This window comes from Ahaetulla prasina, chromosome 4, assembly GCF_028640845.1.
Source record: "Ahaetulla prasina isolate Xishuangbanna chromosome 4, ASM2864084v1, whole genome shotgun sequence".
Lineage (NCBI taxonomy): Eukaryota > Metazoa > Chordata > Lepidosauria > Squamata > Colubridae > Ahaetulla > Ahaetulla prasina.
Genome location: NC_080542.1, coordinates 75,482,773 through 75,554,861, shown reverse-complemented (window position 1 = coordinate 75,554,861; position 72,089 = coordinate 75,482,773).

Sequence of the window (72,089 nt, the reverse complement as noted above, 5' to 3'; positions counted from 1 at the left end):
TCAATTTAGTCTCAATTACTGTACAATCCGTAATAATTCCCAACAAGAAAAATTGCGGCAGGAACTTTATCTTCTTTTCAGAACATTTTGTAAAATCCACCAAATTTTTATCCAAAAGGCCTTTATGTCCTTACAAGTCCACCAAATGTGAAAATATGTAGCGTCATCACAATTACATCTCAACATTTTGCTTGCATTTCTGGATACATACACGATAATTTTTAGGATCTAGATGCCATCTATAAAACATTTTATAAAAATTTTCCTCAGATTCTGTGCTCATGAATTTAACATTTCTAACCCAAATTTTTCCCACGTTTCCAATAATATTGGCTCCTGAAAATTTTGTGCCCACTTTATCATACAGTCCTTTACCAAGTCCCTTTCAGAATCTATTTCAAGTAACACATTATACAATCTCTTTATATGCTCCTGAGACTGATTTCTAATTTGCTTTACCAAATTTCCCTCGTTCTGCTCTATACCAATTTTCTGATCTCCCTTCCATCTAGCACGTAGTTGCTCATATTGAAACCAAGTATAATTTTTCCCTTCCTCTCTTAATACTTGCAGAGATTTTAACTGCAAATTACCTCTTTCAGTATACAAAAGATCTTTATATGTAATCATTTCCTGATTCTGTTCTATGTTTATATTTTCTACTGTATGTCTAGGACTTGCCCATATAGGAACCTTATAATTTAATTTATAAGAGTATTTTTTCCAAACACGCAGAAGGGCATTTCTTAGCACATGATTTTTAAAGGCCTTATCCACTTTTTTGTCATAAATTAAATATGCATGCCATCCATATAGCAAATCATAACCTTCTATATTCAAAATTCTGTCCTCTGTTAAATTAAACCAATCACTTATTGCAGAGAGAGCAGCTGCTTCATAATATAATTTAAAATTAGGCATAACCCTTTCTCGAGAATCTTGAATTATTTTCATTTTAACCCTAGCTTTTTTACCTTCCCATATAAATTTGTTAATTCCCTTCTGCCATTCCTCAAGATTCTTATCTTTCTTAATTATTGGTATCATCTGAAAGAGGAATAAAATCTAGGTAAAACATTCATTTTAATAGCAGCAATTCTCCCAACAAAGATAATTGCAATTTTTCCAAACAATCAACTCCTTCTGAACTTCTGCCATAAAACCTCATAGTTATTCTTATACAATTTCACATTTGACGACGTAATATAAACCCCTAAGTACTTAACCTTCTTTACAATTTCAAATCCTGTTACTTCCTCTAGTTTTTCTTTCTGTTGTCTGGCCATATTTTTTATTATCACTTTTGTCTTTTTCTGATTTACCTTAAACCCTGAGACATTCCCATATTGATCAATTATTTCCAACAAAGATTTACTAGAATTTATAGGGTTTGTTAAAGTAATCACCAAATCATCTGCAAAAGCTCTTAACTTATATTCATACTGTCTAACTCTAATTCCCTCTATCTCCTTTACTTCTCGTATTTTATCCAATAATGGTTCTAGAGTTAAAATAAACAATAATGGTGATAAAGGACATCCCTGTCTTGTTCCTTTCGCAATCTTAAAAGGTTCTGTTAAGCTACCATTGATTATTTGGAGGCAAATTAAATAGAGGCTTCGCTGTAGATTGAGTTGTTGATAGAACCTCTTTTAGATCATCCAATCTTTGAATAATATTAACTTGCTCAGGTTTCAGCAGTGCATTGAATAGGTCAATCAGCATTTCTTCTGGCACATCCTTAGTAGTTTCTGCAGCTGTGGGTAACACAGTTTGTATATCACTCCTTTGCCTTCTCAGGATCATTCAGCTGCAGCAGCCTCAGGCTTAGCAGCAGGAAGGCTGTTGTAGCCTGGATTTAAAGCAACAATTCCCTCTTGGTGATGGTGTTTCAGGAGTGGGCACACTTTGTCTGAGCTAAATACCTGTATTGGAAATATGGAAATATTGCTCAGAAAAGACTTGATTCTAAAGAGCATAGCGGGAATTGTGGCCTGCTTGAATGATAGGAGAATTGTCACACATTGTCTTCTCACTGGCAGCCACTTTGTGTATAATAGATCAGGGGTCTCCAACCTTGGTTCCTTTAAGACTTGTGGACTTCAACTCCCAGAGTCCCTCAGCTGGCTGAGGAACTCTGGGAGTTGAAGTCCACAAATCTTAAAGGGATCAAGGTTGGAGACTCCTGTAATAGAGCTATCAGAATGAATTCACAGCAGAGCAACTGGCTCAGCGACAGCCTAACAACTTCTCTATCATTGCAATGCCGTCTATTCACTCTGTTGTTATAAATTTGCAAGGTAACCTGGTTAGTCTGCAGACTGTGGTTATATTGGTCATCTCTTAGGCCTTTACCTGATTGTTTTCTTTATGAGTGTTCACATTTTTGGAAGGAAGACAAGGGCCTTCTCTAGTTTCATTTTCTGAATTAGTGATCCCATATCTATCCATGGTTGCCCTCCCAAGTTCTTCTACAATATTTGGGTGGCTCCTAACAAGCTTTGCAAAAGATTTTTTCAGGCAGTCAACGTTATTTATGGCAGTTGATAAAAGTTCATAGATTGAATTTACAATCTGAGCTGTAAGCAAACATTGTCTAGAGAGGAAATCTGTCACATTTTTCCCCTTTAAATTTATTACATCTCCCTCCTGTGCAAGGAAGGCTGCTGCTGAGTTGCAAGGAAAGGAACCATTCTCTGAGAGAGAAGAGGAAAGTTCTACATGCTGAGTTGCAAGGAGGGGAACCATTCTCTGAGAGAGAAGTGGAAAGTTCTACCTGCTGTTTTCTTTCAAGTTTGGTTTGTAAGTCCCATTCCAATGAGTCACATAAATTAAATTTATCTGATACGGTGAGTGTAGATAGAATAGAATAGAATAGAATAGAATAGAATAGAATAGAATAGAATAGAATTTTTATTGGCCAAGTGTGATTGGACACACAAGGAATTTGTCTTGGTGCATATGCTCTCAGTGTACATAAAAGAAAAGATACATTCATCAAGGTACAACATTTACAACACAATTGATGGTCAATATATCAATATAAATCATAAGGATTGCCAGCAACAAAGTTATAGTCATACAGTCATAAGTGGAAAGAGATTGGTGATGGGAACTATGAGAAGATGAATAGTAGTGCAGATTTAGTAAATAGTTTGACAGTGTTGAGGGAATTATTTGTTTAGCAGAGTGATGGCCTTCGGGGAAAAACTGTTCTTGTGTCTAGTTGTTCTGTTGTGCAGTGCTCTATAGCGTCGTTTTGAGGGTAGGAGTTGAAACAGTTTATGTCCTGGATGTGAGGGATCTGTAAATATTTTCACGGCCTTCTTCTTGATTCGTGCAGTATACAGGTCCTCAATGGAAGGCAGGTTGGTAGCAATTATTTTTTCTGCAGTTCTAATTAGCCTCTGAAGTCTGTGTCTTTCTTGTTGGGTTGCAGAACCAAACCAGACAGTTATAGAGGCGCAAATGACAGACTCAATAATTCCTCTGTAGAACTGAATCAGCAGCTCCTTGGGCAGTTTGAGCTTACTGAGTTGGCGCAGAAAGAACATTCTTTGTTGTCCTTTTTTGATGATGTTTTTGATGTTAGCTGTCCATTTTAGATCTTGTGATATGATAGAACCTAGAAATTTAAAGGTTTCTACTATTGATACTGTGTTGTCTAGTATTGTAAGAGGTGGAAGTATGGAAGGGTTTCTCCTAAAGTCTACCATCATTTCTACGGTTTTGAGCGTGTTCAGTTCCAGATTGGTTTGATTGCACCACAAGGCTAGTCGTTCGACCTCTTGTCTATATGCAGATTCATCATTGTGTCGAATGAGACCGATCACTGTTGTGTCATCTGCGAACTTCAGTAGCTTAACAGATGGATTATTGGAGATGCAGTCATTGGTATACAGAGAGAAGAGAAGTGGGGAGAGCACACAGCTTGGGGGGCCCCTGTGCTAATTGTACAGGTATTTGATGTGATCTTGCTTAGCTTCACTTGCTGCTTCCTGTTTGTTAGGAAGCTTGTGATCCACTTACAAGACTGCTCCGGTACCTGTAGCTGGTTTAGCTTAGTTAGAAGAGTGTCTGGAATGATGGTATTGAATGCTGAACTAAAGTCTACAAAAAGGACCCTTGCATAGGTCTTTGGAGACTCAAGATGTTGTAGGATGTAGTACAGAGCCATATTAGCATCATCATCTTTTGATCTATTTGCTCGGTATGCAAATTGCAAGGGGTCTAACAGCGGATCTGTGATGGTTTTCAAGTAGGAAAGCACTAGCCTTTCAAAGGTTTTCATGACTATAGATGTTAAAGCAACTGGTCTGTAGTCATTCAGTTCCTTGATGGTGGGCTTCTTTGGCACTGGGATGATGGTAGAGCGTTTGAAGCAAGAAGGAACATAGCACATCTCTAGTGATTTATTGAAAATATGGGTGAAGATGGGGGCCAATTGGTCAGCACAGAGTTTTAAGCAAGAGGGCATTATCTTGTCTGGGCCTGGAGCTTTTCTTGGCTTTTGTCTGTGAAATAGGTCCTGCACTTCTTTTTCTGTGATCACTAGGGGTTGTGAACCCAATGGGATGGGGTCAGTTGTAGGAGGCTTGGCTGTTGTTGGTGTGTCTGAGATGGGTGTTGTGGAGATAGGTGGCTGTAGTTTCCTTTCAAACCTGCAGTAAAACTCATTCAGGTCATCTGCCAGTTGTTGATTACCTTCAGCCTGGGAAGGAGGTTTGCCATAGCCGGTGATATTTTTAAGAGTTTTCCACATGTTTGCTGGTTCATTTGCTGAAAACTGCTTCTTTAGCTTTTCAGAGTAGCTTCTTTTTGCTGCTCTGATCTCCCTTGTTAGTGCATTTCTGTCCTGATTGTACAGCATTTTGTCACCTTTTCTGTAGGCTTCCTCTTTGGAATGTCGTAGCTGCTTAAGTTTAGGTGTGAACCAAGGTTTATTGTTACTGTGTATTCGCAAGTTCCTTGTAGGTACACATAGGTCTTCACAGAAGCTGACATATGATGTTACAGTATCTGTGAGTTCATCCAGGTCTGCAGAGGTATCTTCAAAGATATTCCAATCAGTGCAGTCAAAGCATGTCTGCAGCTTTAATTTTGCCTCCTCCGTCCAGGTCTTCACTGATTTAATTGTTGATTTTGTGGTTTTAAGTCTTTGCCTGTAAGCCAGTACAAGGTGAATCATGCAATGATCAGAGTGTCCTACAGCTGCACGTGGTAAAGACCGATAAGCATCTTTTAGTATTGTGTAGCAATGGTCTAGAGTATTCTTGCCTCTGGTGGGACAATAGACATGCTGAAAGTATTTTGGTAGCTCTTGCCTTAAGTTTGCCTTGTTTAGATGTCCCAAAACAATGGCCAGTGAATTAGGGTGTTTGGCTTCAGCCTCCATGATTTGGTCAGCTAGAGTTCATAATGCCTTGTTTACACAGGCTTGTGGTGGGACATAAACAGCAATTAGAAGAAATGAGGAAAATTCACGAGGTGAATAGTATGGTTTGCAGTTGATAATTATCGTCTCTAAATTGTTGTCACAGAATTTGTAAATTATTTTAAAATCTTGACATCAGTTGCTGTTAATATATAGGCATAAGCTTCCTCCTTTCTTTTTACCAGATGTTTCTGGAACCCTGTCTGATCATTCAATCTGAAACCCTGGAATATTCAGGCTGATATCTTCAATTGATTCATTTAACCAGGTTTCAGAGAAGCATAGGACTGCTGAATTGCGAAAATCAGAATAATATTTGTTTAAGAGGAGTATTTCACCATCTTATTTGCAAGTGAGCATATATTTGTTAGGAAAATTGAAGGCAGAGGGGTTTTAATGTGATTTCTTAGCCTGTTTAAGATCCCAGATCGTTTACCTCTCTTCCTTCATTTCCATCGTTTGTTTTTTGTTTTTTTAGTAATCCATGCTCCGTGGGAATTGCCTCCTCCTGTGTTAGAATCTCCTCCATGTTTGTAAAGACAGGCGGGGGTGAGATCAAAGAAAGCTGCTCCTTAAAGAAATATTGCTTAATTTTTAGCAGATGGTCTCGTGAGTAGGAAATCCGTAATGAATCACAGAGAACAATTAAAAATAAAGAAACCATTAGAGAGCATTTCACCGAGGTAGCCTTCATCGGCGCCATCTTGGAATGATCTTCGATGAGTTACTTACTGGAACAGACCATCTGTTTGTGGTATAATCTTCCATTTTGGAGTTTTTTTCCAAGAGTTCTGCTTTCTTGAGAAGACTGGCAAGACAGGATCTTACATTAGGCAGGAAGTGCAAATTGATCAACCTGGAAAGGCAACAGCCCTACCAAGGGGACTGTGCATATGATGTCTACCCAGGGCAGTGATCAAGGAGTTGCTGAATGCTGGGGAGAAACCTCCACAAAAATCCAGCAGGAAGAGACCCTCAGTGCCTGGGCTGAAGAGAACATTGCCTCTAGTAACTCTACAAAACTGTGGTGGTCCATTGGTGTCAGGAAGAAGGGAGGCTGGGAAAGCAGAACCAAGGGAGTCACCTTCACCTGTGAGAGCCACCAGCAAGGCTGGAAGTGCTAGCTGGAGAACCTCTATGATGATGACAAACCAGAGGAAGCACCAGGCTGATCCAACCAATTCCTGACAGAAGCCATGAACTTCATGAGAGAAGCCATCCATGGCATGCAGATCCAAAGTGCCCCAGCTTGTGCTGCAGTTGAGGATGAAATGCGAGACAAAACTACCAGCAAACGGGGGGAAGTCCCCAACCTCGGGAATGTCTGCTGATGGTATAGAAGCCACTGGCAAGTCCACTATCACCCTGGAAATCTTCTCCGGAGGGACCATAGTACAGCTTGGTGGGAGGAGGCTTCCCCCATTAGAGCAAAATGCACCCCCAGGTGTCATTCAATGGGGACCCCCAACAACTGGGATTTTTCCTTGTGCACATGCTAACCTACATGTAGGAATATGTGTGGGACCTCCCTATAGAAGAAGCCAAAATCAGGTGGATGACAGCAGAATGAAAAGCCAATATACAAAACTTAAGTATAGAAATGAGTAATTAGGCGGACCATAATCTAATAAAAGCTGTATGGAAGGGACAAAAAAGAAAAACAAGATGGACGATGAACCAAGAAATATTAAAAGAAAAGGAATTTATTCAATTTATGGAAAGAGTACTAGATTTTTTCTTTAAAGAAAACAGAAAAGAAGAAACATCACTATAAAATATATGGGATACAGCTAAAGCTTATATTAGAGGATTAACTATAACATACAGAGGAAGATGGAACAAAAAAAAGAGACAAAACCAAAGGACATTAGAAGAAAACAAAAGGCTAGAAATTGAATTACAAATAGATCCACAAAAAAGAATATAAAGACCAAATGGATTTAATGAAGCATAAGTTGAATTTAATAGATAACGAAGAATTAGCATGGAAAATTAAAAGTGTAAAACAAAACTTCTTTGAGAATGCAAATAAACCAGGAAGATGGCTGGCACATAAATTGAAAAAAGAGAAAGGAAAGAAATTGATAGATAAACTAATGGATAATGAAGGAAATATTCACCACCAAAATGAGGATAAAAAGAAAGTGATTCAAAACTATTATAAGAATTTATATGATCAAGACATAATTGCAGAAGAAAAAAATAAAACAATATCTAGGAAAAGTGGAACTGCCTAAAATGCCCAAAAAAGTAAAAGCAATGTTAGATGAACTTATGTCTATGATGGAATTAACAGAAGCAATCAAGAGACAAAAGAATGGGAAGACGCCAGGTCCAGATCGATTACCAGTAGAACTATACAAAGACTTGCAAGATACTTTAAGTATCCCAATGTTGGAAGTATTTAACGAACTTCTGTTAGAGTCAAAAGTATCAAATTCATGGATGGACGCATATATTACTCTTTAACCGAAAGAAGATGCAGATCTACAGCAGATAAAAAACTATAGACCGATATCTTTGTTGAGTGTGGATTACAAAATATTTGTTTCAATAATTGCAGAAAGTCTAAAACTATTTTTAAATCAGTTTACACATTCAGACCAAAATGGTTTTTTACTTAAGAGACAAATTAAAGACAATATGAGAACAATCCTAAATACATAGGAGTATTATGAGGCACACCTGGAGAAACAAATGGTGGTGGTCTTCCTAGATGCACAGAAAACATTCGAAAACGTGAACTGGCAATTCTTGCTAGCACAGTTAAAAGAGATAGACTTTGGGGACAGATTTGTCAATATGATTAAAGAGATATATCATAAAGAAACTGCAAAAGTGATGGAAAATGGAGATATGATTGAGAAGGTTAGCATTAAGAAAGGTACATGACAAGAATGTCCCTTGTCACTGCTATTATTCATACTGACATTGGAAGTATTAAATAGAAATATTAGACAAGATATAGAGATAAAAGGCATGGAAATTAAAAGGGAACAGTATAAACTAATGGAGTTTGCAGTTGACTTAGATTTTATTTTGGAAGAAACAGGGCCTAAATTAATAGAAAAAATAGAAGAATACAGAGAAGTGTTAGAACTGAAAATAAACAAGGAGAAAGCTAAGATTCTAGTTAAAAATTTAACAGATAAGCAGAAAATAGTTAATGAAGAGAATAGATATTCAGATCGTAAAGTAAGTTAAATATCTAGGGGAGGGGGTCTGCAACTTTAAACACTCAAAGAGCCATTTGGACCCATTTTCCACAGAAAAGAAAACACCAGGAACCACAAAATCTGGATGGGCATGGCCAACTCATTCCTACCCAGTCACATGACCACCCCAGCCACGCCTACCCAGGTTTCATGGCTCTCAGTGTTTTCTGTGGGAAATGGATATCTGTCTCTCTCTCTCTCTCTCTATCCTCTCTCCACCCTCCCTCCCTCTCCCTCTACCTCTCCCTCCCTCCCTCCCTTCCTCTTTCTCTCTCTCCCTCCCTCTCATTTCTGTTTTTCTCTTTTTCTTCTCTCTCTCTCCTTTTTTCCTTTTTTCCTTCCTTCCATCCTTCCCACCCTATTGGTTGAGATCATGTATTTTAATTATAGGAACGGTACTAGACACTATTGATGTCAGTAATATTTTAATTTTAAGTTACATAACAGATAACTGGTTTTTATCATAGATTTTATTTGATATATATTATTTTATTCTTGAATTTTTAATTAAATTAAATTTAAAAAACTGAGTGTTATTTATTTGTTCTGGCCTATGGCTGTAATAAACTTACTTACTAAAAAAAATAATTTACCTTCCTTCCTTTTTCTCTTCCTTCCTTTCTCTTCCCCTTCTCTCCCACATTTGTTTCCGTCTCTTTCCCCCCCCTCTCATTCTCTCCCTCCAGCTCAATTTCATTTCTCTCTTCCTCTCTCTCTACCCTTCTCTCTATTTCAATTGTTTCTCTTTTTCCTCTCTCTCACCCTCTCCTGCCATCATTTTCTCATTTCTCTTTTTCTCCCATTTACTCTCTCTCTCTCATCTCTTTCTTGCACACACACACACGGACACACACAAGCGAAATACCCTCCTGGGCTGGGATCATGGTGGCGAGGATGGGGACAGTGACTCCTCCTCCCACTGCCACCATGGCACAATGAGGTGAGTAGCCAGCTGCACAGCACAGGAGACCCATACTGCACAGGAGAGTCCTGCACAGGAAACTCTTCCTCCACAGAGGCTACTGTGCTGCTCCTTCCCATTTCTCTCCTTCCTGACCCAACACAAAGGGGACTACAGCTGGCAATTAGCTGCCTGTGAAGCAGTGGTGGGTTGCTACCGGTTTGCCCCGAATTGGATAAACTGGTAATGGCGGTGGTGGGAGGCTCTGCCCACCCGCCTGAACACTTCTGCACATACCCACGAGCAAACCAGTAGTGATGGGTTTTGAAACTTGCTCCTGCTTCGAAGAAGAATTGTAAAAAGCAGCTGGGCACAGGCAGTGCAGAGAAAATGCTAGGGGCGCTTCAGCTGTGTGGCTCTGTGGAGGAGGCTTGCACCTTCTCAGGGCAGAGAGCAGATCGCGGGACTAGGTTGGCAAAGAGCCGCAGGAGAGGGGTCAAAGAGTCACATGTGGCTCTTGAGCCGTGGGTTGCTGACATCTGATCTAGGGATTCAGTTGACAGCAAGATGTATAACGATTAAGGAAGATAAATATCATAAACTGCTGAAACAAATCCAAATGGATCTGGAAAAATGGAAAAACCTGCGATTATCATTGGCAGGAATAATAGCTACAATTAAAATGAATATATTGCCAAGGTTACTGTACTTATTTCAAACAATCCCGATAAAATTGGAAAAAAATATTTTGAGGAGCTGAATAAAATAATATATAAATATATTTGGCAAGGGAAAAAATACAAGAATTAATTAAAAATGTTGCAACACATAAGAAGCAGAGGAAGTTTTGAGTTACCAAATTGGGAATTGTATTACCAGGCAGCTGTGTTAACATGGATGAAAGAATGGGTTGTATTGAGAAATACAAGATTATTGTCATTGGAAGGGCATGATTTACAATTGGGCTGGCATGCTTTCTTATGGTATGGAAAAAATAAGATACATGGATATTTTCAAAGACATTACATAAGGAATGCATTGATATTAGTATGGGAGAAAATTAAAGAGCAACATTATTTGAGGATATCAGTTTGGTTTTCAGTGATAGAAGCATTGATTTACCCAAATGTTATTAATATGGGAAATATTGTTAGATATAAAGATATTCTGAATGAAAAGGGGAACTCAAAACTAAACAAGAAATGTGTGAGCAAGAGATCGTTATATCAAGGTATTCACAAATGCAGATACATTCTAGATATGAGAAAGATGCTAAATTACATGGTTTTTATAAAGAATTAACAGAATTAGATAAAATATTAACAGGAACAGAAGAAAGACTGATAAAAAAATTGTATAGCTATACCCAGTTAATTGTATAACTGTGTATAAAGTTGGAAGAGGAACAAGTAAAGGAGACAATGACAGCATAGGTGAAAAATTTTGGTTACACAATAGAATTAGATAAGTGGCAGAAACTGTGGGATAGGAATTACAAATTAATGATATTGACTGCATATAAAGAGAACTTGTGTGAGATTTTCTATTGATGGCACCTTGCACCAGAGAGGTTGGCAAAGATGTTTAAAGATAAATCAGCGAAATGTTGAAAGTGCCGCAAGATACCTGGATCTTACTATCATATGTGGTGGACATGTGCAGAAACACAAAAATATTGGACAAAAATAAGGACATGGTTGGAAAAGATGACAAAACAGCATACTGAGTTAAAACCAGAAATATTTTTCTTGGGGATTTTACCTAAAAGTTATAATAAAGAGAATACTTATTTAATTATTCATGTCCTAACTACAGCTAGAATTGTATTTGCACAACATTGGAAAAGTGATTCCTAATGAGGAAAAGGTGATTAGGAAAATATTAGAATGTGCAGAAATGAACAGATTAATATTAGCAATCAACGAGAAAGAACAAACTGAATATTATATGATATAGGAAGTATTTTATCAATGGTTAGAGAGTAAAAAGGGAAACTGGAAATAAAAGAAGAAAATTAAAGAAGAAAAAATATGTTAAGATAGAGTATAAATAAGATGATAATTGTTAGTATTAGGATGAGAAGGATAATTATGTGTAATTTCACTAGAAGACACGTTAAGAGGAAAAATGAATAAGCTTACAATGTTTAACTGTTTAACATATAATTTTAAGATTAGAGAATTATAGAAAGTGAATGGTGTTGTAAATGTTGATGGTTGGCACACAGAGATATTTGAATCAGATGACACACTGCTAAAGGAAAGATGGAATGTTTGTATTTAAAAAAATAAAAAAAATATTTTTAAAAAAGAAAGCAGAACTCTTGAAATGAAATCCATTTCAAAAGGAAACTTTTATTGGAAAATTGCGACAGCAAGAGATATAGTCAGGAAGTGACTTTTTCTGCCTGAGATGTTAGTTTAAACCATTGCAGACAGAACCCCTCCCAAAGACCAATAGTCATCGAGCCAACCCCGATGTGTTAAGATGTTATAAGAAACTCTGGCAGAGAAGGTGATCTGGTCTCCAACACTGCTGCAGATGAGATGAGATAAAGCAGCTGCTCAAGGCATCTTCCATTCCCCCTCCCAAGGCCCTGAAAGTTACAGCAGAGCAAAGCAAGAAATAGAAACAGAAACCCCATACAGAGATCCCTCTAAGCCTCCCCCCTCCCACCAAAATGACAGCATCCCTATAGGAATCTATGGGATCTGACATAACTAATGCTCTCACTAGACCAGGGGTCACCAACCTTTTGGACCTCGGGGACCACTAAATTCATAATTTTAAATCCCATGGACTACTAATATGATCTGCCTAATGACTGGGTGGGCGTGGCTAGGTGGTCATGCGACTGGCTGGGCGTGGCCAACTCAATGTCACTCACATTGAGGGGCACCTTGCTAGCCTCTATTGCCACCCACTCCTTGCCTCCCCTCCCAGGCCCCTTAAGGCCCCAACAGTTGTTGGAGCTAAGCAACCACCACCAGAAAGAGTTGGCAAAACAGCTGGTTCAGTTCAAATTGGATCTGACCGAGACGGAGGCTCAGCAGAAGCACCTCGCTGAGGACTATGAGCATAGGCTTTCCAGGAAGAGGGAAGACCTGTGGGTCAGCCAGATGGTCAGCCAGTTCCAGGCCATGATGCAGTCCCACTGGAACAAGGCCCTCTGGCTCTTCGCCACCAGGGCACTTCCCTCTAGCCTTCGCCCAAAGCTCCATACTAGGAGGCTGAAGCAGACCCCAAGTCAGAATTTCTCCCCCCCCCGACCTGCACAAAAGGACCCCGAAGGGGGAGACTCTCTGCAGCAATACAAACGTTCACTGCACGTATCCAGCCCAAGGACTGTAGTTTGAGGACCCCTGATTTAGTACAACATAAAAAATGCAAATAATTTTTCTGCAGACCACCAAAATTTTCTCACGGACCACCAGTGGTCCATGGACCACCAGTTGGTGACTGCTGCACTAGACCCTATGTTCTATGTCACTTTTAACCAAATTATTCTAAGTTTGGTACTGACGAGTCAGTACGAAATGCTTGCATCTACTGCATTGTTTAAATTATTAAAGGAGACTAACTGTTTTAAATAAAATTTGGCTTCTTTATCTATTCATGCTGGGAGGTGGGATGAGTCAAAAATCCCCTCCATGAATTCATGGGCTATTCCTTCAGGTACAAAGCATTTATTGACTTAAGATGTATTGGCATAAGATATCAAAATTATTCAAAGTTATAAGTTCCTAGTCACAATATCATATGGCAAATAAGAATAATCTTCTCCAAAAGTACTTTCTTCCATTGGAAGATTTCTAAAAAATACCCAGAGAGCTAACATGTAATTTACTTGTTTCTGAATTGAGCAGGAAAGTTTATATCACAAAATGTGCATAAAAAAATGGGAGAAACAAATGCTAATAGCTCTCCCTAATGTGGAGAGGAGATTGAGGAGAAAATGAGTTTTCACGGATGGATGAATCATTAGGATTAATTTGGTACAGCCAAATCCATGGGCTGGGTAGATGTCCAGCACCCCAACCAGCTAATCTTGGAGACAATGGAGGTTGCTTAGCAAAAGCTCTGCTGTTCTGTTGAGTTGTTCAATTACAGATGGAAGACCTTACAAGTAGCTGTGTCCAGATTCTCCTTTTATATTCATTTTATGATGCCTTGGTAAGACCACACTTGGAATACTGAATTCAGTTTTGGTCGCCATGATGTAAAAAAGATGTAGAAAGAGTGCAGAGGAGAGCAACAAAGATGATTAGGGGACTGGAGGCTAAAACATATAACAAACGGTTGCAGGAACTGGATATGTCTAGTTTAATGAAAAGAAGGTCTAGGGGAGACATGATAGCAGCGTTCCAATATCTCAGGGGCTGCCGCAAAGAAGAGGGAGTTAAGCTATTCTCCAAAGCACCTGAGGGTAGGACAAGAAGCAATGGGTGGAAACTAATCAAGGACAGAAGCAACTTAGAACTAAGGAGAAACTTCCTGACAGAACAATTAATCAGTGGAACAACTTGCCTCCAGAAGTTGTGAATGCTCCAACACTGGAAGTTTTTAAGAGGTTGTTAGATAACCATTTGTCTGAAGTGGTGTAGGGTTTCCTGCCTAAGCAGGGGGTTGGATTAGAAGACCTCCAAGGTGCCTTCCAACTCTGTTATTCTATTCTATTCTATTCTATTCTATTCTATTCTATTCTATTCTATTCTATTCTATTCTATTCTATTCTATTCTATTCTATTCTATTCTATTCTATTCTATTCTATTCCTGCCCACTTTTTCCTAGCCTAGACTGCCAGGATGTAGAATGACAAGACAACTGGAGAGTTAATCTACCAGTGCCTTTTATGTAGTCTGAAAAACGGGGAAAGCTGCTAATTTGGTCAAAAATATACCCCTTTAGTACATGGCCCACACCACCTGCCATTGAGTTTGTTGCTCCTTTTCTTTACACTTAAGGGCTCCCCTCGTCACTCTTTGTTCTTGTGGTTGTTCTTTAGATGGTAACACCACTGGGGTCACCTCAGCTTCCACACCTATTTGGGTCTCTTGAATTCTTTGTTCTATTACTTCTATTTCAACTTTCAGCACAGTAGAAAGAACATCTTTGGCCTTAAGCACAGTATCAATACGATATCTTCTTCCTTGATAATTCACTGTCAAACCAACTGGAACTTCCCATCTGAATTGAATCTGGTACTTTTTAAATTCTTGTGTAAAAAATATAAAGTCCTTCCTATCCCTTAACATCTTGGGAGGAATCTCTTTCAAAACCTTCAGCTCCTGGTCTGCTATTCTCAACTTTTTCTGATATTCAACTTGCAAAATCTGATTTCTCACTGTCCTTTTCAAAAAGTAAACTACAATGTCTCTAGGAAGTTTCTTCTGCCTAGCAATCCAGGAATTAACTCTGTAAATTTTGTCAATTTGATAGGCAACTTCTTGTGGATCAAGTTCAATAAATTCAGCCAAGCCTTCTGATAATTTTTTTTTTAAAACTTCACCTTTTTCTTCCTGCAATCCCCTAATTCTCAGAGCTCTATCCATCATTCTATACTGCATCACCACCACTTGCTCTTCATTTTTGTCCAATTTTATTTGCATCCCTTCCATCTTGTTTTCTAACTGCTGGTTTGACTGGACTATTTTTTGCACCTTCTCCTCCAACCTCTCCAGTCTATTTGCCAAACCTTGAAAAGCCATCAAAATATCTTCTCTTATCTTTTTATTATTTTCTTTTATTTGTTCTCTTATTTTTTCATTATTATCCATTATTTTTTCCATCATCTCCTTAAATTTTTCTTCAGACACTTTTCCTTGCTCTTTAATCAAATCTTCCAAAGCTACTTCAGATCCCCTTCCGCCAGCAGTCTTAGGTGGTTTAGTAGTCATTTCAATTTTTAAAGTCACAAAATTTAAGTTTAAAAACTTCTCTTTTCCCCTTTAAATATAGGAGAGCTCAGTTAGTTACAATCCACAAGTAGCATTTCTTAGCTTCTTAGTTACACAACCTGTTTCCACTTTCGATTCAATTCACTTTCACTTCCTCTCAGATGCCATTTTAAGCAATCAGTTAAAGCGAAAAGGAAAATTTATCTTCTTAAAAGGTAGAAGTCAGGAAATCAAAAATACTTGCAATCCAGTAGTTGTTCACTCGCGCTTGTTCTGTCTGCAGAACAAAGAAATCCACAAGGAAAAAATCAATTAAGCAGAGATTGACAGTTTCTTCTTTTCCTGCCTTTGCAGGAGCATGCTGAAGATCGTTGCTTGGCAGGATTACAGTGGGACTCAGCCCTCCGGGGCTCTGCATAACAAAACAAAGCCCCTGGGGAGATTTTCCACTCTCCCGCTGCTCTATCCTCTCCCTTTCTCCCAGGGAGAGAAATTGAAGCCGGCGAACAGCTGTTCTTCGCTGTTTTCACCGGCTTTTACGAAATTCAGTGCGGAGTGCCTTAATTAGGCACTCAGCAAAGAAGGTGGCGCCACCTGAAGTCACATATTTCAGATATTTTGATAGCCATTAGATGGAACTTCAAAATCCTATAGAAAATCTTTTGCTGCCCTCTAGAAGTCAACTGAAATACAATACAATAATTCAGCTTGCCTAATTCTTCTTTAAGATCTATTTCACACTGCCATTATGTTTACTTCCCATATCTTCAGAATGTTTTAGATTAATACATGATCGTTTTCCCTACCAACTTCCAAACAAGAATATAGAATGTCAAACAATAAATTGCCTTTGTTTCTGAAGTTCAAAATAAAAAAAAAGTGGGGGGACATTTTGCTCCCACTATACAAAAGAGAAGAATAAAATAAATTGTTTGAACACTAATTCCACACCCATGCCTATCATGCTATTTTGCCAGCATACTAGTCTTAAAAAATGTGAAGCCAGCATGCCAACCTTGCCCATACAAGCCCTACTAATTAACTGAAATGAAATCTAGGAGATGGAAGATGAGGTAAGGCAGACATTCTAATTCACGTTTGATGGAGTCATAGCTTTTTCATGTGTTTTAAGAGCAAAAATAGTTTCTCAGTAGTTTTAGGTACACTGAAGCTGAACCATAAATAAGCTGAGTTATATAATGAGTTCATAAACTCTTGATTATGTTTTGAAACTGGCACAGGATACTTATATAATATTTTTATATTATTTTAATTTTTGATCGGGAATTACCCAGATTTTATTATATGAGCAACTATATAAATGTTTTAAATAAATAAATGTGATGTAGATTAATATTTGTTTATTAGAACTATAATCAGAAAATACGATCAAACTCTTGCTGGCTTTCCTCACAGAACAAACTTATCTACAGTTGACTTAACCACACTTTCTTCAATTAGTCCAGTTTGCTGAGCTCGCACAACACCAAATCATCAAGTCCTACCACTCATGGTGAAAGTTGCACATCTGCTGCTAGAAATAGAGGGCAGCAGCTGCAAAGCAATATATACATACTGCACATTGGTGAAATCAGTCTCACAAAGAATCATTTTTGTTGTTGTTTCTTCTTCTGAATAGGAAGTTGAGCTGCTTTGCTTTTCCAGAGGCATTTTGCATCTGGAAGTGCCAGGGATATTTAGAAGTGATGGTATGAATTAGCCCATTGTCTGGGTTATGCAATCTGTTAGATTAACATTAAAATGCATACAGCTAATTTCTAGTTCAGTTTGTTATACAAATCCAGTTGTATGGTTGTGTAATCTTTCCTGTGGGGCCACTAGCCAAGCTGTTGCAGGAAATGACAGGACACAGACCACAACTCAGAATCAAAATAAATTGTATTATTTGCGCAAAGAATAGGTCCAGACTAATATAGCCAAAAAGCAAAATCTGGACCGTTTTTTGTGACTAAACACACATTTTTATACTTGGTAAAACACGGAAACATACATCATAACAGCAGTATTCTCTTATTGGCTTACATGTTTTTTAAAAAGCAGTTTAACATCTTGCTCCCCCTCCCTCTCTGAGAGGAAGGGGCTGGAGCAGGCCCCTTGCAAACATTCTCACCTCTAACATAGCTTGTGTGGTTACTGACATAATGTGTGAAATTGTGGTTTGCCATTTTAACATTGTTTTTCACCTCTTTCTATTATCTTAAGGAACAATCTGTTTTTTACCTATTTTTTATGTCCTGTCTCATTCCCTTCTCTGAGACTATTTCTGTTTTTAATCAGGAAATTCAGTCTCACTATATATCTTGCTTGCGGTTAGCTAAGAAGCATAGCATTTTGCATGAATAATACTTTTAAGCTGGCCCCCATCTTTTTTACTTTCTGAGAACAGTTTAAAACAGCGATAGAGAAGAAAAGCAAAATGGTTTTTAAGCTTATTTCCAAATTTCATCTTCTTCAGGCACCTCTTCCAATTCCCAGGGTCCAATCCGTACATACTCTCCACCATCAGGACTTTTATTTTCCAACTGGGGATCTGGGGCAAACTTATTTCTTATCAGCCCTTCCATCACTATCAATTCCTTCTCAATTGTCACTTCTTTTATGGATCTGATGACTATTTGTCTTAATAAAGGAATGATGCAAGGCACAAAAGCTAGCCCTGCTATTCCACATAACAACAAAAATAATATTTGCTTGATTGATCCAGTTCCTGGGAGTCATGAAAACCAGGAATCAGTACTTTGAATTCTCTGCCCAATCCTAGATGCCTTATCTTGCAAATCTTTAACCACTTCTTGGACCACCCCTGATTTGTTCATGTAAAAACAACATTCTTCTCCCAAGAATAGACATAAACCACCTTTCTCGGTGGTCAAAAGGTCAAGGGCCTTTCTAATCCCCCCCAATATGGGGGTCCATCCATCTCCTGATTCGGACCATAGCTGCCTCGAAGGGGCAGTGAAGAATGGGGGAGCCACCGGAGCAAACGGGGAGATTGCAAACTCCCTGCAGCTCCGGATTCCCTTCCCCTGACCCAACGGGGAGGAATGCAGCCACCATCAGCTGCAACAAAGCCATGGCAGCCACAAGATTGGGCAGGAGGATGAAGCACAAAAGAAACAGATTATTGAAGTCAGGTGAGTTATCTCCAATTCACGAAGAAGCCTTATTTTAAAAGTGGCACAAGCTTTGGGAAAAAAAAACCCTTTAAACTAGCAGCTAAATGTACTGGAAAGTGAACGTGGAAGGAATCAATTTAAACAATACACAAATTCTGGAAAGTGAGGGCTTGGAATTAAGAGCCCTAATTAAATAAGAAAAGAAAGTAAACATTTTTTAATTAAGCAATTGTTTTGAGAACCCTGGAAGTTTCGATGGATTATTTTGGATATAAAAGAAACAAGAAAAAAGAATTAAAGGGAATACTGTACTGACTTTAATGGAATATCTCAAATCCCTCTATCCTCTAATTTGGGACTAGAAGAAATTTAAAGAAATTATTTAAAGGGGATAAGATTTTGAATAAAGACAAACAAGCTGAGACAAAGGGAAGGCGTTACAACTATAGAAATAAAATGGACACTGTGTCAACTGAGATTATAATTTAAAAGAAGATACTTAAAGACAGAGGAAAAATGAAAGAAAGAAATTGTTTCTCTGCGTTCAAGATACGTATTATTATTATTATTATTATTATTATTATTATTATTATTATTATTATTATTATTATTATTATTAATTATATTTGTATACCGCCCATCTCCCGAAGGACTCAGGGCGGTTCACAGACAAAAAACAACAGAAAACATATAATAGATAAAAAACAGCTAAAGAATAGATAGTTAAATTCAATTGATGCTCTAACTTTTAAATACAGATTTAAAACCTCATTTAAACCCCTTTTTTAAAAATCCCAATTTAAAACTACATTCAGGCTAGTCCTGCTCTTCGAAACAGCAGCGTCTTCAGCTTGCGGCGGAAGGACTTGAGATCGGGGAGTTGACGAAGCCCTAGAGGGAGCTCGTTCCAGAGGGTAGGGGCCCCCACAGAGAAGGCCCTCCCCCTAGAGGTCGCCAGCCAACATTGTTTAGCTGACGGTATCCGGAGGAGGCCCCCTCTGCGAGAGCGCACTGGTCGGTGAGAGGCTAATGGTGGCAGTAGGCGGTCCCATAAATATCCCGGCCCTAGGCCATGGAGCGTTTTAAAGGTGATGACAAGTACCTTAAAGTGAACCCGGAAGACCACTGGGAGCCAGTGCAGATTACGCAGGAGGGGTGTTACATGGGAGCCAAAAGGTGCTCCCTCTATCACCCGCGCAGCCGCATCTGGACCAGTTGGAGTCTCCGGGCACACTTCAAGGGGAGCCCCATGTAGAGAGCATTACAGTAGTCCAGGCGGGATGTAACAAGGGCATGAGCGACCGTGCATAAGGAAGCCCGATCCAGAAAGGGGCGTAACTGGCGTATCAGGCGAACCTGATGAAAGGCTCCCCCGGTGACGGCTATCATATGATCTTCTAAAGACAGCCGTGCATCCAGGAGGACGCCCAGATTACGAGCCCTTTCCGTGGGGGCCAATAGTTCGCCCCCAATGGTCAGTGATGGAATTAGCTGACTGTACCGGGCCGCCGGCATCCACAGCCACTCGGTCTTGGTGGGATTGAGTCTGAGTCTGTTCCTCCCCATCCAGACCCGTACGGCCTCCAGGCACTGGGACATCACTTCAACAGCCTCGTTGGGGTGGTTAGGGGTGGAAATATAGAGCTGAGTATCATCAGCGTATAGATGACAACTCACCCCAAGACCACGGATGATCTCACCCAGCGGCTTCATATAGATGTTGAACAGAAGAGGCGAGAGAACCGACCCTTGTGGCACCCCACATAAGAGGCGCCTTGGGGTCGATCTCTGTCCCCCCGTCAACACCGTCTGTGACCGGTCGGAGAGGTAGGAGGAGAACCACCGATGAACAGTGCCCCTCACTCCAAGTCCCTCGAGTCGGCGCAGCAGGATACCATGATCGATGGTATCAAAAGATGGTATCACGTATAATGTGATTTTATAATGCAGTCAAGAAAAGATGTTGGAAAATTGACCTTCATGATCGAAAACATCTAAGAACAACAAGAAATCCAATTGTCACCTAAAATGGCTATATTGTTACTTGTGTTTTACAATTGTATCAAAGAGTGACATCTGGAGGCAGAGGAAGAATGTAAGAGTCGAATAGCTTTCGTTCTATGACTATTCCCATGAAGATGGGGGTCGGTGTGATTACACAACAGCTCTAAAAAAGGATCCTGGATGGCTGCCTTTGAATTATAGAATTAAGAGAAAATTTTGTTATCTAAGCAAGAATACAAGTGACTAATATGGAACAAAAGAAAATATTTAAAATAAGAAGAAACTTAATTGTAACCTAAAATGTCTAACTTGTTATTCGTGATTTGTAATTGTATTAAAGAATGATTTCTAGAGGCAGAGGAAGAATGTAAGAATGGAATAGTGGACTATTCCCACAAAGATAGTTATGTTGGTGTGATTGCATGACATTTTTTAGAAAGGATCTTAAATGGCTGTTCTCAGATTTATATTAAGGAATTAAGTAGAGAATTTTAACATTTATGTAAGAATACAAGTGACAATTATAGAATAATTATTAATGATGTTTTGGGGAATGGAGGGAAAGATTGCAGAACAAATTGGGGTGAGAGGGAAATGAATGTTATTATGTAGAGGAAAAAGGCTATTTCTTTTGCTTTTAAGAATATGTAAGGTAACAAAAATGATTAGTGATAAAAACTTCCAAGGCAATAGTTGAATACAATGAAGGAATTATTGGGGGAAATTACTCTTTTTAATTTAATTTTATTTTTTTTATTTTTTTTATTGAGAATTGATTAGATGGAATTTTTTTTAAAATATATGTTATTTAGAGGCAGAGGAAGATGATAAGAGGGAATAGTCCTTGTGAGTTCAGGACTATTCCTAAGTAAGATGGAAATTGTCTATGTGATCACTGGGCAGTCTTGATACAGAAATATGTTTAGATTTGTAAAATTTAAGAAGTTAACAGAAGATTTATTAATGATGTTTTGGGGAATTAAATATGGGGACTAGACTTTATTTAAATATTTTTCAGAATGGGATGGAATAGATTTTTTTATTAGATATATGCAAATAATTAATTTTAAAAAGGAGAAGAAAATATATTGTATTAGACTACAATGGAGGGTGAAATCTGAAATACGTTTAAGGATGTACCTGACTGATAATTTGTTCACAATGATTTTTTTTTACTATTACGTTTATAAAAAATATATATATATATATTTATAAAGGTCAAGGGCCCTTCTGTTCTGTAACACAATAGCAGCTAAAGAGTCAATCTGATCCTGGACCTCAACCAGGGTTCCAGCAATCTGATTCAGACTTCGTTGCAACTCTTCTGAGAGTTGTCAAAATTGGATTGTAGAATGAGATAGAGCACCTACACCTGTTCCAACAGCAGTGCTTATCCCCAAGATTGCTAATAATGGAATTAGAAAGGGTACCCTCTTCTGAATGTGTCCTATGAGGGGTACAGGAAGAATTTGTTCCCCACTAACTAACCCCATCTTTGGGAAAAGGTAGACCAAGGTATATATTCCTGTCCAATTAGTGGATAAGCACACATACACATTTGTCCCACATAAGAAAAATACCCTATTTTCTTGTAGACACACCATCAAGTTCATAGAAAAGGCATAGACTCGATATTTCCCCTCATCACTCCAGACCCTCAAGGTCCCTGCTATAAACATATCAGTCAATGGTTGCAGTGGAAGCACTTGTCGGGGGTCTCTCTGTTTCTTTCTTAAGTATGGGCCTTCAAGAAGATAATGGGATCTTTCATTCCCAGAGGGGAATGGAAAACAAAATCCTTTCATGGGTTTACTGTAGAACCAGAGTGAAAAGGAGGTGGCTTAAGGATATTTGGGCATTTTATCACAGTTCCATTTCCTTCCCATTTGGTAAAATGCAATTGTGGGGGTGTGTGAAATGTTAACTTTCTTCTGGAAAAGGCAATGGGCAGTAGGGGCAATTTCACAAGTTACCTTCATATTCATGAGTGCCTTTCAATAACTAATGTGCAATTCTAATTGACATTGCTCCCATTGTCCCTCTGTCATTGATCCTACAGGAATGCCCTTCTGAAATTCCTGACTCCTTTTAACACACAAAGAGGGTGGTCCTAGGAGATCCACACTAACAGCCACAGGACCAACAATGGGAAGATGGCTCATTCCTAACTTTACTAAGGTATTATGAAAATCACCATGGATCTTTTCCTCTCTCGTATTACTTTTCCTCCCAGCATCCTTTTCAAAAGCCATAGTTGCTCTAGTTTCTGCCCATAGGTATTGGTATTGGGACTGCATTATAAGCGGATTGGGATGCAGATAAACACAACCAACATCTTTGGCCTAAAGCGGAGTCAGATTTGTTAATCAATGCCTGGCCCAATTCCAATGTTTTAAGTATATAATGTCCTTCTCTTAGTTGTTGCAAAGGTCCTCCCCCTTTCCTCTGATGCACCCCATCTTGTACCTTAAGAGTAGCAAGCATGATCTTAGGATTCGGGGGTGGCCCATGGTATTGTCCCCATCTGGAAATAAGGCGGTGATGGCGGGAGTGAGCTTGTTTCAGTTCCTCCTTGCCTATTATCTCCAAGGACCTCAACCCCTGGACCTTAATATTTTCCTGCTCTTTGCTACTTTCAACGTTCCCAGAACCTTTTTCAAGCATAAGAGAAGTTAACTGGTCATACTTACAACATTTGGAATTGTTGGGCACAGTTCTACCACTCAGCAGGCCACTGGCAAGCAATAACCCAAGCCATAGAAACCCCATGTCAAGTTTAAAATGAGCCTTTCCCAACTACAGGAATTACCACATCAGGAAGATGGATGGAAGTAAGTGTGATTTGGGGAGGATCAAGGTCAGTCTTGGGTTTGCCACAAAATCAAGTCTTATTTGCTAAATATAATACCCACAGTCCCAGGATTCCTAATGCACTGTAAAGGATTCACTCCCAAGGTTCTTCAAACATCAGTATCCCCAAAGGATTCCCTCTGTCCCTGGTTGCAGCCTATTCTGTTTCCCTCTCCCAATACTCCCAACAAAAAGCCAGTCAAAGGCCTTCTTTTCAAGTTTATTTACATTTGGCTGGATTCTTTCCGGCACAGAGATGTTCTGGCCACGTCTACCCACGCGCCTGCCAAGTCTCTGGAGATAACTAGGAAATTATAGATAAGGCAAGAGTCACTCATGAATATATTCTTCCCTCTATTGAAACAGTTTTCCTGTGCAAATTCACTGCTTTGTCCAAGACAAAAAGCCAGGAAGCTCTGCCTCCTGCTTTATAACCCCTGTGGGTGTCACTCTGTGACTCATCATTCTTTGACCTTGTCCCAACGCCTCCTCTGCTGCGCGTGCCGGTCACGTCTGCGCAGTCTCGCATCAAGCCAAGATTGTTCTTGGGGTGTTGCCAAATCAGAAGAAGGCCCGAGGGAATCAGGCCTTGCCAGCTCTTCCTCCTCCTCCTGGGTGGGTGCCAGGGAGGGAAAGGGCCCAGGGGAAGAAGGCCTTGCCAGCTCCTCCTCCTCACTCTCTTTATCCTCCTCCTCCAGGAGTCTGAGTCCAGGAACCTGGGTCACAACACAGCCTATGTTTTTAGGAATAGCACTTGTCTCTTTAAGCTGGGGGTGATTCCAAAAGAACAACTGTCCTACACAGCAAAGCACAATTAGTACAATCAAACTAACTATAGCCAAAACTATTGCTGCTATAGCTGCATATGTTCAGACTATCATTTCCTAAAATTTATTTAATCTTCCCACGCTGTTTTCCTCATCCAAATTTTTCAGCCGTACGTAGAGGGTCAGCTTCCAGAGTGACATCAGTAAGGCTTCTTCTGCCCCGTATGTTGCCTGCCTGTTCCAGTGGGGAGTTATAGGGGGCACTTCTTTAAGTGCACCACTAGAGGCCAGGCTTTGTCTTGTTTTGCTTCCCAGTAGTCATCAGCTGCAGGCTTAAACTGAGTCCAGTGAATCCAGGACTTGGATTCCAACACCTTTACTGCAAGTGGAGAACACATAACCACAGTATATGGACCTTTCCATCTAGGTTTCAAATTTTCCCCTTTCCAGTGTTTTACCCCTATTCTGTCTCCTACTTGAATATTATGACTGGGGTGGTCACAAAAGGCGGACTAAGGGACACACACAATATTGTTGGATTTTTTGTATTTGCTTATTCAATTCACCCACCATCTCACACAGCCACGTGGTCCCTATATGGCTTAAATCCCGTGGGCTGACGTCCTGGGGGAAGGGTAGGTCCTTGTCTTGGATTAACTTGAGTACAAATATTACATCTCTCTGTTGTGTGGGCACATAATGAATGAAGACCATTTATATAGACTATATGGTGGAGAGCTTCAGCTAGTGCACTTTTACCCATGTGAGTTGTTGAATGAGTGTCTTTTACTACTGGCCATGCTAAATTTTCAGGTACAAAAATCCTTCCATCGGGAAGCATAAACCACTCTTCCTGTTTATGTCCTTTCAAATCAACAGTTGCCTGTAGTTCTTCTGCTCCTCTATATTTAGGTCTCAGTCCTCTTGGCATTTCTATTGTTATATATGCTGACATGTCAGAATAGGGTTGTGCATCTCGGGTTGCCACTAACCCCGCATCTCTGTCCGCTGCCCTATTTCTCTTAGCTACGTCATCTTGACCCTTTTGATGCCCTTTACAATGCATGCCCGGTCCGTGGCTAATAAAGCTCCCCTGATTTGCGATCTTATTCAGGGGGAGTCCGCGGACCTGATGGGCATTACGGAGACCTGGATGGGTCCAGGGGGGGGGTTCCCCTTGTTGAGCTGTGCCCTCCAGGTTTCCGAGCATTTCATCAGCCGAGGGCCCAAGGTAGGGGTGGGGGGGTGGCGGTTGTTATTAAGGAAGATCTAGAGCCGAGGGAGGCCACTGTTCCTCAGATTGCCGGCTGTGAATCCCTCTATGTGAGGTGGGGCCATAGGAATCAGTTGGGCTTGTTGATCGCGTACCTGGCTCCTTGCTGCGTGACCACAGCCCTGCCTGAGCTGTTGGAGGTACTTGCCGCTGTGGCAGTTGAGACCCCCAGACTTATAGTCATGGGGGATTTCAACCTTCCATCAGCTGGCTTGTTATCGACGGCAGCTCGGGAGTTCCAGGCTTCCATGACGGCCTTGGACTTGATTCGAGTAAATGATGGCCCTACGCACATGGGGGGAGGCACGCTGGATCTGATTTATATCTCTGGACAGTGGTTAAATGATCTGGAATTAGATGACTTAGTAACAGAACCAATGTCATGGTCCGATCATTTTCTCCTTCGCCTAGACTTCCGAACCGCCACTCACCATTGCAGGGAGACGGAACCTATACGTTGGTTCCGTCCCAGGCGCCTGATGGACCCCGAGAGGTTCCTGATGGAGCTTGGGCCATTTCCTGAGGATCTGGCCCATGGCACGGCTGAGGAACTAGTCATGGCCTGGGAACAGGCCGCGGCTGGGACCTTGGACCGTGTCGTGCCTTTGTGGCCTCTGACCCGGCGCAGATCTCATCCGGCACCTTGGTTCTCTGAGGGGCTGAGGGAGATGAAACGCCGGAGAAGACGCCTAGAGAGCACCTGGAGGTCCAGTCGTTTTGAAGCTGATCGGACACTAGTTAGGTCCTATTCTAGGACCTACCTAGTGGCAATGAGGGAGGCGAGGCGTTCTTACGCCTTCACCCTCATTGCGTCAGCAGATAACCGCCCGGCCGCCCTGTTTTGGGTGACCCGCTCCCTCCTTCACCAGGAGGTGCGGGATGACCCTTTGCAGGGACGAGCCGAGGAGTTTAGTGGTTATCTATACGATAAAATCGCTCAGCTCCGGGACGGTCTGGACCGAAATTGGGATGATCCAAGCGAGGGAGAGGAGACACGTCTTGTTGAGCCGGTTTGGGATGAGTTTGACCCTGTGGCTCCCGAGGACGTGGACAGGTTGTTGGGGAGGCTTCACGCCACGACATGTTTACTGGACCCGTGTCCTTCCTGGCTGGTACTGGCCACTCAGGAGGTGACACGAGGCTGGCTCCAGAGGATTATCAACGCTTCTCTGTTGGAAGGGGTTTTCCCTGCCGCCTTGAAAGAGGCGGTGGTGAGACCCCTCCTCAAGAAGCCCTCCCTGGACCCAGCTATTTTGGGTAATTATCGTCCAGTCTCCAACCTTTGCTTCGTTGCGAAGGTTGTAGAGAGTGCTGTGGCGCGGCAGCTACCCCAATACCTGGATGAAGCCGTCTATCTAGACCCGTTCCAGTCCGGCTTTCGACCCGGATACAGCACGGAGACAGCTTTGGTTGCATTGGTGGATGATCTCTGGCGGGCCAGGGACAGGGTTTATTCCTCTGCCCTGGTCCTATTAGACCTCTCAGCGGCTTTTGATACCATCGACCATGGTATCTTGCTGCGCCGGTTGGGGGGATTGGGAGTGGGAGGCACCGTGTATCGGTGGTTCTCCTCCTATCTCTCTGTTGTGACCACTCTCCGACAGGTCGCAGACGGTGTTGACAGGGGGGCAGAGGTCGACCGCGAGGTGCCTCACTTGTGGGGTCCCGCAGGGGTCGATTCTCTCGCCCCTGCTGTTCAACATCTACATGAAGCCATTGGGTGAGATCATCAGTGGCTTCGGGGTGAGATACCAACAGTACGCTGATGATATCCAGCTGTACTTTTCCACCCCGGGCCACCCCAATATAGTTGTTGAAGTGCTGTCCCGGTGTCTGGAAGCCGTACGGGTCTGGATGGGGAGAAACAGGCTCAAGCTTAATCCCTCCAAGACGGAGTGGCTGTGGATGCCGGCATCCCGATTCAATCAGCTGCAGCCGCGGCTGGCTGTTGGAGGCGAGTTACTGGCCCCAAAGGACAGGGTGCGCAACTTAGGTGTCCTCCTGGATGATCGGCTGTCGTTTGAAGATAATTTGACGGCCGTCTCCAGGAGGGCCTTCCACCAGGTCCGCCTGGTTCAGCAGTTGCGCCCCTTCCTTGATCGGGATGCCTTGTGCACAGTCATTCATGCGCTCGTTACCTCTCGCTTGGATTATTGTAATGCTCTCTACATGGGGCTCCCCTTGAAGTGCACTCGGAGGCTTCAGTTAGTCCAGAATGCAGCTGCGCAGGTGATAGAGGGAGCTACGCGTAGCTCCCATGTAACACCGCTCCTGCGCAGACTGCACTGGCTACCTGTGGCCTTTCGAGTGCACTTTAAGGTGTTGGTTACGACCTTTAAAGCGCTCCATGGCTTAAGGCCTGGGTACCTACGGGACCACCTGCTGTTACCACATGCCTCCCACCGACCCGTACGCTCTCACAGAGAGGGATTTCTCAGGGTGCCGTCCGCCAAACAATGTCGGCTGCCGGCCCCCAGAGGAAGGGCCTTCTCTGTGGGGGCTCCCACACTCTGGAACGAGCTTCCCCCGGGTTTACGCCAAATACCTGACCTTCGGACTTTCCGCCGCGAACTGAAGACACACCTTTTCATCCGCGCGGGGCTGGCTTGAATTGAATTTTAATGTCAAATTTTTATCAATTTTAAATGGGGTTTTTAATGTATGGTAAATTTTAAATTTCCAGGCTAATTTAAATAAGTTTTTTAAATCGCATTTTAAATTGTACTTTGTATTGTTTGTTTTATTTTGCCTGTATACCGCCCTGAGTCCTTCGGGAGAAGGGCGGTATAAAAATCAAATAAATAAATAAATATAAATAAATGACAGTGACTTTTTTTGGTCCCTGCACCACTGTTATCAATCTTTCAATCAAGACAGGATGTTTAATTTCCTTTCCTGCCGCTGTTAGAAGTCCTCTTTCTCTATAGACGGCAGCATGAACATGTAGAATCAGAAATGCATATTTAGAATCAGTCCAAATGTTAACGGTTTCATCCCCGGCCCTTTCTAAAGCCCTTATTGAAGCCCATAGTTCTGCTGCTTGAGCGCTTGTGCCTTTTGGAAGTGGTCTGCTTTCTATGACTTCCCCTAGGGAAACCACGGCATATCCTGCATACTGTTCCCCAGTTGAGATGAAACTTGACCCATCAGTGAACCAGTTATAGTCTACCGATTTCAATGGTACATCAGTTAAATCAGGCCTACATGAAAACTGACTCTCTATCACTTGCATACAATCATGTTTGACTTCTGGTGTAGGCAATAAAGTGGCTGGATTTAGGGCATTTATTTGTTTCAATGTCACTTGAGGATTCTGCATGAGAAGAGCTTGATATTTATAAATCCTGGAGTTAGTAATCCATAAATGTCTTTTGGTCTCTAAAACCCCACTGATTGCATGGCTGGTGTAAATAGTAGTTGGTTGTCCAAAGGTCAATTTAGTAGCTTCTTCAATTCGAAGAGCGGTAGCTGCCAGGATTTTAAGGCAATGTGGCCATTCTTTGTATACTCCATCAAGTTGTTTGGACAAATAAGCGATAGGTTGTTGCAATATTCCTTTCTTTTGTGTTAAGACTCCAATGGCTGTATTATTCTTTGAATCCGCATACAAATTAAAAGGCTTTTCGAGGTTGGGCAGTCCCATAACAGGAGCTTTGGTCAATTCTGACTTCAAAGCTTCAAATGCCTGGTGCTGATCAGATGTCCAAATAAAGGGCTCTTTATCCCCCCCACTCTTTTGTGGATTCATAGAGGGGTTTGGCTAACAAGGCAAAGTTTGATATCCATATCCTACAATATCCCACTGCACATAAAAATCCACGTAATTCTCTCCTATTTGTTGGCTCTGCTATTTGACACATGGTTGCCTTTCTTTCATGTCCTATAGATCTCTGGCCTTGAGTTACCCTAAGTATTTAATCTGGGTTTTTACTAATTGGGCTTTCTTCCTTGAAGCACGGTATCCTTTATTCATCAACAGATGAAGCAATTGGTTAGTGTTATCCCAACAACTTTCCCTTGTCTGCCTAACATGTCATCAACATATTGGAATAGTACATCACCATCCTCACATGGCTGGAAATCCTCTAAGTCCAAAGCCAACGCATTGCCAAAAAGAGTAGGTGAGTTCTTAAATCCCTGTGCGAGCCTGGTCCAAGCATATTGTCTCCTCTGGCCTGTTGCTGGGTCTTCCCATTCAAAGGCAAATAGTTTCTGACTATCCTCATGTATAGAAATAGTAAAGAAAACATATTTCAAATCAACTACAGAGAACCAACAAGCTGATGAGGGAATTAGACTCAGGAAAGTGTATGGATTCAGCACAAATGCATGGATAGTAATTGTGGAATTGTTCACGACTCGCAAATCTTGAGCCGGACGAAAGGAGCCATTGGGCTTTGGAATGGGTAGGATTGGTGTGTTCCAAGGGGATTGAATAGTTCTTACAATGCCAGCCTTCAAGTATTTGGTGATATAATCCTGAATTGTCTACGCTATGGGGTGAGGATAACTCCTCTGTCTGATACGAACAGGCTTTGCAAAGGGCTTGACCTGGATGACCAATGGTGCATGGTGGGCTGTATGGCCTGGTGGATTATCTTCTGCCCATAATTCCCAAACTTCAGATTCCTGCCAGGTATCAAGGACTTGAACCTCTTGGGCTACCATCATACACCACATCTCATCTGGAGGAGTGTGTGTTTCATTACGAATGCCATGCTGTTCTCACTAAGCATTAAAGTTGCTCCCATCTTACACAATATGTCATGGCCCAACAAGGGAATAGGACACTCAGGCATATATAGGAATTGATGTTCAATGTCTTTCCCATTTATGGAACATCTCAGGGGCTTTAAGAAAGGATAACTATTCAGAGAGGCATCAACTCTTTGCACATTTATAACATATTTGGAACAGGGAGCCAACAACTTGGTAAATTACAGATCTTGAGGCTCTAGTGTCCACTAAAAAGGTCATCTTGTTTCCCCCTATTTTCATTCGGACCAAGGGTTGGGGTGGGGGCTGGACTTAAACCCGATTCCCTTCAGTCCTCAGACCAATATTCTGCTGCTGCCAGGCCTATGGCTTCTATCTGTTCATGAGATCGGCCTTGTCCCTGTCCCTGCCAGACTCCCTGTCCCTGCTAGACTCAAGTCTTCTAGGGCATTCACGATGCCAATATCCCTCTTCCTTGCACCAACCACACTGATTTCTTCCCAAAGTTCTGGAATTACCTGACAGTGCAGCTGCCAGCAATTCAACTTTCCGTTGCATTCTACCATCTTTCTTCCTTTCTTCCACCTTCTCTCTATTCACATAGACTTTTTGTGCAATTTCCATCAATTGACTCATAGTCATTCCCAATGCCCCTTCCTGTTTCTGGAGCTTCTTTTTAATATCAGGAACACTCTGTGATATAAAAGCCATAGCTAACATACAGGCATTTTCAGGGCTCAAGGGATCAATTGGAGTATAAATCTTATAAGCCTCAATTAATCTCTGGAAAAAGGCTTCAGGACTTTCATCAATCTCTTGTATGATTAAAGAGGGCTTGGACATATTCATCGGTGGCTTCACTGCCTGTTCTAAAGCCTGGAGGATCAGTCCCTGATAGTTCTGGAAGTTTGCCATGTCCTGGTAAAGATCCCAATGGGGATCGTGTCTTGGAAAACATTGATCTAATATAGCCTGAAGGTTGCCTCCAGCTGCAGGTTTCGGGATGTTACTGATGGCATTACTTAATCTCTCTCTCCCTCTTCACCAGTAAGGACTACTCAGTCATTAATTTTTCTAGATCCTGCCATGTGGGGTTGTGTGTCTTAATAATGGTTCCAAAAAGATCAACCACCTCCCGTGGTTTGGCAGACAGGGATCCATAATGTTGTTTCCAATTTAAAAGATTGGTGGTCATAAAGGGGACATATTGAAACAGAAGCTGAATGTCTGCCTGGCCCTGGGGATTCACGATGCGCTGATCCATTTGGCGAAGGGGGGCCAAGAGTTGGGCTCTATTCCAACCTGCCACTGGAGAATGAAAAGCGAATACAAGGGGGGACTGAGGAGGTCCTTTAGGTCTGGCTCCTTGATCAGTCTTTGACATTTCCCTCTGTCTTTCATGTGCTTCTGCCCTTCTCACTTGATCAATATCATCATTTACATTGGCCATTTGAATTGGGACTGGACGTTGTCTGTCTTGAGCCATTGAACGATACACAGGGGCATAGGGAGGAGGAGTATCTGCTTCATAGGGTTCTGTTTTTAGGACAGGCTTCCTTTCATTGTGACCCACTTTGACTTTACATCTGGGAGTTCCTTTTACTCGTGCCATGCAGGCTTGCATCACTTCTATCTGGCATTTGTGGAGCCAGTCGGGGTTTTCTTTCACTCTACTGTCCCACTGGTCAATATATTGATATTGATCTGGGTGCCCATAATCTGGGTCAGTCACAATTTGATGCACTTTTGAAATGATGTCTATACTAAAGGTCCGCTCTGGTTTCCATCCCACATTGAAACTGGGCCTCTCACTTTCACAAAATTTCTTTAAGTCGTCTGGATTAGCTCTGGGATCACCATAATCTCCACTATAAGCTTTCTTGAAATTCTTCAATATACACTGAAGAGGTGTCCTGGGGACACTTTCTCCGCCACCCATTTCTAAGACACTGTCATTGACCTGCAGTCCTGGACATTCCAACAGTCACTAACAGGAATTGCAGTGGCTTAACCGTCCCACACAATTCTTAAGTTTCCTTAGGATATGCCAATCCTGAACCCAGGGGGGTGATCAGGCCCCTATTCCACTTTCAAAGGAGTGGGGCTATAATTACACAATACTTGCCTGCAGGCGTTTTCTGTTCAGCCAACGTGCTTTTGTGGTTTTCATTTGATTCCGGATGGGATTCTTGGGTCAGCTGCGAGCCACCAGGTACCCCCTCAGTGCTGTCTGCTTTCTTCCAGAGAAAATCCTCCGTGGATTTTAGCTGACTAGCAAAAAGTTCATCTACTTCCTCTGTTTGGTTGGGTGGCCTATAGTATAGACCTATGGCAATATCATTTTTCACTCCTTTTATATTGACCCAAATGCATTCAAGATGATTTTCATCATTGTTGTGCTCTATTTCTGTTGAGATGTAGTTATTTCTTATATATAGTGCAACTCCACTTCCTCTTTTATTTGGTCTATTTCTTTTAAATAATTTATATCCCTCTAGCTGTATGTTCCATTTGTGGGTTTCATCCCACCAAGTTTCCATAATGGCAACAATATCATATCTGTCCTCATTTACTTGAATTTTTAATTCACCCTGTTTATTCCTCATACTCCATTGCATTGATATATAGACATTTGAATCCATTTGGATTGACCTTGTGTTTATTGTCTACATAACCTGTGTTGTGCCTGACTGCCCCTACTTTCTTGCCACCTGTTGGTTTAGTGCACATGGTATGGCACTCACTATTAAATGCTTGGTTTTGCTTGATAGCAGGGCTGATAATCTTACCCATACAGACATCTATGTTACATGCCCTGATATCCCTGTTAATTTTGGATTGCTGGGGACAGAAATTTTCTGTATCAATTAATTCTCTGTCCCCACTGTTCAGTTTAAATGTTTATCCAGAAAATCTGTGAATTTATTGCTAAGTAACTCAGTCCCTTTCTTTGATGGATGCAATCCATTTCTTTTGTACAGTTTTTCATTGACCAGTTGCAGACATCGTGACTAATAAAACCAAAGCCTTCTCTTTTACACCACTCCTTTAGCCACAGATTAAACTCCACTACACACTGGCCTTTACCTTTTTGTTCCTTATATACTGGTAAAACCTCTGAAAAGATAAGCCTACAACCTATACTATTAAGTTCATACCCCAAGCTCTGGAAATCATTCTGCACAGAAAGCGCATCCTTTTGGGACAGATCATTTGTGCCAAGATGTATAATAGCATCAGCATCAGAATCCTTACTGGCATTCTTGACTATCTTAAGAATATGCCTCTTGTCTCTGCTGGCAGTAGCACCAGGTAGAAACCTAACCTCTTTCAAAACCTACATATCATTTCCTAAATTTACATCCCTTACAATTGAATCACCAATCAGAAGGTGGCTTTTCTTTTTGGATACCATGTTCTTCTTGTGTGGCCGATCTGTAATACCTGATTCACACTTTTCCAAAGTAAGTTCTTCATCTTGGACCATAATCCCCTGATTGTTTGAGTTATCAGTTTCACAACTACCTTGACCTGTCACTTTAGTTTCCCTATTAAGGTCAGCAAGGGCACTATATCTGTTATACTGGGACACTGCAAAAGCTTTGTGTTTATGGTTCCAGCTTTCACCATGCCAGATCCCACGGTTGTCCATACTGCCCTACTCCTGCAGGATCTTTGTGGTAGAGGGGACTGATGGCACGGCAGCTGGAATGGCTGAATTGGGCACCTAATTTCTGCTTGGAGAGCATAGATTAGAGATTCTAGATAGGTAATCTGTCCACATAGACTGCTAATTTGTTTACAAAGAGGACAGTACCCAAATTTGAAAAGAGTACTGCGAAAGACAGCTGCAAAACAAGTATTGCACTGAACTAAGCCAGTCATTTTGAAATAGAATAAAATCACAATCTCAAGTGGACCTGAATATTGCTATTTTTGATTTATAGTGATTAGATTAGATTCGGCATGTGGGTCGTGAAAATGACCCACTCACGTGCTTCTCTGAAGTGAAAATGAGAATTGAAATGGAGGCAGTTTCTCACTGCTTTTTGTCTGAACTCACCCCCATCTTTCCTCACAGCAAGCAGCTCCACTCACGTGCTTCTCTGAAGTGAAAATGAGAATTGAAATGGAGGCAGTTTCTCACTGCTTTTTGTCTGAACTCACCCCCATCTTTCCTCACAGCAAGCAGCTCCACCCACATGCTTCTCTGAAGTGAAAATGAGAATGAAATGGAGGCAGTTTCTCACTGCTCCTTGTCTGCACTCACCCCCAATCTCTCCTCACAGCAAGCAGCTCCACCCATGTACTTTTCCCCAATCTCTCCTCACAGCAAGCAGCACCATCCACGTGCTTCTCCCCAATCTCTCCTCACAGCAAGCAGCTCCACTCATGTGCTTCTAGCAAGCAGCTCCACCCATGTACTTTTCCCCAATCTCTCCTCACAGCAAGCAGCACCATCCACGTGCTTCTTCCCAATCTCTCCTCACAGCAAGCAGCTTCACCTATGTGCTTCTCTGAAGTGAAAATGAGAATTTAAATTATTTTATTTATTTATTTATTTTATTTTATTCAATTTTTATACCGCCCTTCTCCCGAAGGACTCAGGGCGGTGTACAGCCAAGTAAAAAATCACAGTATAAATATTAAAAGAAATTAAAACAAACATATTATAAGGTGGCCAAATTTAAAACGAATTAAAATATTAAAATATAAATAACCCCAATAAAATTTTAAAATTTTAGGCCAGTCCCGCTTGAATAAATAGGTGCTTTTTCAGCTCACGGCGAAAGGTCCGAAGATCAGGCACTTGACGTAAACCAGGGGGAAGCTCGTTCCAGAGCGTGGGAGCTCCCACAGAGAAGGCCCTGCCACTGGGGGCCGCCAGCCGACATTGTTTGGCGGACGGCACCCTGAGAAGGCCCTCTCTGTGAGAGCGTACGGGTCGGTGGGAGGCAAACGGTAACAGCAGGCGGTCCCGTAAGTACCCGGGTCCTAAGCCATGGAGCGCTTTAAAGGTGGTAACCAAAATCTTAAAGCGCACCCGGAAGACCACAGGAAGCCAGTGCAGACTGTGCAGGAGTGGTGTTACATGGGAGCAACGAGTTGCTCCCACTATTACCCGCGCAGCTGCATTCTGGACTAACTGCAGCCTCCGGGTGCACTTCAAGGGCAGCCCCATGTAGAGACCATTGCAATAATCCAGGCGGGAAGTTACGAGGGCATGAGTGACCGTGCATAAGGCATCCCGGTCAAGGAAGGGGCGCAACTGGCGCACCAAGCGTACTTGGTGGAAGGCCCTCTTGGAGACGGCCGCCAAATGATCCTCAAACGACAGCCGCCCATCCAAGAGGACACCCAGTTGCGCACCCTCTCCGTTGGGGCCAATAACTCGCCCCCCCACAGCCAGCTGCAGCTGCAGCTGACTGAACCGGGGTGCCGGCATCCACAGCCACTCCATCTTGGAGGGATTGAGCTTGAGTCTGTTTCTCCCCATCCAGACCCGTACGGCTTCCAGACACCGGGACAGCACTTCAACAGCTTCGTTGGGGTGGCCCGGGGTGGAAAAGTACAGCTGCGTATCGTCAGCGTACAGATGATAACTCACCCCAAAACCACTGATGACCTCGCCCAGCGGCTTCATGTAGATGTTGAACAGGAGGGGCGATAGAATCGACCCTTGAGGTACCCCACAAGTGAGGCGCCTCGCGGTCGACCTCTGCCCCCCTGTCAACACCGTCTGTGACCAGTCGGAGAGATAGGAGGAGAACCACCGATAAACGGTGCCTCCCACTCCCAATCCCTCCAACCGGTGCAGCAGGATACCATGGTCGATGGTATCGAAAGCCGCTGAGAGATCTAATAGGACCAGGGCAGAGGAACACCCCCTGTCCCTGGCCCTCCAGAGGTCATCCACCAATGCGACCAAAGCTGTCTCCGTACTGTGACCAGACCGGAAGCCGGACTGGAATGGGTCTAGATAGACAGCTTCATCCAGGTACTGGGGAAGCTGCCATGCAACCATACTCTCTACAACCTTCGCCACAAAGTGAAGGTTGGAGACTGGACGATAATTACCCAAAATAGCTGGGTCCAGGGAAGGCTTCTTGAGGAGGGGTTTCACCACCGCCTCTTTCAAGGCGGCGGGGAAAACCCCTTCCAACAATGAAGCATTTATAATTCCCTGGAGCCAGCCTCGTGTCACTTCCTGAGTAGCCAGCACCAGCCAGGAAGGACACGGGTCCAGTAAACATGTGGTTGCATGTAACCTTCCCAGCAACCTGTCCACGTCCTCGAGAGCCACAGACTCAAACTCATCCCAAACAACCTCAACAAGACGTGCCTCCGCCATCCCATCTGGATCACTGCAATTTTGGTCTAAACTATCCCGAAGCTGAACGATTTTATCGTATAGATAACCGTTAAACTCCTCAGCCCATCCCTGTAGGGGGTCATCCCGCCCCTCCTGACGAAGGAGGGAGCGGGTCACCCAGAACAGGGCGGCTGGGCGGTTATCTGCCGATGCAATGAGGGAGGAAACGTAGGAACGTTTCGTCTCCCTCATTGCCACTAGATAGGTCTTAGTAAAAGACCTCACTAGTGTCCGATCAGCCTCGGAACGGCTAGACCTCCAGATGCTCTCTAGGTGTCTTCTCTGGCGTTTCATCTCCCTCAGCTCCTCAGAGAACCAAGGAGCCAATTGAGACCTACGCCGGGTCAGAGGCCGCAAAGGCATGACACGGTCCAAAGCCCCAGTCGCGGCCCGTTCCCAGGCCGCAACCAGTTCTTCAGTCGTGCCGTGGGCAAGATCCTCAGGGAACGGCCCAAGCTCCGTCTGGAACCTCTTAGGGTCCATCAGGTGCCTGGGACGGAACCAACGAATTGGCTCCGTCTCCCTTGCGATGGTGAGTGGCGGTCCGAAAGTCTAGGCGAAGGAGAAAATGATCTGACCATGACACCGGTTCCGTCACTAAATCTCCTAATTCCAGATCATTAATCCACTGTCCAGAGATAAAAATCAAGTCTAGTGTGCCTCCCCCCGTGTGTGTGGGGCCATCAGTTACTTGAATCAGGTCTATGGCCGTCATGGAAGCCAGGAACTCCTGCACTGCCGTCGACGACAAGCTGGCCGATGGCAAGTTGAAATCCTCCATGACCAAAAGTCTGGGAATCTCAACTGCCACCTCGGTAAGCATCTCCAGCAGCTCAGGTAGGGCGGTAGTCACGCAGCAAGGAGCCAGGTACGTGATCAACAGACCCATCTGATTCCTATGGCCCCACTTCACAAGGAGGGATTCACAACCAGCTATCTGAGACACAGTGGACTCCCTCGGCTCTAGGCTTTCCTTAATCACAACCGCCACCCCCCACCCCTACCTTGGGCCCTCGGCTGATGAAATGCACGGAAACCTGGTGGGCACAACTCAACCAGGGGAACACCCCCCTCTGTGCCCAACCAGGTCTCCGTAATGCCCGTAAAGTCCGCGGACTCCCTCTGGATCATGAATCAAGGGAGCCTTATTAACCACGGAGCGGGCATTGCACAGCATCAGCCTAAGACCCAAGCACTGAGGATCCTGACCATCCGGGGAACGAGTAAGGACTGAGGGCCCGGAGCACGTGATCGCTTTAAAACATCGAGCACGTGCTCCCAGAGAACGATTCAACCCCTTGCCTCTGCCATATCTGCTTCTCCCACTCACCGTACAGATGGAATAACACACTCCGCTCTGATCATCCCCCTCCCCCCTGTCTTCGGACCCGATAAAATAGTGCCGTGAGCATGCACTGGGACTGGCAATACCCTCCCCCTCTTTAAACCCCCCCCTGACGGGCTACCCCCATTACACGACCTTACCCTCCCAACCCTTAAAAATTCCCTATTTAAAAAACCCCACAGGTTCTTTTTTTTCGCATGCCACCTCTGTGGGTCCCAAGACCCGTCATAGAGGCCGGCCCTCGGTAGTGTGGAGGGCCATATCTGCGAGGCGGGGGCACCTCGCAGTTGCAAGAGTTCATAAGAAGAGTAGCGCAGAGTTGAAGCACAGAAATGAAATAACTGGTTTTAGATTCAGGAAATCTTCCCATATTGTGGGGATGGTGTGACATCATGTGGTGGAACATACATATTTATTTTATTGCTGATTTATGTGGCTAATATTTAATTAAGGGGAATTCTACTATTAAGAACACAAAAATTATTTGTGTTTTCTCCTGTTTATTTAATATTTGTTGTTTCATACAGGCTTATTTTAAAATATACATACATCATATTTGAAGAAGTGTCCAATACTAAGTCAGTCTGATTGGTTAACAACTATCCAGTTTATCAACTATTCAAATTTATGACAACACTGAGAAAGTAAATTTATAACCAGTCCTTGAACTTACAACAGTTGCAGTATTCCCATGATCATCTGATCACGATTTGAAACTTCACAGTTGGCTTCTGATAAGCAAAGTAAATGGAGAAACTGGCATTAAATCACGTCAGTAATGTGATGTTGCACTTAATGACCACAGGTGATCCACTTAATGACTGCAGCAGAACTGATGTAATTCCAGTGTAGTCATGTGATGTTTCACTTAATTACCATGTGACTGAGTAATGAAGTTATCAACCCCAAAGGCAGTGATTAAGTGAGGACAACTGTAGTCATAACAATATTCTATTGTAGTATTTTGGTTGGTTATCTTCAGTTCCTCTTTCTGGTGCTTAATTTTTGGGAAAATGTTGGTTTAGCAGTTGACAGACTACAAAATGACAAACTTTCATGTGACCATGTATAAATGGTATGTAGAGCATTTCTGCCAGGAAAATATAAGTGTCAGTCTTCTAGACTAGAAAAAAATTATCCAAAGAATACAAGTGATGGTAAACAGTGACTATTAGATGATAGGAACAATTAAAGATTTACAGCAAGCGCTCTTCTTTTAAAAGACACTTATACATAGACAATTTAGGATGGCAAAATTTTGTCCATTTTGTACCTTTTTTTCTTTGCTAGGGGCTTAGCTTTCTCCTGTTTCTGAAGGAAGGTTAGAAAAAACAGATTTTCTGCCAAACATATACATTTTCTTAGTATAACTAATTATTTTGGAATTTAAGCATTCTTAAAGGGCTTGGTCTACTGACACATGTATGTTCTATTTAATACTGACTAACAGTAGCTTACCTGGGCAGCAAAAATCTACATAACTGCTAGACTTCCCTTTTTCCTATCTGCTGCCATTGAAGTCCTCTAGATCTTTGCAACTCAGATATATTAGCCAAAGCATGGACCCCAGGAAATGAATCAGAGGACTCCAGCCAGAACTATTTCAATATTTTGTCTACTAGCTCTGTTTCTCATAGATAACACAAGAAAATAATAATTACCCAAAGATAGTTGTAGATCATGTCAAATGACTGAACCAGTTTGTTTCAGGCCAGTTTCCAAAGCAATGAGCAACACTATATATGGTTTCCCCAATCAGGCCTCTATTCAAGTATTTATTTTTTAGCTAAGCACTATATTTAAGTTCTATTTAAATGCTGAGTTTGCTTTAAATTTCAGAGTGATCTAGAGATCCAGAGATTAAAATGTTAAACTAAGTATAGAGAAAGTTAGAGTTTATTCTCAAATGTTAAATTCATGAAAAATTTAAAGATGATTATTATCTTTATGTGAAGTCTAGTTTATAGGGCTATGAGGTTAAAATGGCTGGGGAAAGAACGATATGCCGTTAGAGAAAAGTTTGGGACTTTCAGTCGTTCTTCATAATATCAGTACAAGCCATTATCCAGTGTGGCCATTTCTAAAGGTATTTAAATTGTCCTCTTGGGTGTTAAAAGCATTTACCTATGACTCAGGGGCAATTTTTGAGATTTTCTACAAGGCATATTGAAATACTTATTTGCTAATGAAGCTATATGTTTGAGGAATAAGATTCTGTCACAGGAAAGACCTGGTTGGTGAATTTATTTCTCTGCTTTGCAGGTTTCCATTATGCTGTAAACAAAAAATAAAATTGCATTTGCAGAAGCTGTCATTATCCACAAACCCGACAACGAGGGTAACAAAAGCAACAGTAAAAGATTACATTAGGAAAAAGAAATAGTGTGCATTTTAGGTTAAATATAATAAGTGTTATAACATTATCTCAATAATTTCAAAATATGAGAAAGCTAAATATTGCATAATAAATGCAGCATATTGCTTTTAAACAGGGCTAACATATGGGCTCTGATGAAAAATGAAACACTTGTGCTTGAGATAGTCAGCAAAACTGCAATGAAAAAAAGAAAAGAAAATTTAACCACCTGAGTGCACAAAACACAATGTATTCCTGCTGCATTTTCTCATTAAACAATAGCAGGAGTCATTTCTTTTGAGAACCTTGTTCCACATTACAGAAAGTCAAACATGGTCTGTCCTCTGGAAACCTTTTTCTCAACTGTACTTGCATGGCTGGACTGTAGCCTGGAGCTTTAGTGCTGCTAAGTTACATCTGCTTGTCTCTTTTGCTGCCATTAAGGAGGCCAGGAAGGTTACAGATGCCATTGTGTGTCCTGTACCTCCGACTTTACAGCAGGGGTGAAATGTAAAATTTGTTACTACCGGTTCTGTGGGCGTGGCTTGGTGCGGGGGTGTGTGTTATGTGACTGGGTGGGTGTGGCCAGCTTTTTTTAACTTTTAAAAGCATTTTTTCTGCAACCTCTTTGACCAAAGAGATTGTAAAAAAATGCTTTTAAAAGCCCCTGATGATCAGGCAACTCAGCTGGAATCGCCAGAGGATCTTTTTAAAAGCATTTTTTTACAGCCTGTTCAGCTGAAGAGCTTGTAGAAAAAATGCTTTGAAAGGGTTCTGACAATCCCAGCTGAGCTGTGCAATCCTCAGAGGCTTTGTTTTACTTTTAAAAGCATTTTTTGGCCAAAAAATGCTTTTAAAAGTAAAAAAAAACTTCTGAGGATCATGCAGCTCAGCTGGGCATGCAGGGGGAAGGAGGGGAAGGGATTTTTTCTACCGGTTCTCCAAACCACCCACCGCCAACACTACCAGATCGGGTGATCCGGTCCGAACTGGGAGTATTTCAGCTACATTGGTATTCTGTGCACTGTTAGCAACTCTAACAGGAGAGTAATTTGCAGATTTAGTGCCTGACCCTTTTCTCTGACTAATGCATAATAACCTTCTATGACTATTAGATGGACCATGCAGATATTAAATTAGAATATAACATCTACTGGTACTGCTTATTCGATGCTGAATGAAAGGGATTCATTCTTTGTAGGCATTTTGTGGCATGAATATGAATGTGCCCTCTCTTGTTTCTGTCGTGTCCCATTCCTCCTCCAACGGCCGGGTCTGGGAAGTCTATATCAAGCATGGCCACGAAGCCTCTGCAGCTTTGCCAAATTCCTGTCAGAGTTCTCAGGGCAGGCAGGAATCCAAGGTGTGACTTCAGCAACCAGATGAGACTTTGCTCAAGGAATGCCAAAAAGCAGATCCTTATATAGGCCATGGGGCGTAGCTCCATGACTCAGCACTTATCCAGGCCTGCCCCTCCCTTCCTTTTGCTGACATCGCCTCTCCATTCTCCGGAAGTGGGGATCCGTCTACTGTGTCTTTTCGTCCTCCTGCTCTGCTGCCAGCAATTCTAGCATGTGGCTGGCTTCGTGCTCACACGCTGTAGGAGGGAGGTTTGTTTGCTCATTCTGGGCATGGTGCCAGGGCTGGGGGCTGGACGCTTGCCAGGCCATTCTTCTTCACTATCAGTCTCTGGCTCAGATAGCAGGAGATGGGAGGAGCCCGGCTGAGGAGAGGAGGGCGGGTGAGGCACAACACTTTCTGTTTTCAAATTTTTCTGGGCTGTCCTCATTCATGGTCCATTGATCCAAGCTATTGCAAATTTATGAACCGGTTGTAAATATAATGATAAAGAACTACCTAGGGACTTAGGATCATGCTAGCTAAAAAAAAGATATTTCCCCATAGGTCTTTTGCACTTCTCTTGGTTTGGGGGCATATTCTGAGAATTTGGCCCTGTAATCTTCATTGGGAAACATTTATTTATTTATTTATTTATTTATTTATTTATTTATTTATTTATTTATTTATTTATTTATTTATTTATTTATTTATTCAATTTCTATACCGCCCTTCTCCCAAAGGACTCAGGGCAGTTTACAGCCAGATAAAAAGCAGAGTTACAAAAATTAAATTAAAAATCTATATTCAATTAAAGGCCGAAGTAAATAAAAAGTAGTAAAACCATAATAAAAACCCAGCTTTAAAATACGTTAGGCCAGCCCTGCACGATAAAACAAAGTTTTCAGTTCACGTCAAAAGGTCCGGAGGTCGGGGAGTTGACGTATTTTTGGAGGGAGCTCATTCCAGAGGGCAGGAGCCCACACAGAAAAGGCCCTCCCCCTGGGCATCGCCAGTCGACACTGTTTGACTGACGGTACCCTGAGGAGGCCCTCCCTATGGGAGCGCACAGGTCGTTGGGAGGCTATTGGTGGCAGCAGGCAGTCCCTTAGATAACCCAGTCCTATGCCATGGAGCGCTTTAAAGGTGGTAACCAACACCTTGAATTGCACCTGGAAGACCACTGGGAGCCAGTGCAGCTTACTCAGGAGAGGTGTTACATGGGAGCTTCAAGTCCCTCCTTCAATTACCCGCGCAGCCACATTCTGGACTAGTTGGAGCCTCCGGGTGCTCTTCAAGGGGAGCCCCATGTAGAGAGCATTACAGTAGTCCAGGCGGAAAATGACGAGGGTGTGAGTGACCATGCATAGGGAATCCTGGTCTAGGGAGGGACGCAACTGGTGAATCAAGCGAATCTGATGAAAAGCTCCCCTGGCAATGGCCATTATATGATCTTCTAAAGACAGCTAGAGGATGCCTAGATTGCGAACCCTCTCCATAGGGGCCAATGACTCGCCTCCAACAGACAGCGATGGAATCAACTGGCTGTACCGTGATGCTGGCATCCACAGCCACTCAGTCTTGGCAGGGTTGAGTTGAAGTCTGTTCCTCCCCATCCAGACCCGCACAGCCTCCAGACACTGGGACATCACTTCAACAGCATCGTTGGGGTGGGTCGGGGTGGAAATGTACAGCTAGTGTCATCAGTGTACAGATGACATTGCACCCCGAAACCACGGATGATCTCATCCAGCGGCTTCATATAGATGTTGAACAGAAGTGGCGAGAGAACTGACCCCTGCGGCACCCCGCACATGAGGCACCTCGCGGCTGATCTCTGCTCTCCTGCCAACACCATCTGTGACCTGTCAGAGAGATAGGAGTAGAACCACAGATAAATGGTGCCCCCCACTCCTAAACCCCCCAGCCGTTGCAGCAAGATACCATGGTCGATGGTATCGAAAGCCGCTGAGAGATCTAATAGGACCAGGGCAGAGGAAAAGCCGCTGTCCCGAGATCATCCAAAGATCATCCACCAACGCGACCAATGCCATCTCTGTGCTATACCCAGGCCGGAAACCGGACTGGAACGGGTCAAGATAGGCAACAGACATCAATCTTTGGCTCAGGAGGAATTAGAGGAGAAAAAGAGATTTGAGATAATAATGCTGTAGATTTAAACCCAAACATTTCCAATGACTGGGCCATCTACATGTAATCTCTGTGGTCCTCTAGTATCTTTATATCAGTCTTAAAATGAGCAAACTTTGCTTCCCATTATCAGATTAAAAATTCTTAACGTTCTGAAATATTTTAGTGATAAGGATGAAAATGCACAAAGTAAGAAAACAAATGGGATAGAGATAGCAATTTTTTGCATTTTCCTGTTGGTCAACTGCAGCAAATACTGCTTCAGAGTTCTGTCTTGGAAACCATTGTGGTTCTGTCTTGGAAACCATTGTGGGCATTATACCGCGCATGCCCAAGATGGCGCAGTGAAAAAATCTTCGTAGGAACGGGGAGCGGCCTTTTCGGGGGCCTGGGACCGGGAGATGTCTATTTTCTTACCTTCCGGTCCCAGCCCCGGCCGGGGGAACATCAGGAGCAGCGAACGGGGTAAGGCTGGACGAGCTGGTGGCCTGGGATGATCGGGCTGGCTGGCGTTCTTCAGGCTCTTGCTGGGGCGGCTGCTGCGGCAGCTGTAGCTTGGCCTCCGAACTTCCGGGTTTTCGGCGGCGGCGGCGGCGGCGGCTTCCTCAGGGGCTGGGAGCTTCTTGGCATCAGAGAGCCTTTGAGTTTCAACGCTGGAGCCTTTTGACCACCAGCGCTTTTTACCATCTGTGCTGGTGAGGTCTGGGATGAGTGGCAGGTATCAGCATTTTCTTGGGCCCTTGTGCTGGGGCGCTGGCCACGGCGGTCGCGGCGTAACTTCCGGGTTGCGGCGGCGGCGGCAGCGGCCTCCTCAAGGGACAGAGTTTTTGTCCATCAACGCTGGAGAGGCAGAGGGTCGGACGTATGAGAGGCAGAGGGCCCGAAGAGTCATCTGGAGGGCCCAACCCCTTGAAAGGGAGTTGGAGCTGGAGGTGAGGTTGGCCCTCATCGGACCCTCAGCAGTTTGGACTAGGATGGCCCATGGTGGCGGCGTCAGCGACGGCTGGGAATCCTGGCTGTCGGTGACGCGATGGCCTTATCATCTGATGGGCTTGTCCTGGATCATGGCCCTCACTAAGACTAAGACTAAGATTAAGACCAAGATTAAGACTGTGATTAAGACCATATATCGACTTTTAAACATCATTGGTTGGCTGGACTGGCTTAGAGGAGAGTGACTGATTCGATTTGGTGTCATCTGGACCTAGGACGAGTGGTGGCCGCTTTGGTTTGGAGGTGGAGTAGCGGCCCCATGGAGCCCTAGATGTCCGCGGTCCGTCCTGCCAGCCTGAGAGCCCGCTCTGCTGTGGTTGACACCTTGACCGGCTTTGACGGGCTGCTTACCGTACTTTTTGATATGCGAAGATTTTCAACTGCGGACCTTCTTGCCCTTGGAGATTCCCCTCTCTCGCAGGTTTGGCCCTCCACACTATCGAGGGCCCACCTTGAGGACGGGTTTTGGAACCCCGAGAGTTGGCATGCTAAATCTAGGAGACTTAGGGGATTTTTAACTAATTGTTTTAATAGATTTCTTAAGGGGAGTTTTAATGGGGATTTTAAGGGTTGGGAGGGGGGGGAGGGTTGAGATGGGTGGGGGGGAAAACCCACCGGGGAGGGGCGAGGGGTGGGAGGGTTAGGGCGGGCGTTGGGGGTAGCCCATCGGGTGGGGAGCCAGTCCTTGCGTGTGCTCGTGACGGCCCTTTAATGGGTTCGGAGGTTAAGGGGGGAGATTGCGTTCCTGTTGGTGAGGGTGGTCTGATTTGGCGGAAGGGGGGGATCATATCATTTGGGGGTGCGCGCGTTCGATGTCTGCAGGCGATCGCGCGCCCCGATCCCCCATCCTTTTCCCGTTCCCCGGATGGTCAAGACCCTCAGAGCCTGGGCCTTCGGCTCATGTTATGCAACGCATGGTCCGTAGTTAATAAGGCCCCCCTGATACACGATCTTATTCAGGGGGGCGCCGCGGACCTTATAGGCGTTACGGAAACCTGGCTGGGCACGGAAGGGGGCGTGCCCCTTGTTGAGATGTGCCCACCGGGTTTCCGTGCATTCCATCAGCCGAGGGCTCAGGGTAGGGGTGGGGGGTGGCGGTTGTGATTAGAGAGAGTCTAGAGCCGAGGGAGACCACTGTACCTCAGATTGCCGGGTGCGAATCCCTCTTTGTGAGATGGGGTCATAGGTGTCAGATGGGCTTGCTGATCACGTACCTGGCTCCTTGCTGCGTGACAGCTGCCCTGCCCGAGCTCCTGGAGGTGCTGGCTGGGGTGGCGGTAGAGACCCCCAGACTTTTAGTCATGGGGGACTTTAACTTGCCATCTTCCGGCTTGTCATCGACGGCAGCTCGGGAGTTCACGGCTTCCATGACGGCCTTGGACCTGACCCAAGTAGTTGATGGCCCTACTCACATTGGGGGTGGAACTCTGGACTTGATTTTTCTCTCTGGTCAGTGGTTGAGAGATCTGGACTTGAAGGAAATAGTCATTGAACCTTTGTCATGGTCAGATCACTCTCTTCTTTGCCTGGACTTTCTGACCACCATTCACCACCGCAGGGAGACGGAGCCGATACGTTGGTTCCGTCCCAGGCGCCTGATGGACCCAGAGGGGTTCCGGACGGAGCTTGGGCCATTTCCTGAGGGTCTGGCTCGCGGCTCGGCTGAGGAACTTGTTGCGGCCTGGGAACGGGCCGCGGCGGGGGCCTTAGACCGTGTCGTGCCTTTGCGGCCTCTGACCCGGCGCAGGTCCCAACCGGCTCCTTGGTTCTCCGAGGAGCTGAGAGGGATGAAGCGCCAGAGAAGACGCCTAGAGAGTTCCTGGAGGTCTAGCCATTCGGAAGCTGATCGGACACTAGTGAAGTCCTATACTAGGGCTTACCTAGTGGCACTGAGGGAAGCGAGGCGTAGCTACGCCTCCTCCCTCATTGCATCGGCAGATAACCGCCCAGCCGCCCTGTTTCGGGTGACTCGCTCCCTCCTACACCAGGGGGAGCGGGATGACCCGTTGCAGGGACGTGCTGAGGAGTTTAACGGTTATCTATACGATAAAATCATTCAGCTTCGGGATGGTCTGGACCAAAATTGCGGTGACGCGGGTGAGACGGCTGAGGGTGGTCTTGGTGACATTTTATGGGATGAGTTTGAGTCTGTGGCTCCCGAGGACATGGACAGGTTGTTGGGTAGGTTGAATGCCACCACGTGTTTACTGGACCCATGCCCCTCCTGGTTGGTGCTGGCCACTCAGGAGGTGACACGAGGCTGGCTCCAGGCAATTATGAGCGCTTCCTTGGTGGAGGGAGTCTTCCCGACCGCCTTGAAAGAGGCGGTGGTGAGACCCCTCCTCAAGAAGCCTTCTCTGGACCCGGCTGTTTTAGGTAATTATCGTCCAGTCTCCAACCTTCGCTTTGCGGCGAAGGTTGTAGAGAGTATGGTGGCATATCAGTTTCCCTTACACCTGTATGAAACTGTCTATCTAGACCCGTTCCAGTCCGGCTTCTGGCCCGGTTACAGCACTGAGACAGCTTTGGTCGCGTTGGTGGATGATCTCTGGAGGGCCAGGGATAGGGGATGTTCCTCTGCCCTGGTCCTATTAGACCTCTCAGCGGCTTTTGATACCATCGACCATGGTATCCTGCTGTGCCGGTTGGGGGGATTGGGAGTGGGAGGCACCGTTTATCGGTGGTTCTCCTCCTATCTCTCTGATCGGTCGCAGACGGTGTTGACAGGGGGGCAGAGGTCGGCTCCGAGGCGCCTCACTTGTGGGGTGCCGCAGGGGTTGATCCTCTTGCCCCTTTTGTTCAACATCTATATGAAGCCGCTGGGTGAGATCATCAGTGGCTTCGGTGTGAGGTACCAGCTGTACGCTGATGACACCCAGCTGTACTTTTCCACACCCGGCCACCCCAACGAAGCTATCGAAGTGTTGTCCCGGTGCTTGGAGGCTGTACGGGTCTGGATGGGGAGAAACAGGCTCAAGCTCAATCCCTCCAAGACAGAGTGGCTGTGGATGCCGGCATCCCGGTACAGTCAGCTGAGTCCTCGGCTGACTGTTGGGGGCGAGTCATTGGCCCCAAAGGAAGGTGTGCGCAACTTGGGCATCCTCCTGGATGAACGGCTGTCTTTTGAAGATCATTTGACGGCCATCTCCAGGAGAGCTTTCTACCAGGTTCGCCTGGTGCGCCAGTTGCGCCCCTTTCTAGACCGGGATGCCCTATGCACGGTCACCACGCCTCGTGACGCCTCGCCTGGATTACTGCAATGCTCTACATGGGGCTCCTTGAAGGGCATCCGGAGGCTGCAGTTAGCTCAGAATGCGGCTGCTGGTTATAGAGGAGCCCTCGTGGCTCCGTGTGACACCAATCCTGCGCAGGCTGCACTGGCTACCTGTGGCCTTCCGGTGCGCTTCAAGGTCTTGGTAACCATCTTCAAAGCGCCCATGGCATAGGGCCGGGTTATCTACGGGACCGCCTACTGCTACCGAATACCTCTCACCGACCCGCGCCTCACAGAGAGGGACTCCTCAGGTGCCGTCAGCTAGGCAGTGTTGCCTGGCGACGCCCAGGAAGGGCCTTCTGTGGGGCTCCCACCCTCTGGAACGAACTCCCCAGGACTCACAACTTCCGGACCTCAACCTTCCGTCACGAGCTCAAGACACATTTATTCATCTGTGCAGGACTGGCTTAGATTTTAAATTTATAGGGGTTTTAAATTGGTTTTAATATTTATATTTATATTTTTTAATAATTGGGCATTAGAATAAGTTTTTTAATGATGATCTTAATTTGTATATAAATGTTTTATGTGCCTGTGAACCGCCCTGAGTCCTTCGGGAGATAGGGCGGTATACAAATATGAATAATAAATAAATAAATAAATAAATAAATAAAAATAAGCTTAATCATGAGCCATTTTCAGAAGGAGGAGGAGGAGGTGAAAGTAGAAAATGTATGTCAGAGTTTGTTGCAGCACACAGAATCAGAAAATTCAATAGGATTCAAAACTTCTCTCTATATATAATAACACATAAGGCAAATATACAATACCCATGTTGGTTTTTCCAACATGATAGAGAAGAGATTGTAAATAGGTACAAACACAGGCTGGGGACAGCAGAGACAAGACTTCTATATACAGAACAGTCGATCTAAGCCACACCCAGGCTCGAAGCTGTCTGAACTACCAAACAGCCCACATTGGCTGACCTTGTTGCTATACTTATTTCAACTCATGAATTGTTCTGTCCCCACTTCCACGTCATGGAGAAACGCGAGTTTCACAGTCCTTTTATTGACACAGACCTGATTCTTCTGTAGGAAGCACAAGGCTTGGCAGCGACTGTGCAGAGGCCTGCCAAGTTCTGAAGTCTTAATCTCAGACAGAGATAAAAGCACTCATGTCCCAGTCCCGTTGCCAAGCTTATAGGAAAAAAAGGCCTTTAACTCCCGATCGACCGAGCTGCAACACACGCTGGGTAGTTTTTTTGTCCATCACGAAGCCCAACGGCAGCTCCACCTGCTTTTATCCCCTATGGGGTGTGGCTCCGTGACTCAGCACTCTCTGAGCCTGCCGCACCTTTTCCTCTGTTGCACACGCTTATCTTTACGTCACTGCTTCAGGTCGATCCAGGATTGATCGTCAGCAGCTGGGAATTGGGGCGTTGCCAGGGAGGAGAAGGAGAGTCCGGGAGAGGGAGGCCTTTTCAGCTCCTCCTCCTGGCCTGCAGCTGGAACTTGGGCCGGTGCCAGCGAGGACGGTCCTGGCGAGGGAGGCCCTGCTGGCTCCTCTCCCTCACTCTCCGAGTCACTCTCTCCATGAGGGCAGGCTTGGAGGCTGGCTCGGGGGCCGGAGCCACAACATGAATTCTTATACACTGACACTCCTCCCTTCATGACTGGAATAGACATAAAACCAAACAACTTAATATTCTTCCCATGGTGCACTCCATCCAATGGCTTGGTCATTATTTCTGCCAGATTGTCCTCTGAAGAACAGTGAAGCAAGCTAATTAATTTACATTTTATGGCTTCTCTTACATTACAATATTTAATGTCCACATGCTTGCTTCTACTCTTTACCGTAGCCATTTTAATGCAGGCAGCATTATCCTCATATACTGTTACACTTCATTTATCTTTACATTTAAATCATGTAACAGCTGTATATACCAGGTTATCTCTGAACAGTGTTCAGACAAAGCAATACATTCTTCATCCGCAGTAGAAATGGCTACAGTTGTTTGCTTTCTGGACTTCCAACCAATTAAAGCCCCTCCAAACAATATCACAATCCCAGAATTGGACTTTCTGGTTTTTGTATCATTGGGATAATCACTGTCAACATAGCATTTCAATTTCAATTCTTCAGAGATCTGTATTTGAAGACCCCAATTCACAGTTCCCTTCAAATACCTGAGAATCCTTTTTACACCCATCCAATGCAATTGCACTGGTGCAGCAGTAAAGTGACTCAAGATACTTACTGCACAAGCTATGTCTGGTCTGGACCATTGTGCCAGATATAACAGGCTCCCTATTGCTGACTGATATATCTCTTGATCACAGGCTTCATTTTTGTCCTCACCCAAACTATTTTGAAAATCTGTGCTGATAGGTATTGGAGCAATTTTACAATCTTTCATATTATATCTCTCCAACAACTGTTCAATTTTTCTTTTTGACTAAGAACATAACTGCCTTTCTCAGTCTTTTGTATCTCTACACCAAGATAATTTTTATTTCTCCCAAATTCTTTAGTTTAAATTTCTTCTCCAATTTATTATCAAATTCTTTTACCTGTGATACATCCTTTGCAATGAAACAATTATCAACAAATGCTAATAGTTGACAATCCCCACTTCGTAACTTTCCAGTGTATATGCAACCATCAGCCTTGCAACTCTTGAACCCAAGACGCATCAATGCAGTATCTAAACATATATTCCGATTCCTGACTGACTGCTTCAGCCCATAAATGGCCTTGTTCAATTTGTACACCATGTTAGGCCTTTTGCTTTGATACCATGGTGCTTGCACTATGTAAATTTATTCCTCTAATTCTGCATTGAGGAATGCAGTAGTCATGTCAAAATGCCATATTTTATGGCCATGTGCTGCTGCCAAAGCTAGTGCCATTCTTATGCTTTCACTCTTTTTTTTTTAATTCAAACGAATCAAGAAGAGGGCCGTGAAAATATTTGCAGATCCCTCGCATCCTGGACATAAACTGTTTCAACTCCTACCCTCAAAACGACGCTATAGAGCACTGCACACCAGAACAACTAGACACAAGAACAGTTTTTCCAAGGCCATCACTCTGCTAAACAAATAATTCCCTCAACACTGACAGACTATTTACTGAATCTGCACTACTATTAATCGTTTCATAGTTCCCACCACCAATCTCTTTCCATTTATGACTGTATGACTATAACTTGTTGCTGGCAATCCTTATGATTTATATTGATTGATATTGATATATTGACCATCAATTGTGTTGTAAATGTTGTACCTTGATGAACGTATTTTTTCTTTTATGTACACTGAGAGCATATGCACCAAGACAAATTCCTTGTGTGTCCAATCACACTTGGCCAATAAATAAATTCTATACTATTCTAAAAGGTTTTACAGAAAAAAATTTTCCCCCTTTCCCTCCACCTCCCTCGCCCCTCCCTTCACAACCCTCCCCGACTTCCCGGAACGAGCACAAGGTATAGTTAAAATAAAACAAACATATGCTAAAAATTTCGTCCCAACTTAATTATACCCCTACAATCATCAATTCCTAACTTCCCCCGAAAACAATCAAAAATAATACATCATAATCATTCAAAAACAGTCTGATAACTCTTAGTCTGACTTTGAATATAGTCTGACTTTGAATATAGTCAATCCATTTTTCCCATTCCTTTAAGTATCTTTCTTGCGTATTGTCTTTCAAAAAGGCTGATATCTTCGCCATCTCAGCCAAATTGGCAACTTTCAATATCCATTCTTCTATTGTAGGTACTTCTTTTTTCTTCCAGTATTGTCCTATTAGTAATCTTGCTGCTGTTATTAGATTTAAAATCAACTTAGTCTCAATTACTGTACAGTCCGTAATAATTCCCAACAAAAAAAATTGCGGCAGGAACTTTATCTTCTTTTTCAAAACATTTTGCAAAATCCACCAAATTTTTATCCAAAAGGCCTTTAACTCCCGATCGACCGAGCTGCAACACACGCTGGGTAGTTTTTTTGTCCATCACGAAGCCCAACGGCAGCTCCACCTGCTTTTATCCCCTATGGGGTGTGGCTCCGTGACTCAGCACTCTCTGAGCCTGCCGCACCTTTTCCTCTGTTGCACACGCTTATCTTTACGTCACTGCTTCAGGTCGATCCAGGATTGATCGTCAGCAGCTGGGAATTGGGGCGTTGCCAGGGAGGAGAAGGAGAGTCCGGGAGAGGGAGGCCTTTTCAGCTCCTCCTCCTGGCCTGCAGCTGGAACTTGGGCCGGTGCCAGCGAGGACGGTCCTGGCGAGGGAGGCCCTGCTGGCTCCTCTCCCTCACTCTCCGAGTCACTCTCTCCATGAGGGCAGGCTTGGAGGCTGGCTCGGGGGCCGGAGCCACAACATGAATTCTTATACACTGACACTCCTCCCTTCATGACTGGAATAGACATAAAACCAAACAACTTAATATTCTTCCCATGGTGCACTCCACCCAATGGCTTGGTCATTATATCTGCCAGATTGTCTTCTGAAGAACAGTGAAGCAAGCTAATTAGTTTACATTTGATGGCTTCCCTTACATTACAATATTTAATATCCACATGCTTGCTTCTACTCTTTACCGTAGCCATTTTAATGCAGGCAGCATTATCCTCATATACTGTTACACTTCATTTATCTTTACATTTAAATCATGTAACAGCTGTATATACCAGGTTATCTCTGAACAGTGTTCAGACAAAGCAATACATTCTTCATCCGCAGTAGAAATGGCTACAGTGGTTTGTTTTCTGGACTTCCAACCAATTAAAGTCCCTCCAAACAATACTACAATCCCAGAATTAGCCTTTCTGGTTTTTACATCATTGGCATAATCAGTGTCAACATAACATTTCAATTTTAATTCTTCAGAAACCTGTATTTGAAGACCCAAGTTCACAATTCCCTTCAAATACCTGAAAATCCTTTTACACCCATCCAATGCAATTGCATTGGTGCAGCAATAAAGCCACTTAAGATGCTTTCTGCACAAGCTATGTCTGGTCTGGGCCACTGTGACAGATATAGCACTCTCTCTATTGCTGACTGATATATCTCTTGATCACAGGCTTCACTTTTGTCCTCCTCTAAATTGTTGTGAAAATCTGTGCTCGTAGGTGTTGGAGCAGAATTACAATCTTTCATATTGTATCTCTCTAACAGCTGTTCAATTTTGGATAATTTCAATATTTCCTGATAATTTCTTGGCTCATACCACACGTTACACCTTAACCTCACCAGCTGAATACCTATTAGGTGTAATCTACTTATCCCATTGCTCTGACCTCCATGGCATTGACTACTTTTGTGTTTCAACCCTCTCTTGCTTCATATCTGAGTCATTGTCAAAGTTTCTTGCAAAAATCAAATCCAGAAGCACACACAGATAACTGCTTCATTAACTTCTTTATATTCATAATAACACATGAGTATATTTACAATACCAACAGTTGCTTCTTCAGCTCAGATCAGCAGACATGTTAACATACAGAGTACAGCAGAGAGACTAGTTTCACTAGCTCTGCACAGACTCAGAAGCTCCAGACTAAGACACATCCTGGCTCCAGTCTGTCTCAGCTCCCAATTGGCTGACTTTATTACTATGTCCTATTCTAGTTGACGAATATACTCTGACAGTCATCATCTTCTGTTTTAGCCTTATTTTTTATTACTCACAGCTTTATTTTATTTTTTTTTTTTCTTTTCTTTTTTTGATTTATGACTGTGGAGTTTTGGATTTTTTCCTAACCTTTAACTCCCGATCGACCGAGCTGCAACACACGCTGGGTAGTTTTTTGTCCATCACGGCCCAACGGCAGCTCCACCTGCTTTTATCCCCTATGGGGTGTGGCTCCGTGACTCAGCACTCTGAGCCTGCCGCACCTTTTCCTCTGTTGCACACGCTTATCTTTACGTCACTGCTTCAGGTCGATCCAGGATTGATCGTCAGCAGCTGGGAATTGGGGCGTTGCCAGGGAGGAGAAGGAGAGTCCGGGAGAGGGAGGCCTTTTCAGCTCCTCCTCCTGGCCTGCAGCTGGAACTTGGGCCGGTGCCAGCGAGGACGGTCCTGGCGAGGGAGGCCCTGCTGGCTCCTCTCCCTCACTCTCCGAGTCACTCTCTCCATGAGGGCAGGCTTGGAGGCTGGCTCGGGGGCCGGAGCCACAACATGAATTCTTATACACTGACACTCCTCCCTTCATGACTGGAATAGACATAAAACCAAACAACTTAATATTCTTCCCATGGTGCACTCCATCCAATGGCTTGGTCATTATTTCTGCCAGATTGTCCTCTGAAGAACAGTGAAGCAAGCTAATTAATTTACATTTTATGGCTTCTCTTACATTACAATATTTAATGTCCACATGCTTGCTTCTACTCTTTACCGTAGCCATTTTAATGCAGGCAGCATTATCCTCATATACTGTTACACTTCATTTATCTTTACATTTAAATCATGTAACAGCTGTATATACCAGGTTATCTCTGAACAGTGTTCAGACAAAGCAATACATTCTTCATCCGCAGTAGAAATGGCTACAGTTGTTTGCTTTCTGGACTTCCAACCAATTAAAGCCCCTCCAAACAATATCACAATCCCAGAATTGGACTTTCTGGTTTTTGTATCATTGGGATAATCACTGTCAACATAGCATTTCAATTTCAATTCTTCAGAGATCTGTATTTGAAGACCCCAATTCACAGTTCCCTTCAAATACCTGAGAATCCTTTTTACACCCATCCAATGCAATTGCACTGGTGCAGCAGTAAAGTGACTCAAGATACTTACTGCACAAGCTATGTCTGGTCTGGACCATTGTGCCAGATATAACAGGCTCCCTATTGCTGACTGATATATCTCTTGATCACAGGCTTCATTTTTGTCCTCACCCAAACTATTTTGAAAATCTGTGCTGATAGGTATTGGAGCAATTTTACAATCTTTCATATTATATCTCTCCAACAACTGTTCAATTTTTCTTTTTTTGACTAAGAACATAACTGCCTTTCTCAGTCTTTTGTATCTCTACACCAAGATAATTTTTATTTCTCCCAAATTCTTTAGTTTAAATTTCTTCTCCAATTTATTATCAAATTCTTTTACCTGTGATACATCCTTTGCAATGAAACAATTATCAACAAATGCTAATAGTTGACAATCCCCACTTCGTAACTTTCCAGTGTATATGCAACCATCAGCCTTGCAACTCTTGAACCCAAGACGCATCAATGCAGTATCTAAACATATATTCCGATTCCTGACTGACTGCTTCAGCCCATAAATGGCCTTGTTCAATTTGTACACCATGTTAGGCCTTTTGCTTTGATACCATGGTGCTTGCACTATGTAAATTTATTCCTCTAATTCTGCATTGAGGAATGCAGTAGTCATGTCAAAATGCCATATTTTATGGCCATGTGCTGCTGCCAAAGCTAGTGCCATTCTTATGCTTTCACTCTTTTTTTTTTAATTCAAACGAATCAAGAAGAGGGCCGTGAAAATATTTGCAGATCCCTCGCATCCTGGACATAAACTGTTTCAACTCCTACCCTCAAAACGACGCTATAGAGCACTGCACACCAGAACAACTAGACACAAGAACAGTTTTTTCCCGAAGGCCATCACTCTGCTAAACAAATAATTCCCTCAACACTGTCAGACTATTTACTGAATCTGCACTACTATTAATCGTTTCATAGTTCCCACCACCAATCTCTTTCCATTTATGACTGTATGACTATAACTTGTTGCTGGCAATCCTTATGATTTATATTGATTGATATTGATATATTGACCATCAATTGTGTTGTAAATGTTGTACCTTGATGAACGTATTTTTTCTTTTATGTACACTGAGAGCATATGCACCAAGACAAATTCCTTGTGTGTCCAATCACACTTGGCCAATAAATAAATTCTATTCTATTCTAAAAGGTTTTACAGAAAAAAATTTTCCCCCTTTCCCTCCACCTCCCCTCGCCCCTCCCTTCACAACCCCCCTCCCCCCCGACTTCCCGGAACGAGCACAAGGTATAGTTAAAAATAAAACAAACATATGCTAAAAAAATTTCGTCCCAACTTAATTATACCCCTACAATCATCAATTCCTAACTTCCCCCGAAAACAATCAAAAATAATACATCATAATCATTCAAAAACAGTCTGATAACTCTTAGTCTGACTTTGAATATAGTCTGACTTTGAATATAGTCAATCCATTTTTCCCATTCCTTTAAGTATCTTTCTTGCGTATTGTCTTTCAAAAAGGCTGATATCTTCGCCATCTCAGCCAAATTGGCAACTTTCAATATCCATTCTTCTATTGTAGGTACTTCTTTTTTCTTCCAGTATTGTCCTATTAGTAATCTTGCTGCTGTTATTAGATTTAAAATCAACTTAGTCTCAATTACTGTACAGTCCGTAATAATTCCCAACAAAAAAAATTGCGGCAGGAACTTTATCTTCTTTTTCAAAACATTTTGCAAAATCCACCAAATTTTTATCCAAAAGGCCTTTATATCCTTACAAGTCCACCAAATATGAAAATATGTAGCATCATCACAATTACATCTTCACCATTTTGCTTGCATATCTGGGTACATACACGATAATTTCTTAGGATCTAAGTGCCATCTATAAAACATTTTATAAAAATTTTCCCTCAGATTTATGCTTTCACTCTTTACTGTAGGCACAAATACCTCATCATAGTGCATCTGTGAAAAACCTTGTGCCACTAACCTTGCTTTATATTGGACCTCATTATTGGCTAGTACTTTCATTCTACTGCTTTGCAACCCTGTGGCAAAGGGTTATATCCTACTGCTTTGCAACTCTGTGGCAAAGTCATAGATGTGAACATTTTACATTCACCCATGGATTTTATTTCTTTGTCCATGGTTTTGTTCCATTTTACTTGTTCAATTTTGGATAATTTCAATATTTCCTGATAATTTCTTGGCTCATACCACACGTTACACACCTTAACCTCACCAGCTGAATACCTATTAGGTGTAATCTACTTATCCCATTGCTCTGACCTCCATGGCATTGACTACTTTTGTGTTTCAACCCTCTCTTGCTTCATATCTGAGTCATTGTCAAAGTTTCTTGCAAAAATCAAATCCAGAAGCACACACAGATAACTGCTTCATTAACTTCTTTATATTCATAATAACACATGAGTATATTTACAATACCAACAGTTGCTTCTTCAGCTCAGATCAGCAGACATGTTAACATACAGAGTACAGCAGAGAGACTAGTTTCACTTTAGCTCTGCACAGACTCAGAAGCTCCAGACTAAGACACATCCTGGCTCCAGTCTGTCTCAGCTCCCAATTGGCTGACTTTATTACTATGTCCTATTCTAGTTGACGAATATACTCTGACAGTCATCATCTTCTGTTTTAGCCTTATTTTTTATTACTCACAGCTTTATTTTATTTTATTTTTTTCTTTTCTTTTTTTGATTTATGACTGTGGATTTTTGGATTTTTTCCTAACATTGGCAAATTTTGGGATTAAATGCAAGGATAATTTTTCTTTTTTCTTTTTTGTGTGTGCTCATTTTTCCCTTCCTTTTTACTCTCCTCTTCATTTTTTTTAAATTTTTCATTTGGGGGATTTTCTTTTTTTCTCTTCTTTTTTCTTTCTTTCTCTCTTTTTTTGGTAGATGCCTCTTTTTTTGTGTGTTTTAATATGTGTGTGTGTGTGTAATATCTTGTTTGGTATTTTTTTACCAGTGCCTTCAAAATATATCAATTAGGGTAACAAGAACCTGAAGATTTGTGGACACTAAGATAACAAACATGGATTATAACTATACTCAATATTTGGATTACAAACTTTGTGGTTTGAAAACAAAGATAAAGATGAAGAAACTAACAGCATACTTATCATCACCATCAATAACAACAGCATCTAGCTCCATGGTGCAAAAAGCAGTAGACACTACAACACAACAAAAGAAAACTAACATGGAATTAAAAAAAATATTTTGCAGGCAATGCATGAAGATCTTAAGTAACAATCAACAAAATAAAAGAAGAAGTAAAAGAGGTGAAAAAGATGGGGAAAAATGAACAACAATTGAAGGTAGTGGAAGAGAAAGCAGAATCAACAGAGAAAAAAGTGGAGGAGATGGACTATAGACTCACAACAATAGACATGTTTTGGATAAGGCTGATTATTATTTAAGATTCCAAAACATAGAAAAAGAAAAAGGAGAGAATCTATCCAAAAAAATTGCTAGAATACTAGCAGAAGCCATGGAAGAGAGTGCAAAAAAGATATTAAATGAGATAGACGAAATTTTTAGAGTACATATAAAATACATAATGAGAAATAATCTACCCAGAGAAATACACGTCAGATTTACCAAAAAAATGCTGAGAACAGAGATTCTCAGTTTATCGGTGGTTCTCCTCCTATCTCTCCGACCGGTCGCAGACGGTGTTGGCAGGAGGGCAGAAGTCGACCCATCTGTACGCTGATGACACCCAGCTGTACATATCCACCCCAGGCCACCCCGATGAGGCCGTTGACGTCATGTCCTGGTGTCTGGAAGCTGTACGGGTCTGGATGGGGAGGAACAGGCTTCAGTTCAATCCCTCGAAGACCGGGACCTTACTCCATTGCTGACTGTTGGGGGCGAGTTGTTGGCCCCCACGGAGAGGGTGCACAACTTAGGCATCCTCCTGGATGCACGGCTGTCTCTTGAAGACCATTTGATGGCTGTCGCCAGGGGGGCTTTTATCAGGTTCACCTGATTCACCAGTTGCATCCCTTTCTGGACGGGGTTTCCCTGCACACAGTCACCCATGCCCTCGTTACATCTCGCCTGGACTACTGCAATGCTTGCTACATGGGGCTCCCCTTGAAGAGCAGCCGGAAGCTCCAACTGGTCCAGAATGCGGCCGCGTGGGTGATAGAGGGAGCACCTCGTGATTCCGTATAACACCTCTCCTGCGCGGGCTGCACTGGCTTCTGGTGGTCTTTGAGGTGCAATTCAAGGTGTTGGTTACCACCTTTAAAGCACTCCAAAGCTTAGGACCGGGCTATTTACGGGACCGCCTACTGCCGCAAACAGCCTCCCACCGACCTGTGCGCTACCACAGGGAGGGCCTCCTTGGGGTGCCGTCGGTGAAACAATGTCGACTGGTGACCCCCAGGGGCAGGGCCTTCTCTGTGGGGGCTCCTACCCTCTGGAATGAGCTGCCTCTGGGGCTCCACCAACTCCCTGACCTTCGGACCTTCCGCCGTGAGCTGAAGACTCTTTTATTCCATCGAGCTGGGCTAGCCTGAATAAATAATTTTAAATGGGGTTTTAGTTTTTATATTGTTTAGTTTTTAATATTTTGACCACTATTTATATAAATTTTAGTCTGTTTTTAATTTGTATTTATTGTATTTTTTAACTGGCTGTGAACTGCCCTGAGTCCTTCGGGAGAAGGGCGGTATACAAATGTAATTATAAATAAATAAATAAATAAATAAAATTTTGCATCTCATGAAGAACACAATGATAAAACATAAAGGCAGAGAGATAACAATGTTGAAACAAGTCCCAAGAAGGATTAGAAATCTAAGAAAAGAACACCATTTCTTGACAAAATGCTTGATTAAAAAAGGAGTGAGTTTTAGATGGTTGGTACCAGAAGGAATTTTTGTGAATTGGCAAGAACAAAGACACAGATTAGATACAGTAGAAGACGCAGAATTATTTTATCCACTATATATAGAATACCAAGAAGAAGAGAGATTGAGAGAAGAAAGGGCAATACCTCCCCTTCTTCTCTCAAGGGGCAGGTTACCAGGAAGAGAAAAAAGAACAACTAAAAGAGACAACCAAGGAACAAGAAAGGGCAATAAGAGAGGGAGCAAGAGCAAAGGGAAATAAGAGTGACTAGACCAACTAAGCAAACAAATAAGTAAAATATGGAAGAAGAATTAAAATAATATCAATAAACATAAATGGATTAAACTCAGCAATAAAAAGAAGAATATTTAACAAATTAGAAAAATTAAAACTAGAGATTATATGTTTACAAGAAATTCACATTAGGAAACAACAAAAACAGTTGTTGGAGCAGATAAAATTGGTAACATTATATACAATGCTTGCTAATAAATCTTTGAAGATGAGGAAGGAAGGGTGTTAATGGTTGAAATAAGAATGAACCAAAACAAGGCTCCAGTGATGTCACCGCTCCTGCCGGGTGCTCTAACAGGGCACTCCGCATTAGAAGATCGTAAAAGTCAGTGAAACAGTATAAATCACTGTTCACTGACCTTAGCATACCCTTTGGGCATAAGAGGGTTTATGCAGAGATATGGGAGAGTGGTAGATCTATCCAGGGGGTTTGCTCTTAAGAGCGAATTTTTCTGGATTTATGATCCCACCGAACTTCATTATCTCATTATTTCCTGTTTTTTTTTTTTCAGGAAAAAGGAGTAGGGGTCACTTCTGCTCAAAAGGACTTATTAAATTGATTGATTTTCTAAGCAGACGGGAATTTCACAAGCGTTCGATCTTTGAAGTAGAATCAACACGGCAAGTATACCGACTCCCTTTTTGAAACTTGAAACTTCTCTTTGTCTCTGATTAATTGACTTTTAAAATGGTGTCTGAAAGTGAAAGTGAAATTTTTTAGTACAACAAAGTAGCGTTATTTGTGGATTGTTACAAACGGAGTTCTCTTATACTGAAAGGAGTAAAGGAAAGTTGTTAAGTTTAAATTCCTGATTCTTTTGAAGACAGAATGGCAGCTAAACCTTTAAAGCCTTCTGGAAGAAGGGGATCTGAACCAAGTCTTGAGGATATATTGAAAGTACAATTAAAACTTTCTGAAGATAGGCAAAAAGAGATGATGGAGAATTTTAATGCAAAAATAAGAGAAGATATTCTCACGGCTGTTCAAGGATTGAGTAAAAAAACTGAGGGATTGGAAGAAGAAATGCAACAGGGCGGCCATGATCCTCAGAGCTTGGATCTTCGGTTGATGTTATGCAATGCCCGGTCCGTGGCTAACAAAGCTCCCCTGATTTGCGAGCTTATTCAGGGGGAGTCCGCGGACCTTATGGGCATTACGGAAACCTGGTTGGGTCCAGAGGGGGGGGTTCCCCTTGTTGAGCTGTGCCCTCCAGGTTTCCGAGCATTTCATCAGCCGAGGGCCCAAGGTAGGGGTGGAGGGGTGGCGGTTGTCATTAACGAGGATCTAGAGCCGAGGGAGGCCACTGTTCCTCAGATTACCGGCTGTGAATCCCTCTATGTGAGGTGGGGCCATAGGAATCAGTTGGGCTTGTTGATCGCGTACCTGGCTCCTTGCTGCGTGACCACAGCCCTGCCCGAGCTGTTGGAGGTACTCGCCGCTGTGGCGGTTGAGACCCCCAGACTTATAGTCATGGGGGATTTCAACCTGCCATCAGCTGGCCTGTTATCGACTGCAGCTCGGGAGTTCCAGGCCTCCATGACGGCCTTGGACCTGATTTGAGTAAATGATGGCTCTAAGCACATGGGGGGAGGCACGCTGGATCTGATTTATATCTCTGGACAGTGGTTAAATGATCTGGTATTAGATGATATAGTAACAGAACCAATGTCATGGACCAATCATTTCCTCCTTCGTCTAGACTTCCGAACCGCCACCCACCATTGCAGGGAGACGGAACCTATTCGTTGGTTCCGTCCCAGGCGCCTGATGGACCCCGAGAGATTCCTGACGGAGCTTGGGCCATTTCCTGAGGATCTGGCCCATGGCACGACTGAGGAACTAGTCGTGGCCTGGGAACAGGCCGCGGCTGGGGCCTTGGACCGTGTCGTGCCTTTGCGGCCTCTGACCCGGCGCAGATCTCGTCCGGCCCCTTGGTTCTCCGAGGGGCTGAGGGAGATGAAACGCCGGAGAAGACGCCTAGAGAGCACTTGGAGGTCCAGCCGTTCCGAAGCTGATCGGACACTAGTTAGGTCCTATTCTAGGACCTACCTAGTGGCAATGAGGGAGGCGAGGCGTTCTTACGCCTCCACCCTCATTGCGTCGGCAGATAACCGCCCGGCCGCCCTGTTTCGGGTGACCCACTCCCTCCTTCATCAGGAGGTGCGGGATGACCCGTTGCAGGGACGTGCCGAGGAGTTTAGTGGTTATCTATACGATAAAATCGCTCAGCTCTGGGATGGTCTGGACCGAAATTGGGATGATCCAAGCGAGGGAGAGGAGGCACGTCTTGTTGAGTCTGTTTGGGATGAGTTTGACCCTGTGGCTCCCGAGGACGTGGACAGGTTGTTGGGGAGGCTTCATGCCACTACATGTTTACTGGACCCGTGCCCTTCCTGGCTGGTACTGGCCACTCAGGAGGTGACACGAGGTTTTACTTTTGTCGCTAGACTTTGTTCATTGTGAGCTTTAGCTTTCCTTACTTCATCTTTACAGGCTTAGGGTCCATCAGGCACATGGGATGGAACCAACGAATTGGCTCCGTCTCCCTTGCGATGGTGAGTGGCGGTCCGAAAGTCTAGGCGAAGGAGAAAATGATCTGACCATGACACCGGTTCTGTCACTAAATCTCCAAATTCCAGATCATTAAACCACTGTCCAGAGATAAAAATCAAGTCTAGTGTGCCTCCCCCAGTGTGTGTAGGGCCATCATTTACTTGAACCAGGTCCGAAAGTCTAGGCGAAGGAGAAAATGATCTGACCATGACACCGGTTCTGTCACTAAATCTCCAAATTCCAGATCATTAAACCACTGTCCAGAGATAAAAATCAAGTCTAGTGTGCCTCCCCCAGTGTGTGTAGGGCCATCATTTACTTGAACCAGGTCCAAAGCCGTCATGGAAGTCTGGAACTCCTGGACCACCGTTGATGACACGCCGGCCGATGGCAGGTTGAAATCCCCCATGACCAAAAGTCTGGGGATCTCAACCGCCATCCCGGCAAGCACCTCTAGTAGTTCAGGCAGGGCTGTAGTCATGCAGCAAGGAGCCAGGTACGTGATCAACAGACCCATCTGATTCCTATGGCTCCACTTCACAAGGAGGGATTCACAACCAGCTTGTTGTGTCTTGCCTGCTCTCACCGCAGCCGGGGTCTGCTTATCTGCTTCCGAACGCTGAAGAATGTCCTCCCGGCCCCAGCCCTGGCTCCATGCCCAGACAGGCTGAGGAGAGGGTATCTCCCGGCCCCAGCCCTGGCTTCTCCTGTTTTGTTTGTTAAACGTCCTGCTTTTTCAGGCTATCAATCGCTCCCAGTCACTCTCCATTCTTTCTCACCAGCTTCTTAGCTGCCTTCTCGGGTTACGATCACTCAATCTTCACAATGAAATGCGAACCTCTTTTTTTGTTAATCTTCTGTTACACAAATTCTTTAGCACTGACCTCTCCTTGCTCCTCACCACAAGCTGTCAATAATCTTGCTTTCCACTTTGTTGGCTGTCAAACTACAGGAGCCGGCATTAAAAAATGCCAGCTTTTTGCTTGCTGGGCTCCACGGGGTTTTTCTCCATCGCGTTGATGATTGCCTGTCACCAAACTGCTTCTCGAATCTCCCCACTTCAACACGCTTCCCTACAGGCTTCGTGTACCCTTTTGGGTTTTGTTCCAGCACCAAAAAAGAGGGATGAAGAGCAGAGCTAGCTCCACAAAGCCTCTCTTTGTCCAAGCCTCACCAACTGGAAGTCGAGTGTAGCACTTTTACTGCATTGTCTTTTAAGACTTTGAATAGCTCAGCTGGAATATTGTCTCCTCCACTAGCTTTGTTGTTGCTCAGATTTCCTAAGGCCCATTTGACTTCACATTCTAGAATGTCTGGCTCAAGGTCAGTGACCACCCCATCGTGATTATCAGGAATGTTAAGCTCGTTCTTGTATTATTATTATTATTTATTGAATTTCTAGACCGCCCTTCTCCCGAAGGACTCAGGGCGGTGTACAGCCAGGCTAAAACATACACAATATACAATATTAAAAACTAAATTAAGACACTTATTACACAATTGGCCGAAAAATTAAAATAATTAAAATCTAAAAAACCCCAATTTAAAATATAAATAGAATTTAAAATTTAAAAGCTAAACAGTTTAAAAACGTTTAAGCTAGCCCTGCGCGAATAAACAAATATCTTTTCAATTTGTGGCGAAAGGTCCGAAGGTCAGGTATTTGACGTAATCCAGGGGAAAGTTCATTCCAAAGAGTAGGAGCCCCCATAGAGAAGGATCTTCCCCTGGGGGCCACCAGCCGACATTGTTTGGCTGACGGCACCCTGAGAAGTCCCTCTCTGTGAGAGCGTACGGGTCGGTGGGAGGCATGTGGTAACAGCAGGCGGTCCTGTAGGTACCCAGGCCCTAAGCCATGGAGCGCTTTAAAGGTGGTAACCAAAACCTTGAAATGCACCCGGAAGGCAACAGGTAGCCAGTGCAGTCTGCGCAGGAGAGGTGTTACATGGGAGTTATGTGGAACTCCCTCTATCACCCGCGCAGCTGCGTTCTGGATCAACTGAAGCCTCCGAGTGCATCTCAAGGGGAGCCCCATGTAGAGAGCATTGCATAATCCAGGCGAGAGGTAACGAGAGCATGAGTGACCATGCATAAGGCATCCCGATCAAGGAAGGGACGCAACTGGCGAACCAGGCGAATCTGGTGAAAGGCTCTCCTGGAGACGGCCATCAGATGATCTTCAAATGACACCGTGCATCCAGGAGAACACCCAAGTTGCGCACCCTTTCCCTTGGGGCCAATAACTCGCCCCCAACAGCCAGCTGCGGCTGCAGCTGACTGTATCGGGGTGCCGGCATCCACAGCCACTCCGTCTTGGAGGGATTGAGCTTGAGCCTGTTCCTCCCCATCCAGACCCGTACCGCCTCCAAACACCGGGACAGCACTTCGACAGCTTCGTTGGGGTGGCCCGGGGTGGAAAAGTACAGCTGAGTGTCATCAGCGTACTGCTGATATCTCACCCCGAAGCCACTGATGATCTCACCCAACGGCTTCATATAGATGTTGAACAGGAGAGGCGAGAGAATCGACCCCTGCGGCACCCCACAAGTAAGGTGCCTCGCGGTCGACCTCTGCCCCCCTGTCAACACCGTCTGCAACCGGTCAGAGAGGTAGGAGGAGAACCACCGATAAACGGTGCCTCTCACTCCCAACCCCCCCAACCGGCGCAGCAGGATACCATGGTCGATGGTATCGAAAGCCGCCGAGAGATCTAACAGGACCAGAGCAGAGGAATAACCCCTGTCTCTGGCCCTCCAGAGATCATCCACCAACGCGACCAAAGCTGTCTCCGTGCTATATCCGGGTCGGAAGCTGGACTGGAACGGGTTTAGATAGACGGCTTCATCCAGGTACTGGGGTAGCTGCCATGCCATCAAGATTTCTACAACCTTCGCAATAAAGCGAAGGTTGGAGACCGGACGGTAATTTCCTAAAACAGCTGGGTCCAGGGACGGCTTCTTGAGGAGGGGTCTCACCACCGCCTCCTTCAAGGTGTCAGGGAAAACCCCTTCCAGCAAAGAAGCGTTAATAATCCCCTGGAACCAGCCTCGTGTCACTTCCTGAGAGGCCAGCAGGAAGGGCACGGGTCCAGTAAACATGTCGTGGCATGCAGCCTCCTCAGCAACCTGTCTACGTCCTCGGGAGCCACAGGGTCAAACTCATCCCAAACAATCTCCACAAGACGCAACTCCGCCCTCTCATCCGGATCATCCCAATTTCGGTCCAAGCCATCCCGGAGCTGAACGATTTTATCGTATAGATAACCACTAAACTCCTCGGCGCGTCCCTGTAACGGGTCATCCCGCACCTCCTGATGCAGGAGAGAGCGGGTCACCCGAAACAGGGCGGCCGGGCGGTTATCTGCCGATGCAATGAAGGTGGAAGCGTAAGAACTCTTCGCCTCCCTCATTGCCACTAGGTAGGTTCTAGAATAGGACCTAACTAGTGTTCGGTCAGCTTCGGAACAGCTGGACCTCCAAACACTCTCTAGGCGTCTTCTCTGGCGTTTCATCTCCCTCAGCCCCTCGGAGAACCAGGGGGCCGATCGAGATTTACGCCGGGTCAGAGGCCGCAAGGGCACGACACGGTCCAAAGCTCCAGCCGCGGCCTGTTCCCAGGCCGCAACTAGTTCTTCAGTCGTGCCATGGGCCAGGTTCTCAGGAAACGGCCCAAGCTCCGTCAGCAACCTCTCCGGGTCCATCAGGTGCCTGGGACGGAACCAGAATGTTGGTTCTGTCTCCCTGCAGTGGTGGGTAGCGGTCTGAAAATCTAGGCGAAGGAGAAAATGATCTGACCATGACACTGGTTCTGTTTCTAACTTATCTAGTTTCAGATCATTTAACCACTGTCCAGAGATATAAATTAAGTCCAGTGTGCCTCCCCCTATGTGCGTAGGGCCATCACTTACTTGAATCAGGTCCAAGGCCGTCATGGAAGCCTGGAACTCCCGAGCCATCGTTGATGACAAGCCCGTCGATGGCAGGTTAAAGTCCCCCATGACTATAAGTCTGGGGGTCTCAACCGCCACCCCGGCAAGCACCTCCAACAACTCGGGTAGGGCTGTAGTCACGCAGCAAGGAGCCAGGTACACGATCAACAAGCCCAACTGATTCCGGTGGCCCCACTTCACAAAGAGGGATTCACAACCAGCAATCTGAGGTACAGTGGCCTCCCTCGGCTCTAGACTTTCCCTAATAACAACCGCTACCCCCCCACCCCTACCTTGGGCTCTCGGTTGATGAAATGCTCGGAAACCTGGAAGGCACATCTCCACAAGGGGAACCCCCCCCCTCTGGACCCAACCAGGTCTCTGTAATGCCCATAAGGTCTGCGGCTTCCCCCTGAATAAGATCACATATCAGGGGGGCCTTATTCACCACGGACCAGGCATTACATAACATCAACCGGAAACCCAAGCTCTGAGGACCATGACCTCCCGGGGAACGGGTGAAGACTGAGGGGCTGGAGCACGTGATCGCTTTATAACATCGAGCACATGCTCCCAACACTCGATGCGGCCCCCCGCTTCTGCCATATCTGCCTCTCCCACTTACCGTACAGATTGAACAACTCTCTACTCTTGGAACGGACCCCTCCACCTCTGCCTTCAGACCAGATGGCGTAGTGCCGCGAACGGGCACGGGAGCTAGACCCCTCCACGATGGGTTATTCCCCCCACCCGTCGTATCCCTCCCCCCCTTAAAAGACCCCTCCTTAAAAACCTATTTAAAAAACCCAAAAAAATTCTTCTTGGGCGCATGCTACCTCTCTGGGTCCCAAGACCCTTCGTTAAGGTAGGCTCTCGATAACCCAGAGGGCCATTCCTGCAAGGTGGGGGAACCTCGCAGTCGTAATAGCTCGGTGGACGAATATCTCATGAAAGAATATCAATTAGGACAGCAAAAGTGTACATCCCAGGCCGGCGAAGATGTTAAACGTGTTCTAATAGTCCATCAAGAACCCGCAATAAGATGGTAAAATCGGGTCTTGGGAACATAGACCACCAGATTGTCCGCTTCGCTCCTGTCCTCATCACAGACGGAGAAGGGAGGCTGAATGCCCACCCATAATCCGTTGAATTCCGGGGAGTCAGAGAACAGGCCCAAGTCCAGATGATCCAGGAGACAACCAAAGGGTCCAGAGGTCTGGCCAAGCCCAATGGCCTCCCCCCAAAGATGGTACAATAATATCCACTTCGGTTGCCGACCGCTTAGATAGAAAGATCTCCCTCGGAATCCCGGGTTAACTCCATCCTGAAGAAGGAGCTCATGCCACTTGGTGGTCAGATGGAATACCACACGCCCCAATACCGCCAGTACCGCCATTGCCGTCAATGCCGCCGCCGCTTCTAAGGCCACCATTAATCTCTCTGGAACCGTATTAACTTCATGTTCCAGCTTGCCGCTGATGAAAAAACAGGCCAGACCGCCAATGTGCCGCTGATGAAAACACGGCCCAAAGAATCCTGCCGCTGATGGAAATTGTGGCAGGGGCTAAGCCTAACCTGAAAGTCAGCTGAGGGGGGGGGGCGATCTTCGGGCCCTCCAAAACTCCGAAACCAAACGGCCCTCCACGCTGCCACTGACCTTGTGCACAGCCGGGGATCACGCCGAGAGTCACACCAAGGCCGTGTCTTCGGGCCCTCCAACTCCAGCCCGAACGGCCCTCCACGCTGCCACTGACCTTATGCACAGCCGAGGATCACGCCGAGAGTCACCCCAAGGCCGAATCTTCGGGCCTTCCAACTCCAGCCGAACAGCCCTCCACGCTGCCACCGACATCGCACACGGCCGGGAATCGCGCCAAGGCCCGTCTGGAATGGCAACCCCACCCCCAAAATGGCCGCCACCATCCGCTGCTCACCCAAGACTCAACCAAGGCTCCGGCCCCGTTCTTAGCAGCTGAGAGCTCGTCGAGGTCCAGAGACCTCGCTCTCGGCTGCTGGCACGCTGAACAACCCAGGGCAGGAGTCCACGCAGCCCGGCAGATGGCCAAACGACATCTCGGCTGGGAGCACCAGCCGCCCTTGCCACGAGAGTCAAAACACCATTGCCATTACGCACATGCGCAGAAGAAGCGCTTTATATAGTTCTTCTGTGTAATTTTGCCGCCTCTTCTTAATCTCTTCTGCCTCTGTTAGGTCCCTGCCACTTTGGTTCTTTATCATGCCCATCTTTGCATGAAACATTCTCTTCATATCTCCAAATTTCTTCAAGAGATCTCTGGTCCTCCCTATTCTATTGTTTTCTTCTATTTCTTTGCAGTGTTCATTTAAGAATGTATTCTTTTTTTTTTTTATTCAAAAAGTTTTACAAAAAATTTTCCCCCTTTCCCCCCCCTCCTCCCCCCTCCCTTCACAACCCCCCTCCCCCCCCGACTTCCCGGAACGAGCACAAGGTATAGTTAAAAATAAAACAAACATATGCTAAAAAAATTTCATCCCAACTTAATTATACCCCTACAATCATCAATTCCTAACTTCCCCCGAAAACAATCAAAAATAATACATCATAATCATTCAAAAACACTGATAACTCTTAGTCTGATATCTACATTGAATATAGTCAATCCATTTTTTCCATTCCTTTAAGTATCTTTCTTGCGTATTGTCTTTCAAAAAGGCATTCTTATCTCTTCTAGCTATTCTCTGAAATTCTGCATTCATTGGGTATATTTTCTCTTTCTCCCTTGCCGTTCGCTTCCCTTCATTCCTCAGCTATTTGCAAAGCTTCATCGGACAGCCATTTTGCTTTCTTGCCTTTCTTTTTCTTTGGGATGGTTTTAGTTGCTACCTCTTGTACAATGTTGCGAACCTCTGTCCATAGTTCTTCAGGCACTCTGTCTATCAGATCTAATTCCTTAAATCTATTTGTCACCCCTACTGTACATTCATTGGGGATATGATTCATTGGGGATATGAGTGGCCTGGGGCTTTTCCCTACTTTCTTCAATTTAAGCCTAAATTTTGCAAGGAGAAGCCCATGATCTGAGCCACAGTCAGCTCCTGGTCTTATTTTTACTGACTGTATAGAGCTTCTCCATCTTTGGCTGCAGACTACATAGTCTATCTGATTTCTGTTTTGACCATCTGGTAATGTCCTTGTGTAGATGTCCTTGGGTTGTTGGAAAAGAGTGTTTGCTATGACCATCATATTATCTTGACAGAATTCTATCAGTCTGTGCCCTGCTTCATTTTGTACTCTAAGGCCAAACTTGCCTGTTATTCTGGTTATCTTTGGGCTTCCTACTTTAGCATTCCAATCTCCCATGATGATAAGGACATCATTTTTTTGGTGTTAATTCTATAAGGTGCAGTAGGGCTTCATAGAACCGGTCAATTTCATCCTCTTCAGCACCAGTGGTTGGGGCATAGACTTGGACTCCTGTGATATTGAATAGTTTGCCTTGGATTCAAACTGAGATTATTCTGTCATTTTGGGGATTGTATCCCAGTATTGCTTTGCCTACTCTTTTATTGACTATGAAGGCAACTCCATTTCTTCTGAGGGATTCTTGCCTGCAGTAGTATACCTGATGGTCATCTGAATTAAATTCACCCATTCCTGTCCATTTTAGTTCGCTGATTCCTAAGATGTTGATGTTCAGTCTTATCATCTTTTGTTTGACCACATCCATCTTACCTTGTTTCATGGATCTTACATTCCAGGTTCCTATGGACAAAAAATCTTTACAGTATCAGACTTTCCTTTCACCACCAGATACATCCATCCCTGAGTGTCCTTTCGGCTTTGGCCCAGTCGCTTCATATCTTTCTGGCACTACTAGTATTAGCTCTCTGCTCTTCCCCAGTAGCATATTGGACACCTTCCAACCTGAGGGGCTCATCTTCCAGCGTCATCTTTTTCCCTTTTTGTACTGTCCATGAGGTTTTCATGGCAAAGATACTGGAGTGGGTTGCCATTTCCTTATCCAGTGGATCATGTTTTGTCAGAACTCTCTACTATGATCTGTCCATCTTGGGTGTCCCTGCATGGCATAACTCATAGCTTCATTGAGCTACGCAAGCCCCTTCACCACGACAAGGCAGTAATCCATGAAGGGGATTCCTTCCCTACAGGTTCGCAAATGTGAGCATGTGCAGGCACTCGCTTCACTCATACGTGCCACCTCTGTGCATGTGCATGGCCTTCTGCTCAAATGCTGTAGTTGTGCATCACATCTGGGTGGGTGGACGGAGCCTCCTGTAGTCGCTGCTACCAGTTCATGTGATCCAGACAGAACCAGTTGAATCCCACCACTGATACACACACATAATATATAAATTGTTTTGAGAGTGGGCATCAGAATTCCATATATATATACACACATACATACATACATACATATATCACAGTCCGTTCTGAATACATAGCAGAAAAGAGTCTTGAGAGTTAACAAGGTTGATACCATATTGGACAAAGCTATTACAGTATCTAGTTGTTCTGCTTTAGATGCTGCAATGCCTCCTTCCAGAAGGTAGAAAAGAAAACTGGTCATGGAGAGGATGTGTAGTATCCCTGACAATATTGCAGTCCTGATCAAGCATCACTTATATGCCATGGATAGAAGGAAATGAACTACCAATAATCTTTTCTGCTATCCTCACCACTCTCTGCACAGCTTTCCTCTCCAAAACATTAATACTTCCAAACTATGCAGCAATACAATACAGCAGGATGCTTTCAATTGTCCCTCTATAGAAAGTGGTAAGAACAGTGGAAGAAAGATATGCTCTTCTCATACAATACAGAAAATGTAGGTGCTGCTTGCCCTGCTTCACTAGTATCTTGCTGTTGAGTGACCAAGTTAACCTATTCATTAGCTGCACACCCAGAAACTTAATACTACTAATCATCTCCACAGTTGAATTGTTAATGCACAGAGGTGTATGGCTGTGCCTACCTTTTATGAAATTGACAATGATCTCTTTTGTTTGTCCTACATTTAGAATCAAGCTATTCTTATTACAATAGTGCTACTTCTCTACTTCCTCCCTCAAGGTCATCCTGAATAAGGCCCACTACTGTTGTATCATCTCAATGCTTCATAATATGATTGGTAGCAAATCTTGCACAACAGTCATGGGTCCTATCTGAACGGTACCAGGGAGGGGCAGATATGGCGGAAATGGGGGCTCATATCATGTTTGTGGAGTGCTCTCTTGCTGTTTGCAAGTGATTGCGCACTCCGGGCCCCCAGACTTTACTCATGCCCCAAGTGGCTTCTTCCCCCAGAACCTGGACCTTCGATTGATGCTATGCAATGCCAGGTCCATTATGAATAAGGCTCCCCTCATAGCCGATCTTATTCAAGAGGGGGGTGCGGACCTAATGGGCATTACAGAGACCTGGTTGGGCGCAGAAGGGGGGGTTTCTCTCACTGAGATGTGCCCACCAGGCTTCCATGCATTTCATCAGCCGAGGGCCCAGGGTAGAAGTGGGGGGGTAGCGGTTGTTATTAACGAGAGTCTGGAACCGAGGGAGGTCGCTGTCCCGCAGATAGCCGGTTGTGAAACCCTTCTAGTGAAGTGGGGCTGTGGGGTGCAGGTGGGCTTGCTGATTGCGTACCTGGCTCCTTGCTACATAATGGCAGCCCTGCCCG